Source organism: Tyto alba, unplaced genomic scaffold (genome assembly GCF_018691265.1).
Source record: "Tyto alba isolate M040663 unplaced genomic scaffold, T.alba_DEE_v4.0 Super-Scaffold_9, whole genome shotgun sequence".
Lineage (NCBI taxonomy): Eukaryota > Metazoa > Chordata > Aves > Strigiformes > Tytonidae > Tyto > Tyto alba.
The window spans coordinates 16848290-16920378 of record NW_024881330.1 but is presented as its reverse complement, the minus strand read 5'-3'; the positions used below and the strand labels follow the sequence as shown (position 1 = coordinate 16920378).

The following is a 72089-nucleotide window of genomic DNA, read 5'->3' as shown; positions in this document are numbered from 1 at the left end:
AGTATTCTGTTTACAGGAGTTGACCAAGAAATTGAAAAACTACACCATTGTCAGCCTGTGTGGATACAAATCCACAGCTAACATCTCTTCAGAGAGTGCCCTAGCCACATGGCTTTTGTTGAAGCTGTGCCATTTTTGTGCAGCCAGGAATGTGGAATTTGTTTGGCCTGCAAAGAAAATTGAAAGGGGAGTCTATTTCTGTAATCTAGTAGGCAAAACAGTCTACTGGAGAAGAGAGGAAGCTAAAATAGTTCTTTCCCAAGGGCCTTCTTAGAATATGTATTTTCCATGTAACAGTCTTAGGATAAAATGCATTAGCAGTGTTGGAAGAAAAACTGAAACACAGGAACACATGAACACATCTGATTGTCTCACAGTTGGCCCCTTTTTCTTACTTTTTCTTTCTGGCCTCAGTTCTTCCACTATTTCTTGCATGAAGGCTTTGTTCTAATGGATAGGTGCAAGGCTTGCATGGCATAAAACAAGCCAATAGATGGTGAATCAGACATTCTGATGATAAGAAAGCATCAACCTTTGTTCAATATTCAGAACATCTTGAGTCCTGAGCTCAGCTAGTGGGTACACCAAGGCACCTCACAGCGGTAGAGAAGTATGAAAGCCTAGGGAAGCACAGGGTTTCAAACATACTCAGCTTTTCCTAGCAGCTGTCTTAGATATCTTCCTGAAGAAGATAAAAGTAGTCACTTCTACATACTCTAAATATTATTTCAGTTGATAAATGTCACCTCTGGAATGCCTTTGTGAACATCACCTACAAAAAGGCAGCAAACTCATATGCTAACTTTGATCCTCCTTGCAGTTTTGGGAAAATAAAATATCCCAACTTAAACGTTCAAATCTATTTCTGAGAGAACTAAAAATAATGTTAAAAATTGTAGACTCCATAAAAAGACAGGAATGTCCTGTTAAGAGTGGATTTTATGCTAGTATGCAGTTTCAAAGTGGCATTCCTAAAGTGAGCAATTTTGTTAATCCACCAAACAGGTAGATCCTTAGTTAGAGCAATTTCATCTTGTTTGCTTTACCCTGCAATGGTGTTAAGAACTAGAAAGTTCTATTATAAATCCAAATGACAGTTATAATCCAAAATTCAAACTCAGAGCTGCAACCATGTTCTGAAATTTGTGCAAACCTTCAGTTTTGTATATAAAGTCCCATGAGGCTCACAAAGCCTCCAAATATTTTACGTGAAGGAGCTCTTCTTCTCATACAATATTCGTTATATTATCTGTAAATGAAATACACTGTTTGTCCCATTGACAATTTGAAACTAATTTGACATGGTTTTCTTCATTGCCTCTTCCTATATTACCTAGGCCACAAAAAAATCACATATTCACCAGGGACATCTTACCAGACTGAAGTGATATTTCCTTACAGCATTGTGTCCCGAAAACTTGAAATTTTCTGTTCTCCTCCTCAACTTCCTTGTTCTTCTCCTTAAAGTGGCTCAAACTGGAAACAGGTGACATGAACAACTTTCTGATGCCAAAAGTTCTAAAGCCAAAATACAGTGATCTAATCTCTCCATCACAAATGAAAACAAACTGAAAACTGCTCTAATTGATACTGGCTATCAACAAGGTAAGATTTGATAATACAGGAAAGGAAACAATTCAGATCTGGCCATGAAGAGTCAGGAAGGAGGTATCAGAAATGTCCTTCAGGGATCTGTCCCTCTGAGCTTGGAACCACTAACTTTAGCTCTGGTTTTAGCCATGACAAATGGCACGGAGCCATCCTCATGCTGAGGACTTGAGGCCAGAGTATTTGGGAAAAAGTAAGCTTCACCAATAGAATAGCATACTGCATTCATTCATGTAATATTTTTTTATGTTACATTTATTATGTGTGGATTTGAGACATTTCTGTGCCACATTGAGAACGAAATAGCGTCTGAATTCTAAATTAATGAGACTGTACACTTACATGTAATTATATTCCTTTTTTACACTTTACAATTATGCAATACTTTTATATATAAGAAATTTCCATCTTTCTTATTTCACATATTCAAAAAAAACAGTTTCTATTATTTTTGTTTGGCATATGGGAAGAAGGAAAAGGAAAAGGAGGGGGAAAAAAGACAAGGAGGGGGAAAGAGAAAGAGTGAGCAAGCACAAAAGAAATTTATAAAACAAGTATGTCTTTATAAATAGAGGTCACAATTTAATTTCATATTCAGTCTTTCCTTCAGTATATTTACAGAATTGTAACACTGTACTTTTTATGGTGTAAAAAGATATTAATTCCAGCATTGTTTAAGTGGGAGGCAAAAAAATATATTCTGGTTTCAATTAGGAAAGACAGATATATAAACAGGTTTTATTGGAAGGAACAAAAGAATGTGATATTGGTGGACACAAGGGACTCGGACCTGCTCTTGTTCAAACCACTGGAAAAGACTTCATTGGCTACAGGGCTGCAGGATCAAGCACATGCCTAGGTCACGAACAGGTTTAGCAGACATGTTAAAATAGCTTCAGTTTCTGAGTACTGATGGCTCCATCCCCAGGAATCTGGATCTCACTGCCATTACCCACAGTCAATGGTAGCCAAAGGCCTGAATTTCTGATTTAAGAAAGGTTGAAGCCTTGCCATAAATACTTTCCAGAGAATGGCAGTTATTATGGCAACAGTGTTCCCATTGCTCTAGTTAAGGTTGTGTCAGCATTTAAATTATAAACCCCTGTTTTCAGGGGTTTACATCTTGGCTATAAACATTTGCCTAGAGATGAAAATTGGCATTCACTGCCCTAAAGCCATTTTTTTAATAACAAAACTTGGAGAAAATTAGACTGCTTTTTTTGATACTGAAAAATGGAAAAGAATTGGAGGCTTGTTGCGGGTGGTGAGGTGTATTTCTATGTGCATACATGTGTATATACACAAAGATGGAGGGCAGGTATATTCCTAAAATGTAAAATCTGCTCTGTATTTTTTAATTAAATTTTGCTGGGCACTGAGAGATTTGTTAGTTTGTTTTAAATGCATTTATGTAAGAGTACGAAAAACAAAATGAGAACATTGCAGCTAGCATATTTCTTACAGCTGCATTAGCTTTAATAGGGATATAGCAATGTACATCAAAAATACACTGCCTCTAAAATGGTAGCTTTTTTGCCCTTTGTAAAGTGGTTGTGATATTATGCTTTATCTAGTTTTTCTGAGTACAAACAGTCCTTAAAAGCTAAAATAGTCCTACTTAACATCTCTAGAAAACAAAGCCCATTTCCTTGTAACTACTCTTTCTCAAGGTGTCTTAAATGGCATTTCCACTTTGAGTGTTCACAGATGAAAACTCCACTAGCCAAAGAATTCATCTTTCAACAGCATCCAGAGCTGTGTGCTGCAGCCCTGCTCCTCTGTGTGCTAGCCTCTGGCTCTGGCAGTCAACATGGCTCTCCCTGAGTTTCTCTCATTCTGAATATCCTTTGAAATCCTTCTCACTCTCTGAGATGGTGTTTTTGAATGTGTGTGCATTTTGTGTGTGTCTATATACATATATGGATAGATATATGTAAAACATCTGTAAAGAATTTGTGAATAACTTCTTTCTGGCATGTTTGTTATATGTATATTAATTTTGGGTAACTGAAAGAAATACTCCCTAGTAAAGCACAATTTTCTTGAAGAAGAGTTTTACATCTCTAATGAAATTAAGATAGAGACCAGATTCACAAAAGCAACATCATTGGATATGCAGCACTGTTGTCAGACAAAGGTACCTGAGACCCATACTACATATTGAAAACTCAATGAAAAAACCTTTGGCAAGAGTAGCAGATTCCAGTGCTCAATTAAAGTTATGAAACAAAATTGCTTCAGTATTCCCTAGGTCAAAAGGATTATTATTTCCTTACATTGTGGACACTGAAGGAAAGAACTGGTGAGAAGTCTACATCAGCAACCCAAACTAGAATTAGACACGTGTCTAACAATATATCTCGAGCAGGTAATTTCTGGGAGAAAACTGGAACCTCCTGTTTCAGTTTAAAACAGAGTATGTGAATTTGAAGTCCTTCCATGCTTGGGTCACCAGGACATATTTTCATTCTTTCTAATTGTAACACACAACTTCAGTGTCATCAAGCTCATCCAGCAAGAGAGTTAATGACTGAGGTCCAAAACTGTGGTCTGACTTACCTTACATTTATCCTCAGGTGATTCAAAGGAAATGGATGTTGTCTCATCAAAGTTACTGATACTGCTCTGTGGTGGTGGACAAGTATGTGCTTATATAGGTGTGTTGGCACTGACTATAGGAATAAAAAGCCTGGAATTCATTTTTCACATTTCTGAGTTTGGCTAATTGATGTGTAGCTTCATGGGAAATCACAGGCTTTCAGCTGTCAGATCAATTAAGTGAATTACCCATTAAGCAATGAAGACTTGATTACAGAGCAGTAGGGGAAGAAGGAAACACAGTCTACTGCAGACACTGCCTGGTGCCTACAACCAGCAGGAGCCCTGGATCTCACAGACTGATCTAACTCATGGATTAGCATTACAGGTCTGCAAGGTCTCAGGAACCCTCTAAATGTCAGGTCTGCATAGACTGGAAACAAATAATGGGAAGGTAATTTCCACAATTAATTTAATACTAAATGTAAATTAAAACAAAGTATCCCTTCACTTCTGATTAAAAGAAAATTATTTTTTACCAAAAGCATCAGACTCATAAATCTGTTCTGCTATTGATTGCATTTAATACTTAATACATTACGTTCAGATGCAGTCTTATGGGTCTGATTGGCCTGCTTGGTTATTTCAGAACCACAAATAACACCTATTACTAATTTTCCTTGAAATTTATGGGGATACACCCCTTAATCACATCTTTTGGAACTATATTTCTGGGACAAAAGTTCTATGAGATCTTACACCTCTCTCATCCTTAACAATTTTCAGAATACAGTAAGGTCAATAGGATATTGAGTACCAGCTCATTATGAGATATTATTAGTGAGCATGATAATTGTTTGAGCTCTTCCATAGCATGACTATGTACTCCAGCTCGTATATTAATGAATAAGCCGTTATTTAAATGGCAATTCATCTCTGACTGTTATAAGTAATAAGCCTCTGAGTACATAAATCCAGATAAGGCCCTTTAATGTAATGTATAGCACATTATTTCATTTAGTTAATGAAAGAACAAGTACCAGCTAACAAATGGAAAATCATCTGGGTTTTTTCCCTGGGGCTGCAGAGATACGTTTTTCCTGTTTATTTTCCCTGTCAGCAAAAGAAAGACAAACTGAAAAACAAAACTCAATTCAGAGCAATTAGCACCACTGAGATAATGAAAACTCTTATTTATTTGTACTGATGCTCTGCTACTGCAAGGAGAAGCTTCACTGATCACCAGGGCCTTTTTCTATAGATGCTCAAATAGGTCCATCAATCTCCTACTCTAAAGAGTGTCCAGTCTATTTTCAGAGAAGATTAAAAATGGCAATGATGATAATGGAAATGAAAGTTAATTGGCACCATTGACTGGAAATTGATGACCAGTCTAGTCGTTCCAAATCAGGTGTGAGGGTTATAGAGGAATCATGACTATGATAGAAACTGGCAAGATGTGCAGACCGTTATGGTAGAAACTGTAGACATGCAGAGCACTAAAAAAAAGGAAGAGGATAATGTAAAAAGGCAAATATGGACATGGAGGGATGACAAAGTTATGAAGCCAAGAAAGAGTTTCAGAACTTGAATGTGATCAGGTAAAAAATGGATAATTGCTGGGGAGATTCAAAACCAGAAAAGACAATGGACAGAGACAATTTAAAAATACATCTTTCCAATAGTGTCTTGTATAATACAGTATCAAGTGATCATCAGAAGAGGTGGGGAAAAACCTGTACTTAGATGAGTTTAGAGAAGTCAGGAAAGACTGAAAAAAAGATGGATGTCATACATACAGGTGAATGTAAGGGATCAAGACAGCATGAGGAGAAAGCACAACCATAAAACATGATACAGGAATATGTGACACATGGGACAATAGTGATGGGAGAATGGGTGAAACCGTGATAAATCCATTCTCTCACTCAAGAATTAATGTAATGGAAATGAGGATCTATTCAGATAAAGCCTAAAGGATCAGCTAGGGAAGACTGATGAAGAGACAGCATAACCATTACAAAAATGGAGGGAGATTAAAATGAAGATATTAAAGGAAAAAAGAATGAAAAAACAAACAAACAAACAAACAAAAAAAAAAAAAGAAAATAACATGGAAGCTACAGCCTTAATTTGGACAAAAAAGGTGTAGAGTGAAGATCTACAAAGAACAGAGAGCATATTCTGTGTTTCTCTTTCCTCCTCTCCACTTCTGCAGTTGCACTAGTATGACTCATATTCACAAAGCTCTTCTCTATACCTACACATCCAAACTCATGCAAGATTTGCAGGGCTGAAAAAGGAGGTTTTGAGCAAGCAGTTCTAGCACTATAGAAGGTGAATGAAAGAGTTGAGCTGAGAGGGATGGGTGGCTCTCCCTGAATGAATCCCTGCATAGAATCTATTAAATGGCCCAATTTCATCTGATCTGTGCTAATGAAGAGAAGACAGTATGAAAAACAGTAAAAGTAACCAGAAATTGCAAGTACTTGGCCAAAGGAACTGTGGTCATGGCAGCCAATAAACCAGGAAACATATCACTACCTGAGTGCTAGGCTATAGATAAGGAACACTTAGAAATTCACACAGCACTTTTCCCCATGGTGGCTTTGCATGTCAAGCAAAGAGGAAGAGGTGAAGAACCAGAATTATGAAAAAACTGAGGCAGATCAACCACTATCTCTATGGAAAAGAGAGAGGATAGAAAAAGAAGCAAGGCAGTTAAGGGACAATAAAGACACTGTAGTAACAGAGAAAACTATTTGCAAAGATAACAGATGTAAAATTAATGATAGGTAATAGAAATAAAATGGTTGAGATGATGGCTGTAGATGATATCCAGCCACAGAATCTCCTGGGAGAAAACATCACTCTCTGGAAGTCAAACAAAAGATCTACTATAGCAGTATGAACTTGTTCAGAAAAGAAGCTTAGCAAAAACAGTGCAGCTTTTTCAGGATTATTTTTAAACTCTTTAATTTTAAAGCACTGAAAAAATCTTGATTAGCTTTGGGCATCTAATTGCATCAGTGTACTAAACAAGCCCTTGGATTTTAGACATGTGAAACTTGGAAAACTACAAGTGCAGGCTTATACTTAGATAGATAGATCTAAATAGCATCAGTATCTCCCAACTGCAAAGAATCAAGAGATAATTTACTTACCTCTATTATTTATATCCCACCCCATAAGCAGGATCTGATAATGGCTTATACAGCACAATGTTTTTCTATCAACACTGCAATTTTAGGAGAGAACATAATATTAACTGAGATTGCATTTACAGCTTCAGAGCATTAAATTTAGCTAAAGTAAATATTGCCTGGGATTCCAGCTAGGCACTGAGTAAACAAATATTAGTTCTTGGGCAAAACTTGTTGGGTGCAAGTGCCTTGTTCTAAAGATTTGTTTTGTAAAAAAAAATACACTGGTACTTACACCAAGCACAAACACTATGCTCCCTAATATATAAGCCCTCAGGACTTGAGTGATGCTTACAAGGACTATAGGTTTTAGGTTTGTCTGCAATGAAAGATGAATATCCTCCACATATACACTTGTTTATTTGCATCTGGACGTCACTCTGAAAGCAACTGGTCCTCTGAGAAAACAAGTTTTTTTCAAAAATCATCTTCATATGAGAGAATACTCAAAGGTGAAATGCAGTGATAATTTCAAACATACTTCCTCTGGTTCTTTCAATGGAAATAGACTGAATGTAATTCTACTATATCTGGGGGAAAGACTGTCAATCAGGACACTGCCAGCGATGTTTGTTAGTCTCATTCTTGTGGGGAACTGTAAAAGTCTGAAAGAATTTCAATGTGTTTATACTAACATATAAATAATGGATGAGCTAGGAAGATATGAATCATGGGAATCAGTTGTCCCAATCAGTGCAGCCTGAACTGAATCATTGGACAGTTGTTATTTATTTGTGTATTTTTGTAGCTGAAGCCAACCACATAGTATAACAACAAGTTCTACAGAACATGACATACAGTAAGAATTATATACTATGCCATGTAATTATTCTCAAAAAGGCACCAGAAGGAATCAAGCTGAGCATCTTATTTCTGGAGTTTCCTTTCAAACAGAGCAAGGAACAGTCTCTTAGCCACTGAAGGCAGAGGAGGAAGAAAATAGTACAGGACAAATAATTCCCAAGAGTAATCAGTCCCCTACCCAGACAGAACAAAGAATGGAGCAAAGCAGAGACCATCTATAGATGGTACGACCTGTCCTAAAGATAACGGGACATTTATAGTTTTAGACATAGAGCACCATACCTCTATTTGAGACTAGATTTAATAGTCGGAAGTTTAAAAGAGACAGTAATTCCAGAAATGCATTAAAAATTAAATTAAGAGGAAGAGGTTTAAAAATATCCCATAATAGAGAAGAGATGGGTGTGTATCACTGGTAGATACCTGCTTGAAATGCAACAAACAGCAGGATGTAGTAGAAAGCCAAACATGTTACAAAAACTGGCATCCAAATAATTTGAAAGAGGACACAATTCAGATGAACTGTCTCCATTTTGTGTTACAACCTTAATGCTATTTAAATGTATTTTTCATTGTGTATTAATGACAGTAATAAAAAAAAAATAGGCAAAAAATAAAGCATAGAGCTATTTTATAACAAGCAGATGGTAACTGGAGATGGGCTGCTCTCCAACTGTTCCAATTCTTGTCCAATTTGTGATCAAGAGAAGGGATAAACAGTTGTGTTACACCAGTCTGTCATAATATTTCATTTCAAAGTCAACAATTCACAGCGGTTTATCAGATGTAAATAATTATTTATCACCTATTATTTGTTGCAGAAACCAGCAGTTTGTTATGAAGATGAAATTTTAGAAAATTAATTACTTTGGATGTAGGTAAAGATAACAGTGACATCAGTGTGCCTATGTGGTAACATGAATGTTTAAGCACTTGAGACAAAAAACATCTTTTCCCCTTCAAAAGGAAAAACTGCATTGGGAAAATAAACTAATTTTGGAAGTCCTTGTGTTCCAGTACAGTGAAAATATAATATATTTTTTCTTCAAGAGAGCTAAACAAAAATTTTTGTTGAACAGGAACGCTGAGGAACATTTTTGGAGCTATGTTGAACTCCTGCAGTTCCATGGGTCTCTGGATGTTGAACTTTGTACATATCTTACAGCTACTGTTACCCTTTATCTTGGTTTTGTAAATGCATATCTGACATTCTTCCAGCTAGGTGAATTTGAGATTTTCAGTGGAAACATCACTGGGATTTGCTATAGTCAGTGCTGTATCATTTATTTATGCTGAGCTAACACATTTACTATCAAAGGAGTTCCCAGAAACTAAGCTGAGGAAGATAGTAGAAGTTATACTGCAAGATGCGGGTCAAACACTTTGGATTCTTTGCTCACTACACCATGAAACATATGGCAAAATACACCTGAGAAGCCATTCTCCCTCATGGTGATTCATCCTGCTGAATAGCACAGCAAGTTCAGTCTGGCATTAAATGTTAGCGTATGCAGTCTGGCATACCAAGACAGCTCACTGGCATCTGAATTATCGACAACATGAATAGTCTGTTTGGAAACATCAATTCATATCAACATCATATATCAAGTGAACTAGCCAAAAATAATATGGACATATTACAGTCAGTCAGTAGACTGTAATATTCTTTATTGACAAAAAAAAAAAAAAAAATCCCACAGGAACTTTAACATCTGCTTCTCTTCTGTCCAGATTATCTGGATTTATTACCTTTGCATCCAGGTGTGCATGATTTCTCATTGCATTTTAGCATCCAATACTCATATGTCATTCATTTCCAGGCATATCAGAAAGAAATGGTCTTTCAGAAGAGAAACTGACTCACGATGGTCAAAAAAATGGTAGTAATAATTATGGCAAAATTAATATTGAAAATAAATAAATTTCAGCATTAAATGCTGAAAAGATTAAATAGATGAATAACAAAGATTAATTGCAAAAGCCATTTTGGACCACAGTAAAATAAGACTGTCTGACAGTCTCATGAAACTATGTGTCTTCTTGTGCCTTTTACAATTACAGTCCAGGCAGCTCAAAGGTGAAGGAGTATTCAAACAGGCACCAAAAGCAATCTCATATTTGCAGTATGCCATTTCAGTATAGCAGCTGGGACCATGAGACAGACCTTAAAAGGACATGAAACCTAGAAAGAACACCTGCAGTAGGAGTACAGCTCTGGTTTCCAACTGATGGGGTTCAGATTTCTAATATGAAACATTTGTCTTCAGTAGCATATCCTGGCTCATGCCATCATAAAGGCTGATAGAAATTGCTTAAAACTAAAGGGAGGGAGGTGAACAAGATGGAGAGTTAAGCCATTATAAAATGTTGGTATGTGTAACTGTAGTTTGAGTGTGATCCATGCTGGAGTCTTCCATTTCATCCTCTGAAGAGAAAATGACAGCAGGAAACTTCTAGTGTCAACTTTCATCTACTCTTCTGCATTTAGTAATGCTTTTTGACTGAACTTCTTTCCTGCTGCAATTCTTCCCACAACTTTTCTCATTTAATCTTATCCTCCTTCAGCAGCTTGAACTAATCCTGCTGCTGCCTGTAAAATTTCTGTGTTGCTGGGTTTGTCAGGAATCGTCCCAGTTCATAATTAGAGGGACATTGGTTACTTGCTATATAAATATTACAAATGTGATGCACCATCAAGTAAGAATTCATCCAGAATGGGATTAGATATGAGAGCAGATGTTACAGAGACAGGAAAACTGGAGGATTCTTTGGGTTTTTCTGAAAAACCTTACAAGTCCCCTAATGGGGGACAGGCTGAGTAGTATTTTGTAGAGTCAGGTACTTATTGGCAAAATACAAGATTGACATAGGTCCTTGTAAAAAGGTGAATACATGGCAAGAGCCCTCCTATTCCATGCCCAGCTCACACAAAGAGTTTACAGTTGTAGTCTCTATTAACTGACTGGTTGCTTTTATTCTTTTTTGCTGGCAAAGGCAAAAATATATACTCGTGCATTGGACTATGCATCAAATTTTGTTGAACAGCCTAGAGAGAGAGTCAGTATCTTACATATGTATTTTCTTATAATTTAAGTTAATGATATGACCTAGCCCTGGGTTACAAGTAGGTAGAGTTACAGAATGAAGACTTTTTCTTTTTTTTTTTTTTTTTAAAAAAAAAAAAAAAAAAAAAAAAAGAATCTTTCCCCTTTGTTATTAAGCTTCCTGAAAAAAAAAAAAAAAAAAAAAAAAAAAAAAAATTTGGCCCCCAAAGGAGGCTGAATATATAACAAACAAAGGATTAGCTGGAAAAAAAAAAAAAGTCTGAAGATTTATCTAAATTTCAGGAAAATATTGTACATCTGGCTAGATATTGTCAGGACACTGCATTTTCACGTAGAAGACTCCCAGAAATACTCTGTAAAGGAAACACTTCGTATATACAAAAAGCAATCCTCTTATATAACTTCCATCACAGAGTTCTTCACCCAGTTTGAAGGGACTAAGGGGAGCAACTATTATGATTTAGAATGAAAGCCCTGAGGAAATTAAAAGATGAGCATCATGAGGTATGGGAAAAGAAACAAACTTTTGGCAGGATGACTGTGATCAAAAGTAGCAGGTGTGATAATGTTCTAAGAAGAAAATTGTATCTTTCATTTAAAACAAATTCCAAAAATTGTCATTAGCAAAAAGTTACATGTTCAGCATTTCACAAAACTAAACTTTTTATTGGATTCACTGTCCTGGAAACTTTGACTAAATCTGTGATTTTTTTTTTTTTTCAGAATATAAAGAACAATGTCAAGGAATAGCTTATAAAAGTAAACCAATTCTTTTTTTTTTCCTTATGGAAATTTTAACCTTGTTTAATCTCACTATGATTACCTAATGCAAGATTGCAAGCAACCTGTAGTGATAGTTTTCATAGGAACCTATTATAACTTTAGGCGACACTATATGATTCTTTATGTATACTTATTTTAATATTATAGTAACACTGATAGTACCTATGTTAAAGTTTAACTCTTTAATGTAGTATGCAAAAAGTAAATAATTAACCTTCAAAAAGTCAAGGAAAATTACACCCACCTTACAAGTGAGTAGACTGATTTTCAAAGGAGTTTTCAAACTCACAGATATTGCATATATTAGTATGCATAATGTTCATACTAATGACTGAGGGAGACATTTTCTCTTTCTTTAAGCTGTTGGGGTTTTTTGTTATATATATAATGTTCATGGTATTAATAATGATGTTGAAAACAAAAAGATGCAGCTGATAGAAAAGTCATATTAAATGGACCATTATTTTACATCTTTGGGTCTTTTAAGTTAAGTTTCTGACTACTTCTTTCCACTGACCCATTCACATAAGACCTAAAATCATCAGTCTACCTTCAGAAAAACAAGAGGAAAGCTGCAAGTTCCCACATATGCTCTGGAGAGCTCTCCAGAAGACATTCCCTTCAACAAGCATGTGGTCAGTGCCTGTCTGTGAGCTCAGCCTCAGGCACAGCCAAGGCCATACACACCCCAGCACAACTAACAGGCACCCACAAGCTCACAGCAGCTGATGGGCTACTTGGGAGATTAATTTTTTTATGGACTAAGGGGGAAACAAGTGAGCGAGAGTTAGATCATAGAAGCTCTAGATGCCACTTTACAATAGGAAAATTTGTTTGGGGGTTCAGAGACCTGTCATCACAAGCCACACACTCATGACTTCTGCTACAAAGTTCTTGTCCATGATTAATTTTGTTCATTACCTGCATCACTAACAAATGACAAAAGCATTAGATCTTAAAATTGGGGTTGAAGATCATCAAACACATGATCAAGATGGAGGTGTGTGAAGATTAAAGTTCTTTGAGTGTAATACAGATAATGGAATGTTTGGTTCACAGGCAGGACAAAAAAAAGTGTATTTTGGATTAAATAAATAATTTCATTTTACTGGAATGTATTTTTACTTTCTTTAGAAATATATTGGATCATATTCAAAATTTCAAGATTAAATGTTTTCACAAAGAGGAATATTAAAATCTGGCATTTTTTAAATAGTGAGAGGAAAACTGCTATGAAAGTATAATTTTTAAAGTTGTGGGGTTTTTTTCCTTAATAGAAAAAATTCAGAAAACAACATGAATTTACAAAATACAAAATACTTGGCTGAAAAATGTGGGTTTTTAAATTTTAAAATAACTTGTTCAAATATTTAATCCATCTCCAGGTAACATATCCTGGCCAGATTGTGTCAGTAATGCCCTGGACAACTGAATTCAAAACCCTCCTTAAACTGAAGTCCTCCTTACCAAGGGACTCCAGTTCAATACTTTGCTGATGAGGTAATTGTTACTTGTTTGAATTAAGGCAACAGTCTTTAGTATTTCTAAGCTTTTGCAGTAAAAAAGTACTAGTTAAGATGTCTCCATACGAATATGTATTAATATCAGCAGGTGTGTATTCACAAGAATGTTCTTTATCCATTGGGCACACATATACAGTGTTTACATAAATCTACATTTCTGAACAGTAATCTCTTTTGTTTATAGAATTTTTATATATTCGCACTTACAGTTAGAAATGTATTTTTAAGATAGCAGACTGTATCTCCTCTTTTGAGTGCATACCATGAAACTGGCGGGACTGTTCACATGTTGAAGGAGTTATTCATGTAAATATGGACTCCAGAATGAAGCTCTCCCCCCCCCAAAAAGAAAGAGACGCTGTAGAAATCTTAACAAAACAGCTAATAATGAAACAGTTGAAGCTTTAATATAATATTCTCACAGAATATGATATATGATGAAGATTTTGACTGCAGTCTTTTCTAAAAGAAACAACAGCAGCTGCATGCTACTCTGCATCAAAATATAGAAATATTAAATGCTTTGAATTGCATATATTTGTGCTTGAATCTTTCAAATGCTGTTTTGTGTAATCCCAGGGACATTTTAGGGTCAGTCTTACACAAAAGAAAATAAGGCTTGTAGAAGGAGATTAATTTTTTCCAAGTTTTGTTTTCAGATGGTTCATAGGGAATTATTTACCACTTATGCCATACTTCTTAGGGCAAAATGGATTCCATAAACTAATTTATTACTGTAGATATATCTTGGATATTAGTAAAGAGATTAAATAGTTTTACACATAGACAGTGCTTTAAATTGATAAAACCTGATATGGCATAATAATTATTTTATTTTAAAGGCAGACTATTTCCATTGTGCTGACACAACAGTTTAGCTGAAGAAAAGTAGAATACAATGTGAGACAAAGATCTCAAACATGTCAGTAATTTTATCCCTCATTCGTATTCCAATTTGTCACAACTACTTGTTTATAGTTCAACATCTAAAATGAATAATTAGAAGAAAATACAAGACTTTAGAAATAGCCTTGTGTCAATGCTGATGTTCTAAAAACTGAAAACAGGAAGATTTGCCATTAATAATGAAAAATTGAGTGTTGGTGTTTCAAATTGTTCCAGACAATTAGGCCAGTTAGATTAATGTAATGGTTTAACTCCACCCAGCAACTATGAACTGCACAGCTGCTCACTCAGATCTCCTTGCTCCCAGTGGGATGGGAAGGAAAACCAAAAAAAAAGCAAAACTTGCGGATTGAGATAAAAACAGTTTAATAAATAAAATATAATAATAACAATAACAATAAAATATAAAAATAGTAATTGAAATTAATATATAAAAAAAAGAGATATAAACAACATCAAATAAAAGGCATGGGATGCACAATGCAATTGATCACCACCAGCTGACCAACGCCCAAGCAGCAATCCATTCCTGTCCAGGCAACCCCTCCCCCAGTTTATATACTGAGCATGATGTTCTACGGTATGGGATATCCCTTTGGCTAGTTCTGGTCAACTGTCCTGGCTGTGCTCCCTCCCAGATTCTTCTGCACCTGCTTTCTGGAAGACCGTGAGAAACTGAAAAATCCTTAACTTAGGCTAAGTACTACTTAACAACAACTAAAACATCAGCATGTTATCAGTGTTATTCTTACAATAAATCCAAAACACAGCAGTGTACTAGATAAGAGGAAGAAAATTAACTCTATCCCAGCAGAAACCAGGACAATTGCTGGGGCCGGAGTATTAACAGTAAGAAATGTGTATCAGAAGATATGAAGGACATACTGTCCTTGAAACAAGGAAGTTGCTTAAAGTTGTGAAAAACAGGATGTTGAACAGGGATGTGCTTACCGCAAAAATGCTGAAGTATTGCAAAGTATGCAAAACTTGTTATCCAATCAGAATGTATGTTATGCTTGTGTTTGTCGCGTGAACAGTAGTGATAAGCCAATGAGCTTGCTTGACAAGGCGTGTGATTGCATGTACGGAACATTAGGACATTATAAAAAGAGAACATATCACGGAATAAACCGAAGCTGATTTACTCATCATATTGATGTGTCTTGCTTCCCCGTCTTCGGCCGCGGCAGACAATAAAGAAATAATATCCAAATCCAGAAGGAGGAAGTTCAACAGGAGAATAAGATCTAGAAAGGTGTAGATCTTAAGGAGCCCAATTTTCTTTCATCTCAAAAGGAGCTAAAGCTGCTAAGGAGATTTCAACAAAGGTACAGAACTGGACCTTAAAGGTAAAAAGAAAGAACTAGCAGACAATGATGAAGAAGAAGATACTAATAGGTAAGTACAAGCTAGGGCATTATGGCTGAAAATATAAAACTAGACTAAAACTGCAGAATCCTTCAAAGTGATAGGGGGTAGTGGTTTTGGGTATTTCATTCATTAACAATGATCATTAAAGTGAGGATGGTAAAACCCTCACACCTGTCTACATATAAGTGGTGTAAGCTAGGACAAGATCATTCAAAGAATAGGAGTAAAAACTAAAAGAACCACTTAGATGAAGTGGGTGGTGGTGGTTCAGGAGACATGTTTATTAGTGGTTATAACAGAATATAAAATGGAATAGCCTCCATCTTCTTGCAGACATAACATACTCTGTGAAAGGGTCCAACCTCACTCACATGGTGCTGATGTTAATCTGCACCTCTTAGCATTCACCAGGAGGAAAACTATAGGTCTGAGAACTCCTCCTTTTTTTTGTGGCTACACAGAACTATGCACTGATATCTCCCTTCTTCTTAGGGAAAAATAGACAAATTAATTTGTAATTATTATTAGAATATAAGAATTAGTCTTGTTACAAGTGTAATCCAAACTGGAAAAGGCTGCAGAGTAAGAATTCACTAACTACTTTCCTGCAGACCAGTTTGGGCAAGAGCCATGTCTGTTCCTCCTCTGCTCATTACAACATAATTTCATGGTTATGTCTGGGGATGACATTGGCAAATTCAAGCAGTGAGTTTCTACTGGCAGAGAGACATAGGTAGTGAGTTTTTGCTAATAGGGCCAAGGAAACCCCTCAAAGCTTACATAGGCAGGCAAAAAGCTAGGTGTCAGGTAGGTATGATTAAACTTCTAATATAAAAAAATAAACATGTCTCTAGTAGGAGCTTTACAAATATTCAGCATTCACAATCAATTAACTGTTTACATTCTCCGTTATAAGAAATTTTTTTTAAAGCTGGAATCTGTTTTAACTAGGGTTTCTGTACTGGATTTCTGGTTTCTTCACATTTATATGTAAAGACATAAACTGATAGAGGCAAATATGACAAAGAATTTTGGCTCAAGCAGGAAAAAATGTCTGCAGATGAAATATTTTCCTTTTCTAAATGTTACCAGTTTAGACATAGTTCTCAGAGAGCACAGCAAACAGAAATAGGATGATAATTCCTTTATGGTAACAAAACTGAAAAACTGCCCATCTGTAAAGGGCATTAGTGATTTAGAAGTCATGAAGGACCAACAAAAGAAGTGCGGCTAGTATACAGATAAAGGTATTTAGGCAACCAAGTGTACACGTACAGTTTTTTCAGGTTCCTAGACAATGAAAAGAAAGAAAAGAAACAGTAAAATAAAGGAAAGATCATGATTAAATATTATAATTAAAGATTTTAATTTAAAACAATTCTGGATAATTTATTTTAAGCTTTCATAATAGTAAAACTGAAATAATTATTCCACCCTCATCTGTTTTCCAGGTCCTAGTTCAGTATCCACCATTACACTGTTGGAGCCCATTTTATGATATGTTCTTTTGCATTTCCTACAGAATGCAAAATAATGTAGTCTGGTATTTCCCTTCCAGCCCATTTAATTTCTTAGATTGTATGCAAGAACAATGATGTTGCTCTGAATTCACATCACTGCAAGGGAATGTTTAAAATGTAAAATGAATGAAATGAGTTTTCCCCTAAAGGAAGAAAACATTTGTATCCAGAGTTTCTGATTACCATCCTCTTTACTTGATTCAATTTTGTTTGGTCTTGGGTTGTGGGTTTATTTTTTTTAAAAAAGATTTGAATTCTATGCCAAGTCTAGGCTGATATTGACCTTTCAAATTTTCTGCTACTAAAAAAAAAGTTTGTAGGTGTTCAATTAACATAAATTACAGTGATAGTTATCATTGATTGACAAACCATTTAGAAACATTCTATAATTAATTTTCACAATAGCCTTGTGACAGAGGAATAAAAATGCAATGCAACTTTCCAGAATCAAAGCAAAATTAAAGTTCAAGAAGGATATAAATAACACATAGTCTTTCTTCTAACTCTCTCATTGTATATGGGAAAGTTTCACACAGATATTAATTTTGACATATTTACATATTGCTTTATTTTTTTTGTCATAAACAAGCTAATAAGCTAGCTCCAGTGATGCAGCAGTTCACTGTCATGCCAAGGCAAGATGAACGTTTAGAGTTCAGCTCCTAAACTTTTGCTGACTAGTGTTGCATGGATAGACTACCAGTCTGATAATCAGCATTGGTTTCTTCTATTAGAAATGGGAAAGTGAAGAATACTGAGACACAGTGATTTCCAGCCCAGACACCTTGAATAGGTCTTAGAATAACAAAGACTTTAAGAATCCATTATCAGTTTGGGAATATAAAGTCAGAATCTCAGACAGGATGTGAATTTCCTGGATCCCAGAGTCTATTCTCCACTCTCAGATTTGCTAAATAATTGAGACAGTTTTTCCCATGATTTACTATTCCTTTATAAAGGCTCCTCTAACTTTTCCTTGATTATGACACAAAGTTCCTTGAACATTTGTAATCAAATTATAACACTTGATTTTTATTTAGCAAACTTTGGTATTAGAGTATCTTCTAGAAAGAAAATACAGTGAGATACAGAGGCAAAGAGAAAGCAAGCAACAAAGCAAAAAAGTCCTTCATATTTATCAAACATATGCCAGCTGAACTGAAGTTGAATGCATCTGGTGTATCATTTAGAAAACAGAACTTTGTTTTGTTTTGTTTTATTAACATTCTGTGCTTGCCTTACCTGGACTTGGGGGAGAAAATCATATCATAGAAACACCTCAGAGATCATCTAGTTCCAGCCCCCCTGCCATGGGCAGGGACACCTGCCACCAGGCCAGGTTGCTCAAAGCCCCGTCCAACCTGGCCTTGAACCCTTCCAGGGAGGGGGCAGCCACAGCTTCTCCGGGCAACCTGTGCCAGTGTCTCACCACCCTCACAGTAAGGAATTTCTTCCTTATATCTAATCTAAATCTGCCCTCTTCCAGTTTAAAACTCTTACCCCTTGTCTTGTCTGTACACTCCCTGATAAAGAGTCCCTCCCCAGCTTTTCTGTAGCCCATTGTAAGCACTGGGAGGCTGCTATCAGGTCTCCCTGGAGCCTTCTCTTCTCCAGGCTGATCAACCCCAACTCTCTCAGCCTGTCCTCACATGCGAGATTCTCCAGCCCCCTGATCATCTTCATGGCCTCCTCTGGACCCACTCGAGCAGGTCCCTGTCCTTCTTACATTGGGGGCCCCAGAACTGGACACAGTACTTCAGGTACTAGGATCCATAGACTTTTCTCATCTGAAAAAGTTGACTTAAATTTAAATCATTCCATTATAAGTTTTAGAGTGTTAATAAACTTGCCACAGTTTTGTATTTATCTGAATAATAACTAGCTGTAGAGGCTGGTGAAACAAGAACCATATTTTTAAAGAAAAAGTATCTGTAGTTTAATTTCCAGAGTTGACTTGTTCTGAAGCTCATGGGAATTATAAAGCCCAGTGGAGCTGGGGTTTTCTCAAAGCCTTTCTCTGTCCCCATACCACCTACAGCACTGTGGTTACTGCAGTGCTGATTTGGTAACATTACCAATTCATCTCAGGCTATACTATTTTCCAGTGACTAGCACTTCATTAGGGTAATAAGCTTCATTATGAAAGGAAATATTCACAGAGAATTCAGCTTATAAGTGGAAAAATACCATGTTTTCTACCAGCTTGTTTCAAAAATTCATATAAAACTTACTTTTCAAATGCTTTGCACTTCTTTCAAAATATTTCCCATTCTTCAATATGTCTTCCACCTCCTTTTGAATTTTAGTATATTTCTTAAAATCATTAGAAAGTCAATTACCAAATTTTCTCAGACAAAAGTAAAGACAAGATCATAACACTACTTCTGATCCACCAAATGAAATGTGAGAATGGATCCTTAACTCCATATGATCAACACTGGTGACACTGAAGTACTCAGAAGCACAAGAGCCATATCCTGACAGAATGGGTATTTGTTTCTAACTTTCACTTAATTAAAAAATTATGATATTCTGATTGTAAATACTTGACTTTGTATCTGTGTAAATGCTTTTTTTTAAACGCCCAGATTTTTTACTTCAACTTTCAGCCATTGTTACTACTAAGAAAGTGAAAAAAAAAAAAAAAAAATTTTTTTTTTCAGGACCATAAATCACACCCCACTTTGCCAATTTCATTTGTGCTTTTCTTCAATGAGCAAACGAAACATTAGGCTGCAAACAACCATGGAAATTGCACGCCCAAATGAATCTGTTTAACAAAGCTCTAGGTATCTTTAAAAAGAAAATTAAATGGAAGGTGAAATTAACTTTAAGGAACTTGGAATTAACTTTAACAGCTTGGCCACAGAAATAATAGCATACATTTTTAACTGCAAAGAAAATTAATTCTGTGAACACACTATTACCAAGAAAAGTTGCAGATTCTCCATTCCTGTATTATCAAATTAAGGAAAATTGGCCTGTAGGATGATGAGTTACAGTCAAATAAAGTTTACAGAGCTCAATACAAGAGAAACTGATATGGTTCTACTGTCTGCATTATTCAAGTTAAACTAGTTGACGTAACGGTCCCTCTGGTTTTAAGGTAATCTATGTATCTATGATAACTTCTAGTTAAATATAGTAAGATTGTTTAAATAATATTTTATTTGTAATGAACTCTTAACAACTCATTCAATTGAAGGCTGGAGGTTAAAAAAAAAAACAAATTTTAAGAGAGAAATAATGATTATTAAGGGAATGATTCTTGCACCAGCCTCATGAAAGTTTATGCTATAAATCAAGAACAATTAAATAGCAGATACATATGTTGATCTGGACTGCAGGTAAATTTTTTCCACTCTATACTACATTCTACAGTATGTGATGATCCCTAAATCCTTAAGAGAGACCTTTTATTTCTTATGACTGTCCATATCTCTCTGAGAATGGCTACAATAGAGTGTAGTTTCAGAGTCATGAAGGAAACAAAAGGTACTTGTTGATTTGATAAAGCTGAAGATGTATTTGATTTCCACTGGACAGTGACATGGATTTGCCACATATGGAGGATGGTTGCCCATATCAGGAGCAGCTGCATTTCAGCAGAAGTGTGAAAGATATGAGTTACCCAGCTGATATTGTGTAACTGAAGCTGATTCCTTGCTTGCTAGTATCCATAAAAACAGTGGACTATTACTCTGATTTAAAAAAAAAAAAAAAAAAAAAAAAAAAAAAAAAAAAAAAAGTGTTAGCCCTTGTTTAACTTTGGAAAGAATGTCTTTTTAGAAATACATGTCTGGGGATTGTGGATGAACAACTAACAGTGTTGATGCACTGCTTAAATGGTCTAAAATATTCATTTTAAGTATCAACATGTGAAACATTCACTGAAGGCATCAATTTCCATCTCATCTACACTAGGTAATATCCTACATTATGAAAAGAAATTCTGCATTATGAAGAGAAACATAGACAGTAAATAGTTGTTTACTTTAGGTGAGATAAATCACCCTTTAGAGTGATATTTTCCCCAACTATCTAAACAAAGATGCTAGATAACAATCCTAGGTAGAGATACAAATATATTTAGTTCTAAGACATGTAAATTCAAACACACTTTACCATTGTAGAATCTGGGCTTTATTTGTGTTTTTAAAGCAAGTCACATGTAAAAAAAAATGTCTTTTCAATATATAAAAGCTAAAGTAAAAACAGAAACAGAATTAAAGTACAAAGAAAGTCCTGATTACTTTATCAGAAATATTTCTTTTCAATGCTTGTAGAAAAAAAAGATAAAAAGAATATCTGATATATAATGCATTAAAATAAACTAATTACTTGTAATCAAACTAACTCAGTTGCTCATTTTTATTCAATAAAAAGCAATAGTTTTCACTCAAATATTTTTCTCTAATTTTTGATGGGAAATATTTGACGATGAGCAATTTAGCATGAGGTGTAACAATAGCTGATAGAAGGGAGTGATTTTATAAATAAATGAATAATATTTATGTGTGTGTTTGTAAGCATTACAGAGGAAAATACTATCTGTTAATCATTATTTTTCTATCCAACATTTCATAATTTCACTGACTGTTCATTGTATTAGTCCAATGTATAGAGGTTCCTGAAAAAAACAAGTCACCAAGATTTAGGTAGCACATTATATACAGTTGATGAAGGAACACAGCTGACACATCTGATGTCAGCCATGTGGAATCTCCTTCAAGCACGTGCAGTGTGTATGGAAAAGGTTTGGCCAGATAAACACAGCTACTACGGTGCCAGCCAATCCATGCTGCAAGAGGACACTACCTGTACCTAGACAAAGAGGTAGTGCCAGTTTAGGTTGCCTATCTACCTGACTAAAAATTTCCCAAAGATGGACACTTAGCACAGGCTTGCATCAGTAAATCAATGTGCTGAGTTTTGAAAGTGGGTGCTGACTTGGGGCCATGTTCAAAAGGCAAAATCAGCTGTAAAAGACCTCTGGCTCCAAAGAGCGTTGATTCCTCTGGAAGCTGAGACCCTACAATTTAATATATGAAGTGTTTAATGCAGTTTTCAGAGCAATATTGCATATATTGTAGCTTACAAAAAAAAAAAAAAAAAAAAAAGTTCAGAAGGAAGAACACTTTTCTTTCCTCTAAACTCATAAGAAACCAGGGTCTGGAGATAAAGCATGACTTACTGACTTACCTAAGGTCACACAGGAAGTCTGTGGCAGAGTCAGAAAATTAAATCAAATTTCCTGACTTCCGATCCATTCCCTCAGCCATAAGAGGATCTTTCCTCTCTTACTGATTTAATTTTCAATTTATCTTTTTGTATTCTGAAGCATCTGGTTGACTACAAAAGAAAATTATTCACATAATTAGTGTAGATAACTTTACGTTTTGATGATATTTTCATAGCTTATATACATCCCAAAGTTATTTCAAATGGGACATCTATTATGTATAGTCACTAAGTACATTGATTAATTTATAAAGACGTCATAATTAAAGGAGCTTTCTTCCTTAATTTGCATATAACTGATCAATTTTCAGGTGAACATATTATTTTACACAGAAATTAACCTTGGGCACTTCAAATAGTGTCTATGCATATGTACTTCATTATCTATAATTTACATGCTATGTCATTCGCTACTAATTCCTCAGAGAACATAATCATACAGAGAACAAGCAGCATTTTGATGTCTTTTACAGAATAATTCTATGAATAAAGAGGGAAATGGCACACAATCCAAATTGCTGCTTTTCCTTCTGCTGCTCAAGATGAAGCTGCTGTCCTCACTTCAACTAGCACTACAGTGGCACCTCAAGGCAGAATAACAACATGTCAGGATTATTCACAGTCTCATCACATGACTCACACAGGGAAGTTAGTATTAAACCAGAAAAATGCAAACTAAGGTCAACAAAGGCCTGAGTCTGCAATGTCTGCTTTTAGTTGTCTAAAAATGACAGACACTAACTCAAAATGGGTGAAAAATGCTTTTAAGAATCAGACCAGGTACCTCAGTCCTAAGAAATGTTGATGTATATTAAGCATTATATCTTAATGAAGAGTTGAAGCTAAGAAGTGAACCAACAAAATTTATCTTCCATACTAGAGTCCCAAAGACTCCTGTGATGAAATAGGAAGATTTCTAAGCAGGAATTAACTGAGAAGTGGCTTACCTTTGGAACCTCCTCTGTGACCATTTTTATTCTGTCTAAAGAACAGCAGATACATGTTTTATTCAAACTGTCCCAGACATTTAGAGATTCATTATAATCCAGGGAAATTACAAAAAACACAAACCTATCTATGTAACTTAAATGAAAAATAACAAAGAATTTTTGACATAAAAAGTTCTAGTTATATCTAAAATTAAGCTGGTGTCATCTTGTCTGAAAGTGTTGTTTGCTTTGTTGTTTTGCTTTGCTTTGGTTGGTTGGTTTATTATGTATCATATGAACAAGATAACATATGGTGGAGTTGATCAATCTGGAAGACACATGCATGTGGTTTTGGTGGGAAGTCTCTGCTTCCATCTAATGGAGGTCCATTCATTGTTCAGTTCATGTGATAGTTACCATGTCAATTTAACTTAAATATTTTAATTATACTGATTCTTTCGGCAAGGATTGCATCTCCCTAAGTATTTGTACAGCATGTGTGTTGTTAGTTCCATCTTCAACGGAGTTTTTAAGCATATGCAAGTAACATACACCTAGATAGGTAAACCATATTCCACAGGCTCTAGAAGGAAAAGAGCTCCTTTCAGCACGCAGAGATTTTCTGAGCAGAGGCTCATAGCAGTTTAGATAATTTGCTAATAAGAACTTTAGACATGATGAAACACCTGCCCTTGCCATTTTTGTATTCAGCAAGGGAATTACAATTCCTAAGACTACTGAAAGTCTAAAACAGTGACTTTGACCCTATTAGGTTTAACACCAAGATTGTTCAGGAAGAGATAACCAGAAGAGAAGTCTTCAGGAAGACCTTATTGTGGTCTTTCAATACTTAAAGGGGACTTATAAGAAAGATGGGGACAGTCTAGAGAGGATAAATAATATTCATATGGGTGCACTAGACCTACTACTCTGCAGGACAGACAAATGTATACATCAGTATAGGATGAAAGTGTCACCTCAACAATGTGACAAAATGAATAAAAGATTAATGAATCCAATCTACATGTTTTCTTTCAGTCACAAACAAATCAACTATTTTAATCCTGAAGAGAACATCTGTAAGTAAAGAGATATTTTTTTCCCCTGTAGAATTAAAAGGATGCTAAAAAGATGTACTTCCCTAAAATTTTCTTGATCTTATAATATTACTAATTTGTGCATCTCCATACTATGTATGAGAGACCAGGTGTCTTACTGATTACTTCTGGCACTGTTCTTGTTGGTCATTCAGTAATAGAATGTCAAGTCATTCATTAATAGAAATCACATGATTTTTTCAGATGAACATTGACAAACACCAAATTAGTAACAAAGAGTCATTTCAAACAAATTTTTGAAAATCCACAGGTCCTATTCAACTCATAAATGTTATTTGTCAAATAATGAAAAATAATGAAGAAAAGCAGAAAAAAATCACTTCATTAAAATTCTTAACAATCAATTTAAAGAGTCAAGGTAGGTACTATTAATTATAAAATGATAAATACAGTCTGCTTTTGCACTTACATTACAGAAGAAAATGGAATGGAAGGACCAATCCCTGTACAGAAAACTGTGAAAATAATTCATAAAAATTATTCTTGATTTGCCAATTATTTTTCTGTTCTTTGCAGTCAATACCTACAGTAATAGGCTGAGACAACTATATAGGAAATTAAAATGTACATTTGGATGATTGGTAAATGAGCAGTTAGATAATAGACAACTGAATTAGTCTGCTTAGGTACTATTCAGAATACTTCACTACTAGTAAGGAGATTAAAAAGTAGCTGTAAATTGCCTGGTGTTTCTAGAGCATAGATTTTACAGGGGTTTTTTGTTAATTTATCCAGGAGAGTGAGTGGAAATTTAATTTTAGAGTATATACCAATACATATCCCAGATAATAATGACTCCAGATATTTTGGTCTTCTTTGTTGAAGGTCTACCAGATGTATGTAATAGCTAGAGGATATCAAACATTACCTATAAACACTGAAATGGGTGGATGAAGATGATGGAGAGTGATGTGTTCAAGAAGTTACTTTAAGTTTGAAATACATCTCAAAATGCTTAGAGACTTTGATGGCAGGGAGATCCTTTACTTTTGCACAATGTAGCACATCATTGAAAAACTAAGATTTCATAGTCCCAAGTTTCACTCCTGTTTACACTAAACAGTTTATGTAAGTAATGTGCTTGCTCCAGTATGGAAAAAACAAGAGACCACTGTCTGAGAGAAGGGCAACTCTTTCCTGTTATGATCTCTTTTGAAGTAGCTGCTTGACTAATGAATTTGTACACATCCCACCTCCAACCTTCTCCATCCCACTTTCTGCATGTGTTTGCATAACTAAGGAGTAATTATAATGAAAAATACAACCCTCGGGTGAAAAGGAGATGAGACGTGACAGCTGAAAAAAAAACAGACACACCAGACAGCTCATCATCTTCACATTTCATCTGACCTTTCAGCAGTCACTAGACCAAATGAGTAGCAGGATAAGGTCAACAGGTAAAAATAGACACAGCAGGAATTATTTCATTCATGAATCTTGAAGGTCAGACGATTTGAACAGTACTGTATAGATCATTTTTTCATAATGATTCATCAATATACATAGAAAATACGCATTTCTATACCTAAAAGATTTGTTTATTTGCTGGTGTCCCATTTTAGGAACAAAGAATAGATCAAATCTATTAGCCATTCGTTAACCAAGAGCATAAAGAATGTACAGAGATCTGCCTCTTTCTAGAAAAAGAAGTTACGAAACTGTTTGCAACACTTATCTTCAAGTACTTATACTACACATTATTCTTCCTAAACTGCCCCTATAATCAGTGGAAACACTCCTGCAAACAGGAAGTTTAAAGCATCTTAGTTAACTTTCTGCTCTGAACTCCCAGATCATTTTCATGCTATTCAATACGAATCTTGTCCCAAAAACCTAATATCAAATAGTTATGTCATTGGACTAAATCAAGTAGGTGATTTAGTTTTCCTAATTAGTTTCCTGAGTTCAAGCTTGCCTCAGGACAATAGACTAAAAAACCTACCAAAGTATGATTAGAAAGATGTTATATATTTAATTTTTTAAGACCATCTGGAAGACTGGGTTCTTCAAAGACCCTATAAGAATGGTTGGAATGAATATCCATTCACAAGATGACTCTAAGCACATTACAAAACCATTCAACAGCAGGACAAACAGGTCTTAGACTTCTGAGAGAAAGAGGAATCTCACTGTAAAATTTAACAGGAAGAAATCTGATTTTTAAATACCATTTTTATCATAGAAAAGGGTAGTCCAGAAACTGGGCATATTTACCATTCACAAGAGACTACAAAAGCAATATATCACAGTGTTAGAAAGCAAGCTTTCTGATCATTGCGATTGCAAATCAAGACTTTTCAATTGGGAAGGTAGGAAATGGGGGAAAGGGAAAGGGAAAGGGAAAGGGAAGGGGAAGGGAAGAGGATGGGGATAGGGAAGGGAAGGGAAGGGAAGGGAAGGGAAGGGAAGGGAAGGGAAGGGAAGGGAAGGGAAGGGAAGGGAAGGGAAGGGAAGGGAAGGGAAGGGAAGGGAAGGGAAGGGAAGGGAAGGGAAGGGAAGGGAAGGGAAGGGAAGGGAAGGGAAGGGAAGGGAAGGGAAGGGAAGGGAAGGGAAGGGAAGGGAAGGGAAGGGAAGGGAAGGGAAGGGAAGGGAAGGGAAGGGAAGGGAAGGGAAGGGAAGAAAACTTAATATAAGACAACAACATACCACCATAAAACAATTAAACATATTAATGAGCTACTTCATTTAGAAACAGGTTTTAGGAACAGTTTTTAATATCAGAAAATAAGACACAGAAGGGTCAACCAAGCAACTCACAAAGCCTGTACCACAGTCACTGCCAAAAAATTTAACTTCAATCTAATTCATCTACAAGGTCATCCTTCTTCTTAGAGGTACAAAGACTAGGGCCATAGACTATGCATTTTGCATTTCAGTTAAGAATTCACATCTTGTAATACTATGCAACTAAATAACACTAACTCAGCCAAATTTAACCATTGCTTCTTCTTTGTTTTACATCACACTTCTTTAAGTCATAATCAGTAAAATTAGACTCTGTACTCACACTGAAACCCTCAAATAATCAGTTGGAGAAAATGTTTACAGCTGAGCATAAATTCCTGAAAATTGCACGTTTTAATGGAAATGCTGACCAGACTTTCATGCGTAGCTCTAAATAATGAAAAATTCCTGGCTGGCTTACTCTCTCATTGCCATCTAACCATTTATGTTCCATTCATTAGTGGAACATCATATAACTTAACAGAAATTAACATATATAAAGAATGTCATCCTAGCGGGATTTTTGGAACAAAGGAATATTTTTCTATAGTTGGTAGTTTTAGTAAGAGCTCATTTTCTAATCTACAGTAGTTGTTAAATTCACAAAGAAAATAATTCTCTTTCTTCAGGTTTTTAACCAAATGTCCCATTCTTTGGCTTTATGTCTTGGCCTTGTGGATGTCTTAAATACAAATAAAAGCACAAAATCCCACCCTCCAAGTTTCTGATTGCTTTTTTTAATATCTCAGACCCCGAGGGACTCAACTTGTTCTTGAAATTGTTTTCTTTAATGGGCATTTTGTGCTTTTCCCCTGGATTATTTTACTTATTTAGAGTGGTGAATGCATGCCAGTTCAAAAATCAAACACTGGGGCAAATGCTACAAACACATTGCCCAACATGTGGTCAGCATTTAGACAAGTATATAAAGCAGAGAATTATTGTGAGCACTGGGGAGAACACTCTTCATTCAGTGTTACAGCAGATAAATTATCTATCTCATAATTTAGATTATGCTGACAGTTTCATTATGTATTTCCAGTGCCCAAAGTTACTAATAAGTATTGTAGGTTTGTCTCAGTTCAGTATACTAACAAAATTCTGCCTTCAGATGAATGCTGAACAGACAATGAAGGGCAGATGTGTTCTATAGGATCTTGGCACTGTCAGCTCTCACAACATTTGAATTTTGAATTTGTTTCAAAAGCCTGAAATCTTATTTAGATGACACTTGGGAGAGAGGGAACAGAAGAGGATATGATTTTCCTCTCAAACATGTTTTAAGCCATTGCTGGATTGCTGATTTCATTAGTTACTTCTGATTTACATGGCTGTCTGCGACAGGATACAGTCTATGTAAAACTGAATTAGAAATCTAAAGAACATTCTGCGAGATTTCTGATGTTACACCCAGCAGGAGAAGTTATAAGCTAGGAAAATAACTTGTTAAAGGAAGACAGATCAAGAAACAATCTAAAAGGATGATGGTCACTAAGTCAGTTCCTTAAGGATCAACTTTGGGGATGCCTTTGCTTAATTTTTTTCAAGTTTAGTGCCTAAACTGCCATAACTTACTTTATTGACTGTTATACTGAATTCCAAATCTTTTAGAACTTCACAATTTCTCAATGGTCTCTTATCCTACCAGGTGCTGATACTAACTTTGTCTGAATCAGTCAGCCTTTTGTAAACACATGTTGCGATTTCAATTTTCCATCTATCATCATGCCCTGGACAAATTATTATAATATGTTAAAGAGTAATGTATTCTGTTGAAATGAATCCACCAGAGTTGAAGTCTCCATGTTAGTTATTCTCTTTAGGATATTTGTTTCATTCAGCTTTAGGCACTTGGCCATTTAACAGCCCTAATTTCCTACTACAGTTATTGGAAAATATACTCTACTTAAGAATGATTCAAAAACATACGTAAGATTCCTGGTTTAAATAACCTTCTGAAAGGATCTGTCTCTCTACATTAACTGAATAGGGTCATTTGCCATCATAATCAGGCAGCTGAACTAGAATTGTCTGAATGTGTGTTGCCACCCTTAATTTGATGTTACAAATTCTTGTTACAAGACTTCTGAGTTCCTGCATGAATTCTGTCATTAAGTTGCTGTAGTTGCTGGAGTCAGGAGAGTATGTATTTAATTTTCTTCAGCTACTCTTTGGAAGAACACACCTTCTTCATTACATTCCCTTAAAGTCATAGTCTGATTTGCTATATTTACAGTAAAGTCAATGGACTTGTTGGCTGAGTAAAATCAACTTTGTCTTTCCAGTTTCTAGGACATCTCATTTCAACCTGCATTAAAACACTAGGGATCACTGTGATAGTATTCTTCAAGCCCAGTTTGCATTGTTGGGAGAGGATGCACAGAACATAACCCACAGGTTCTGTTTCTGTGGGCAAAACTAGGAGACAACCAGTGAGCCTGTGGAAAAGGATAAGTATCTCGTACAAAGACCATTGACTTTTCAATATTCATAACATCTCTATTACTCCAGCATCTAGCTGAAGAGTGAAAACTCTGCCCCTTACACCAAAGAGGAAGAAGAGTGAACTGAAATTAGTTCTGGTTTGATGTGTCTTCTCTCAAAAATCTTAGGTGTATGATGAAAGTCGTCCAAAGCAGGGACATGCAATTCTGAACAGAGTTTTTCATTCTCATTCACTGTTCTGTTTTTCAATTTAATTTTACTTTTATTAATGATAGGGTATCTGGTTCAACTACTTACATCCATGGAAAACCTACAGGATTTCCAGGGAAGAAGGACCAAAATCATTAAAACTGACATATCTCTGTTTACTTTCCATTTAATTCTCAACTGCATCACTAACTTTGGCATTATTTAACTATAATGAACTGATTTAAGATACACAGGCAGATCCCTAAATAAGATGTGAATATTTTGAGCACATTCTGTAAATACTTCACACTAAAATCATGAAAAAGTAGAACCCACAGGAGAGAAATCATAGTTAGACGTTTTTAGATTGCACAGTATTTTTAAGAAAATGTCAGTTTCTAGATCTTTCTGGGGCCACTAATAAGTATGCTGTACAATTTTCCGCAAGTTTGACTCTTGAAGTTAATAGCTAAGTTTCTAGTCAGACTATTCAATTTTCATGAGAAAACTCAAAGCACCACAGCACAAAATTATTGATGCCCAGCAGCAACCTAAGTAGCAGGAACAGTGTCTCAAGTCCTGCTTTCTACTCCATTTAGGAAAGCTAATTTCTCAATGTAGTCTTGACAAAAAAAAAAAAAAAAAAAAAAAAAAAAGTTAATAAAAATTTGAATTAGATTTAAGTCATCATTTCAAAACTCACCCTGAACATAATTAATGAGGGGAAGATTCTTATTTTTATGGTTTTCCTTCTACAAACAGCCTAAAGAAAACAAAGCCAACCTGGAAGAGTCTCTAACAGGAAAGAAATTCAGATTGTTGTTCATTTCTGTGTTCTCCCTTACTGAAAACAATAAAACAAAAAAACAAAAAAACAAAAAAAACCCAACAAGAATAAAACAACACCTTTTAGACCAAAACCCCCAAAATGCCTAAAGAGGAAGTTCATGATATGTCTAGTTTGCTCACCTGCCATGAGGGGTTTGTCATTAGCAGGTAAATTAGAGTTGCCTGTAAAAGAAAAGAGGGTTGTTCTGATCAGACATATACTGGGAAGCAACTCTGTTCCACTTTCTCCCTTCCACCTTGCCAATACAATTTCAGAAAAACAAGGGCTCCCTTGTGCAAAAATCAAAGGCCACTTTGAGAATGTTTAACCCCATTGCTCTATATCTAATCTGGAGAAACAAACAAGAAAATTGCAAAGAAACACGACTTCTAAAAACTGTGGTAACTGTTTTTATTTCCTATCTGTCAAGGAAATGAGCACTCATATCAGGCTGGAAGTGATTAAAGAATGGATTTTTTAACTTTTCACTTTTTTCATACAAATTATTGTGAAACTTTGTCATGAAAACTACATAATTTTAGTTGAAAATCATATTTCCCTGCTTTTTAATTCCAAAATCATTTTCAAAAATAATAAAGAATAAATATGAAATACAATATTGTCTATAGTAACAGTTGTCATCTCCTCTCTTGCTTCTGCAAAATTTTTTTATATGTTCATCTGAATTTATTTATATAAAATATATTAATATTGCAGTTCATATGGATTAAGTTATCTGTAATTTGCATCAATAAAAGTCAGTGCTACAAGTAGCTTACAACATAAAACACTGATTCAACTCCCTTTAAAATCAATGGGTAATACTATAAGTCTGACAAGTAATACAGAAAATATTATAATATAAATGATAAATAATATATGTAGGTCATCTACTGTTTATCATTTAAAAGTGAGCTCAAGAGAACAGCAAATAGATATGGATTTTGATTCTATCCAATTTAATTTCTAATTTAGATTCTAGATTAATATCAGAACTTGAAAATTATCTACATGGATTTTTACTATTTTATAATTCATAAATGTAATCATATCACTTTTGCTGCAGAGAATATCTAAGTCAAAAAAAAACCCATCACCTATTTTCATATTCTTGCACATATTTCTATAGTGCTTAAGTTTCAAGATTTGTTTTTCAAAGGCAGTAGAGGCAAATGTGGAATATATAGTTTTATACGTAGGACAAACTGTTAAAAATTGTTGATTTTATACTTTATAAAGCTATATGATATTTTGGTGTGGTGAAGACTTATAAAGAGGCTGCAAGCTTGATTCAACAATAACTAATTTCCACTTGGTCAGTTAGAAGAAATGAAAAGTTACTTCTTTTTTGAAAGACAAGAAAGTAAGATGACTAAACACCAAGTTGGACAACTGCTAGTAAACTGGAAAAGAGAAAAACACTTCAGATATTGAAAAAATATTATTCTTTGAAAATTTCTGAGTTAATTATGGTAGGAGGATAAAATGTCAACTAGGATATTAAATTTAAAGACAACTTTTACTGAGAAAATATTAAAATAAAACTTAGCAATGGAGAGATAAATGAAATTAGAGTGTCATTCATTTAAGTTCACTACAAACAAAAATATGAGAAAAGTAATTTTTTCAGTCTTTGAGTTGGAATATCTTTTTTTTTTTATTTCCTCAGAACTTTGGTTACTGACTGAATCTGACATGGATTCTGGTGATTTTAAACTTTTTTTTTACTTATTTTACACATTCCACTTGCTACATAAGAGATGCTTTTACTGCTCTCTGTACTACTGATCAATGCTAGAGCAAGGAGGAGATATGACATATAGCTTTACTGTGCATACAGACCTATGTTGACCAGACTGTGTTTGTCTAATATCTGGGTACTCCACCTATACATTGCTACTACTACAGCAAATCTAGCATGATATGCAACTATCATTTCTTATTTACAAAAAATTTGAAAAATGGAGAATGAGTTTGTAAAAGACACGGGAAATCAGAATGAGTTCTGGTGAGAAAGCTACTTGCTGTTACGTCATCTATAATATTAATGATTTAAATAAACATTTGAATAGTATCAAAAATATGTTGTCTTTAAAGTTAATGTCCAAAACACAATATATAAAACATATGAGAAAATCTGACACTTATGTATCTTATATACAGAAAGTCATATTTTTAGACTGAAAATTAATATGCTTTATTTGTGAAGTATAGACATGTTCATATCCTCAGAAACCCAAAATAATGACTGACCTGCAAACCTGTATTTTGTAATTTTATAAGCTCCAAGGGAGCTCTGTCAAGAATCAGTCTCCATCGTGATAATCACTCTGAAAATAAGCAAAACAGTCTCTTCCCAAAAGAGCCCACAATCTAGATTCCATATGAATCCAATGGAAGACAGAGGCAGGTAGGTTTTCTACAATGTCATTAACAAGGTTTAGAGTATTAGTTTTTCAACCAATTGTTTATCTAGTGATAGATGCAGAAAATTTGCAGACACAGTACAGAAAAGCTTAAGAAGGAATATTGTGCCCGAGGAAGGAACAGATAAGCAGGCAATTGTGGATGCCTCCGCTGATAGAGTGAAGATTGAACCTTGATAGCAAATGTGATAGTACAAGACTAAACATTTAGGGCTTGAAAAAGAGGAAGGGGCTCAAGATGATGTGGTGGGGAAGGGACAGCCAGGGAGAGGCAGCTAACACAGATAGGGCATGGTTGCATCAATGAAGCAAGAAGCTGATTCTAACAACAGAGTGTTGAATGAAATTTGTCTCAGTGTTCTATTTTACTCAAAATATGTTTGCTGTGATAGATTCTACATTATGTATGTGTCACTCGTTAGGGCTGGCTGCTTGTATGGCAAGATTATCTGATACTGCTCCATTTTATAAGGATTACTTGCTGACTTTTAAATTTAAAGTTTCTGCATCTTTTCCTTTGTTTTTTGGGGGAGGAGATGGGGTTTGTTGTTTTTTTTTTTTTCCCACCCTTTCTTTTTAATTCCACACTTGTCCACAGATTGAAAATACCCAAGCCATCTATCTGTTCTGTAATCATTTCATTCCCACCAAGTGGGAAACAATCTCCGGGTACTTCCCTGATGCTCTGTTGTTAACACGGACGTGAAGAAGTTTTTCTGCCATCTTTAGAAGCTAACTGTGAGTGGAACCATGTCATGCAGAGAGAAATTGTATTTACTGTCTATAATTTCCTCTGATATTTAGAATACCAACTATGGCAGATTATAATGGACATTGAATTTCTTCCCAAAATGTGCAGTGATATCATTTCATAGGTTTGTATTTTGTTTGACACAAAGTTGCTTAATCCTTGAGGGAGAAAAAAATCAGTTTTACATAGTTTATGTATTCTTAGATATTTCTACTTGTGTATTGCATGATTCCTCTGGTAGGATAGGCTTTCTCAAAACTACTAAATGACATATAAAAATCTAATGGATATACTACTAAAATACAAGCTTAGTAAGTTCACTTTCATATGTCATACACACTTTAAATTAGTAGTAATTAAGGTTGTTAAATTGAGTATTATGCAAAATGAGTGGCCAGATCTGGATTACAAAATACTGATTCTACAATGATCTGCTCATAACTTTTATTTTTTTTCCCCCTCAGAAAAGGAAAAAAAAACAAAAACAACAACAAAAAAAAAAAAAAAAAAAAAAAAAACACACAAAAAAAAAAAAAAACAAAGCTGAAAACAACTGTATTTTTAGCTTGGAAAATAATGATGTGAACAAACATGTTTCATGGACATCTTCATGAATACAAAACCAAAAGACAGCTCATCAAAATGGTCTTTACCTACTACTTTTCACTATGTCTTTTCCTAGCTTGCTGTTTGTGCAGGATGCCAAATCATCCTCTGTTTCCAGGGAATTTGGGGAAATTGATTCCTAAACAAGGATCATTTGAATCTTAGAATCACATAATGGTTTGGGTTAGAAAGAACTTTAAACATCACCTAGTTCCAACCCCCCTGCCACGCACAGTGACACCTTCCACTTGACCAGGTTGCTCAAAACCCCATCCAACCTGGCCTTGAGCACTTCCAAGTGGGAGGGGGCAGCCACAGCTTCTCTGGGCACCCTGTGCCAGTGTCTCACCACCCTCACAGTAAAGAATTTTTTCTTTATATCTAACCTAAATCTACCCCCTTTCAGTTTAAAACTGTTACCCCTCATACTATCAGTACACTCCTCGATAAAGAGTCCCTCTCCATCTTTCCTGCAGGCCCCCTTGAAGTACTGGAAGGCCACTATAAGTTCTTCCCAGAGCCTTCTCGAGGCTAAACAACCCAGCTCTCTCAGTCTGTCCTCACAAGGGAGGTGCTCCAGACCCCCCCAATCATCTTTGTGCCTCCTCTGCACCAGCTCAAGCAAGTTCATGCCTTTCTTATTTTGAGGGCCCCAGTACTCCATGTGGGGTCTCACAAGGGCAGAGTAGAGGTGGACAATCACCACCCTTGATCTGATGGCCACACTTCTCTTGATGCAGCCCAGGATATGGTTGGCTTTCTGGGCTGTGAGCACATAATGCTGGCTCATAGTCAGTTTTTCATCCACTAACACCCCCAAGTCCTTCTCTTCAGGGCTGTTCTCAATCCACCCATCACCCAGCCTGTATTTGTGCATCAAATTGCCCTGACCCATGTGTAGGACCTTGCATATGTCCTTCTTGAACTTTATGAGGTTTGCACAGGCCCACCTCTCAAGCCTGTCAAGGTCCCTCTGGATGGCATTCCTTCCCTCCAGCATGTAAACCACATCACACAACTTGGTTTCATCAGCAAACTTGCTGAGAGTGCACTCAATCCCACTTTCCATGTCACCAACAAAGATATTAAATAACACTGGCCCCAACATCAGCTTATGAGGAATGCCACTTGTTACTGGACTCCACTTGGACATAGAGCTGTTGACCACAACTCTTCGAATGCAGCCATACAGCCAGTTCCTTATCCAGAGTGGTCCATCTGTCAAATCCACGTCTCTCCAATTTTCCTGGATTTGAGTGAGTGGTGGGGGTTTTTGTAGAAGGGGAGGGAGCTACAGTGGTGGGCCCCTGTGAGAAACTTCTTGAAGCTCCCCGAACTCCAAGTCAGACCTACCTCTGCACCAAGGCTGAGCCAGTCAGATGCACCTCGGTGATAACATATTTAAGAAGGGACCTGGGAGGAGGAGTTGGTCTTGTGAGGAGGAGTTGTGACATCTGTGTGAACATCAAGTTTCAGTGGAGGAACAGAGGAAGAAAGAGGTGGGGGAGGTGAGCCAGAGGAGAGACCCCCCTGTATCCTGTGGTGAGACAGAAGAGCAGCCCCCTTGTCACTCATGGAGGTCTACAGTGGAGCAGATGCTGACAAATGGTCTGTGGGAGTGGGGCCCAGTATTTAAGTTGCCTGCACACTTAGGAGACTAGGATCCTGTGGGAAGAAGCAGCCCCTGCTGTTGTAGTTCAGAGCTACGAGGATTGCAGCATGTGGGGGTGCCCCACACTGGAGCAGCTTGAGAAGGGCTGCAGCCTATGGGAGAAACTCCAGTTGGAGAAAGTTATTGGAGGAATGTCTCCTGTGAGAGGGGGACCATGCTGGAGCAGGGGGAAAACATTCCAGAAGTTCCCCCCACCAAAGATGGAAGAAATAGCAGCACTGACTGCACCCCCTATCCCTTGTCCCCTGTGATGCTGGGGGGAGGAGGTAGAAATATCAGGAGCAGAGCTGAGCCTGGGAAGAAGGGAGGGGTGGTGGGGAAGATGTTCTCAAGATGTGGCAATGTTTCTCACTGTCCTACTCTGTCTGTTAAGTGTTGTTGTTGTTAGTGTCTCTATTAAATTTATGTTCTTTTTGTCTTCCCCTTATGAGCCTGTCTTTTGCCCATGACCGTAATGAGTGATTCGTCCCTCCCTGTCCTATTTGATATCCAAAGTCTTTGCTTATTTTCTCCTTAGCGCTGGGGGGGGGGGGGGGGGGAAGGGGGAAGTGAGAGGCTCTGTGGTGCTCAGTTGCACTCTGAGCTGAAACCATGACACCAATTTAGAGACAAGGATGTCATTCAGGACAGTGTCAAATGCTTTGTCCAAGTCCACATAGATGACTTGCTCTTCCCTTATCTACCAGTGCTGTAACTCCATTGCAGAAGGCCACCAAATTTATCAGGCACAATTTGCCCTTAATGAAACCAAGTTGACTGTCACTAATCAACTCCTTATTTTCCATGTGCCCTACCATATTTTCCAGGAGCATCCATCACATGATCTTGCTGGGCCCTGAGGTGAGACTGACTGGCCTGTATTTCCCTGGGTCTTCTTTTCTTTCATTTTAAAAAATAGGGGTTATATTTCCCCTTTTCCAGTTAGTGGGAAGTTCATCAGACTACCACGACTTCTCAAATATGATGGTGTCTTAGCCACTACATCTGATTTATTGTCATCAGGATAAAAAAACCCTGGAGATGGGAGCTGGAAATTTGATCTGCCCAAATATTTTTGCTCTGCCTTTCAGTCCAAGTGTGTAAGAAGCATCAAGTGTTCAGTGACCTCACCAGCAGATCCCATCAACCTCTAAGTGTGGGCCCTTCTTAGGACCCAACACTCTCTCCGTGTTTATTCTCACCAGGTAAGGCAGGCTGAGCACAAGTTCCCTACAAAGCCTCCCTCTCTTTGCAGCTGTTTGTTTTGTTTTTTGTTTTTTTTTTTTTTTTTAATTAAGTATTCCAGGCTGTTCTGTCTGCCCAGCTTTGGTCACATGAAGCTGCATGCAAGATTTACCCCTCGGTGTACTACCTGGGCTGCTATAGAGTCCATCCCCCGAGGGCTGCTAGGAAATCTGGCATGTGACTGGGAATCAATGCCACACTTGCAAAGTAATAGAGGGGAAATCAGTGAACATCTTAAGTGTTTTATTCACCAGAAATTTGCCATCGGCTTCTTCTGTTTGGCTTCTTCTTTCACATTTTTAAAACTATCACATGAAAACAGTATATATTATTTCCAGTTAAATATTTTTTTCCTTTTTTTTTCTTAAAAAAAAAAAAATCTGGTTTCCTTTTTTAATTCCTGGGTATAGACTTAAAAAACATAACTTTCCTTTCTCAAAGTCTTGGTATTCTGAATAAATCTATAGCAATTCCACTAAAAAATAAAAATCATCGAATGCCATGTGGACTTTCTGCTCACTGTGTAGGAGTAGAGGCAGGGGGAGAAATATATTCTCAACTCATTTTAAAAGAAATTACTTACATGTGGGTGTGAAATACTTTTTTAATGATGAAAAATCTACTCCCTACCAAGGTCTATATTGAGGATGTTGCACTTAATAAAATCCAATATTTAAAAAAAAAAAAAAAAAAAAAGAAAAAGAAAAAAAAAAAAAAAGGAAAAATAAAACCAAATACTCCAACCTTTACTAAATCTGAAAGCAAAAAAGTTGCAGGAGTCATCCCCAAATTGCAATATATCTGAAGATGATTAAAATTATACTTTTTCCTTCATACATATACAGGACAGAAGGTACGAGATGTATGATAGCAGCATGTGGAGCCAGGAAGAGCCTTTCAGTACAGCTGCAAACTGCAAGTACAGGAGGGTGTGGGGAGAACAGCTGGAAGCTCAAGAAGAAACAGGGATGTCATGAATCACACTTCCTTCCTAGGCTGCTCCTGGAGCAGCAGGGCTCTTTATTATGAGTTTAGAGCAAGATCCTACTCACCGACTGCTCTTTTTCTAATACAATATCTCACAGTCTCAAGAACTCTCTGTGGGAAAACAGCCAAATCTGAAGGAAGAGAATATGAAGGCGGCATGAGAATTACCTTCAAGTATGCAAAGAAGGGAGCAGTCTCCACAGAAGTGGAGTCTAGGAGAGAAAAAAAAAAGAAAAAAGAAAAAGACTAATCTTCAGCAAAGACAACTTCCATTAGATACTCAGCAGAACTTTATAACGGTGAGGACAGTGAATCTCAGCGATGGGTTACTTGAAAAGGGCTATATTTTGGCAAGCTCTAAGAGCCATTTAGACAAGCATCTAACAGCAATGACATGAGTAGAGCTTATGCAGCTTTGGCACAAGAAGATGGACTATGTGAGCCTTCTGGATTCTTTCCAGCTCTACTAGACTGTGTACAAAACAATAGTCACAGCTAATCTGCATTTGCAGGTTTGTTTCTGCCAAAAATAAAGGCTAGAATAAGGTGAATATGAAACTGTGGCTCTTAATTTATCTACCTACACGATTCCTACTGGTGGGGTTTCTCTACATGTCAAGCAGAGAGAACCTTTATTTGCATTGTCTCATCCAGGTCACATAGAGGAAAAATATTAGAATTCAATTTCTCTGCATTGCAGGATCAAGAGCTGAGTCAATCCTGCTGGGATTCAACCCACGTTCCAGGGAGCCTAAGTATTTCATATTTGATGTTTAAAACTCTAACCAAATAAAATTTGTACTGGGAGATGTACCAGTGTGTGGTCAGATTTTATTGTGTTTCTGTTTGAAATTCACCCACAGGTTTGAGAAATTCCTACATTTCTACCAGCACATAGCATCTGTTATGTTGATCTATTTACCTCTTTTCAAGAGCATGCAAATGACCAGGATTTCAGTGTTTTTCAAAATTATTTTATCCTCAGCATGATTCCACTGAGATCCTTCAATGTGTTAGATTTATGCCTGCTCAGTATCTGATGCTCAATTATTAATTCACTAATGTCTGTAAAGTGCTTTGAAGATGAAAAACATTACATTGTAGAACTGCTAACTGATGCTTGGATGCTACTATTACTGCTGCTGAAGCTGTTAGAAAATATGCTTGGAACACATCCCCAAAGGCACATGATGAGGAAAGGTCATCTAGGGCAGCAGTTTGTGCAGAAAGGAGTAAATCCAACTGAAGTTCTACAACTACACTGGGTTTTTTTAATGCATAGTCCAAAAAGAGTTATGAGACCAGATTTTTTTCTTTAAACAAAGTATGTTTAGCTATTAAATAGATAAAAATGGGAAAAATCAATACAAAGAATAATTTTAAACAATAAAAAGGTGAAAAGAATTTCCTACTAGTTTCTGGGAAGGCAAGGCACTACGGTTTCTGTCCTTCAATCCAGTTAATTTGTACATGGATGGCAAGCTGAGTTTGAATGCACAAGAGCATTTGGATAGAACAGCCCTTTGGGCAGTTATAGGGAATACAGAGAGGTCTGTAATGGCATTCAGCCTCTGTGACCATAGAGCAATACTGTTTGGGTTTTGCTGTAGCACTGGTCTTCTTCTGCTCCAGGAAGATACCTTTTTAACCCATCATGGCCTTTTGGTGGGATGAAGCCAGAACCCTAAGTAAACATCCAAGAAGATCTCAGCGCTAGAGCTTTGCCTCCAGGCTCCGTCATCTAGCTGCTTGCTGTAAGAGTAATAATGCCTTTATAGTACCCTCTTGGCTCCCCTCAGGCCCACCCTCCAGCTGGATTACATCTGAGAGTTGCTCTTCCCTCTGCCTGAGATATGTACAGAAAGAAGAATAGGCTCGTATCGATTTTTCACACATCACCCTCCTACCCACACAGACACACTGTCCTGATCATCAGGTAATTTGGGCATTTTGCTACACTTCACATGTATGTTGCTGCATTACAAAACACTACTTGATTGCAAATGTTGCTGACCCAATCTCCTGCCACTTCTGTAGAGCATTACCTTTAAGAAAAGCTTGAAAGAGCTGTTTTGCTCTGAGCAGAGACCAGTTGAAGTGATTAGATAGAGCTTTGACCCCAAGTGTCAGACTCCTTTATTTGAACAGAAATCACTGCATGAGCTAAAACTCTACCCTGAGCAGAAAAATTGAGCAGATAAAAACCCCACCAGAGCTGAAACACTTTAGAAATGTGGAAGACAACCAGAGAAGTCTAAACCCAGTGCTTTACTTTGTATCTGCAAGCAATGGAAACCAAAATGGACAAAAAAAAAAAAAAAAAAAAAAAAGGCAAGAGGAAGCTTTATCTCTCACAATAGCTTGCTCTGAAGCACTTGAGGTTTTTAATAGTTTCAGTCAACTCAGCCAGACAAGGCTAACACTGAAGATGTAATGCAGGCATTTGAGAACTGCATTCCACATAAAAATAGAATATAAGAGTAACACAATTTTAAACAGAGGATACTGCAAGAATTTGAAAAAATAGAAAAGTTACTTGAGCCAAGCCCCAGTTTTAGGAGTCCTTGATAAGAGAGCAAAACACTAAAAGGGATCTGGAACAAAACACTCAGAGAGAGTCTACTGAAAGATCCAAAATTAACTATGTAAAGCCAATCAGTTCAAATCAAAGCCCACAGACTGATATTCAGATATGATGGATATGATAGGAAATGCAAAACACAAGAAATAAAGTAATCAAGAGTGGAAAGGCAGGAGGAGTTCAATGATGGTAACCTCTAAAATACAGCTTATGAAGCAATATATGTAAACATGTACACAGATAAGTACACATTCACATGTAAACAGATAAGGATAATGTTTGACATTTTTAGAAAGATGCAGAAAATTAAATGTATTTGCCAAAATATTGCCTATAGAACATGGTCTACATGAGCAAAGGAGTTTCTCCTTAAGAGCAAAAGATAATATTGCCAAGGGAGAAGAACAGATTGCCAATGTGGGGGGTGGGGATGGGAGGGAATATCATCAAATGTGATGAACATCATTTCAAAGACTACAGGAATCAGTGATGTTAACTCTATCTTCAGTAAACAGGAACTGATTAAATGGTGAATTAGCATGTGGGTGCCCAGACAGCACAGAGAGAAAGGTCTGCTGCCCGGAGCAGCAAGAGCAGGCTGCTCAGCAAGGGCGGGGGGGGGGGGGGGGGGGGGGGGAGGGGGTAGGGGTTCTGGCAGCCTGGAACCACAGCAGGCAGAGGGGTTGGCCAGGCAGTGCCCTCTCCTGCAGAGTGGGTCCGTTGGCAATAATGAAAGTCAGACACAGTCCAGATCACACACATGTCCATAGGGACCGGGCAGACTCCAGGTTCAGCCAGGACATCAAGTAAGGGTCAGGACCAGTGAGGGACATGACCAGGGATGGGCATCCCTGTGGCATAGACCAGGGGAAAATGTCTGAGCTCAAAAGTAGTTCCTGAGCAAAGTGGGGAGGCCCTGAAAAGGCACCTCATACCTACATCATGTATCCACGTTACAGCTGCACCATATGAGATGTGGCCTTGAGCACAGTCAACCAAACCCCTAGGAGGAGGGGTGGAGGCTGCAGAGCATGTTGGTACACTTAGGGTAGTAATTTGACATCTGTACGTAGTATATGGACTCTTTTTTTTTAGGAAAGCAGCTGGGGGAAAATACCTCTTTCAAGAACATGCTCAAGTATTATAGCCTAAGTCTAACGTTACAGTCTACATTCATCAATGAAATTTTCTTGCTCTGGAGACATAACAGTGCTAGTGGTGGAAACAACTGTTAGAGGATTTACTAGAGCATTTCTGAGCTGTCACATCCCTGTCACACATCCTCAGCTTCACATATTCTCCACTGCCATATAACATAAGGAGATGTGGCCTACTGTGCATACTCTATCCCCTCTACTACTATAAGTATAGCCACATAGAAACTATGGGCCAACAGTCACTTTGTGAATGATGCAGTCTACATGACTTGAACACAAGTCTACATGACTTGGGTAATAAGGGAAAGCCCTTATTATCCAAAGTTATATCCTATTATTGATCCTTGGAGCAGGTACTATCAAGTGTGAGATATAGGTCCAGCTTCACAAAAAATTTGCTTTATCAGAGGAAAGAAACAAGGAATTACTCACTGTGAAGTTTTTTTATCTGACAGAAAGCTCCAGAATAATATTTTCTCCTTGCTGTGGCCTTTTTTTTTCCCATGCCAAGACTTGCATGATGCCTGGCCAGCTTCTGACAAACTGATGATGCTTGTCTGAAATGAGTACTCAAATATAACTGGTATCTTTGGGACCATCTCTTGACTCACGGGAAAACAAAAAAACAAACAAACAAACAAACAAACAAACAAACAATTTGGAGGAAAATACTGTCAAAGTGAAAAGTCAGGAGCTGATACAGGAATGGGTTGATTTAGACTGAAGGTCAAACCAAGCCAGAGCCCTGTCTCTGACAGTACCAATAGTTCCCTAGAGATAAAAGAGCAAGGACTGAAAAAGAATTCTTGGCCAATTAATGCACCTGGAGAGATATAAAAATCATGCAGCCACACTTCAGTCATATTATTTCTGATAGATCTGGTAGGCTAGTTTCAGTGAACCAACCTGAAATTGAACCTTGGAAAACACAGATTGTTCCAGAGTTTAATCATATTCAGAGATAGATTATTAGTGGCAAGGCATCTGTTTGTCATATTACTGACAGCTGGAGTGTCTGATTGATGAGATGCCAGTGATGTCTCTGAATATTTTACTGCATGCAAATACAAACCTGTATTTATTTAGAGCAAGGATTTAAAATTGGGTGGTTTACCCCTTTGAAAGGTACTTTAATTCTGGTCTCATAGCAGTCAAAAGTGTTGTTTACCCAGCGGCTGTTGTTGAAGCTGCTCCATTTTGCACAACATCTTTAAATAGTAATTGGAAATAGAACCAAATTTGAGCTTCCCAAGTCACACTACTGAGTCCAAAGAACAAGGGCAACTAAGCATTATTTGCAGGAAAATTTTGCTCTGAATTTTATACTTCAGGTCAGTCTTCTGCCTAGAAACCCCTAGGAATCTACTGCTTTGCTATATAATGTGTCTGCAATTACCATATCCTTTAGCCAAAAGCACTCATAGGATTTTGTAATGGTGCATTAGGGCACTGAACACTCCAGGGAGAAAATGAAGTCAATGTAATGGCAAATGACTTTCAAAATATTCTACTCTGTGCCTTTAAATTTCAGACCCTGAAAAGAAAGCAAAAGAAAAAAGAAAAAGCAGCACATGAAAGGAGGAGATCAGTCTGTGACTGAAAGTCCAGCTGTGTAAACAAGTTTAGTGACTTCTTTTATCTCTAATTGGTCTTATACACTGATCTTTCTGGTGCCAAAATCACACACTTCACATTAATTCTTCAGTAATAGAGCATTATTTCCGGATGGAATTGGTCTGAAATGTCAAACTGATATGTGTCACTTGCAATCTACTAACATTTCAAGTTTTTTCCAGTGAACATCAACAACTGTCTTTAGTTATATTACTTTAAATGTTTGAAAAGGAAACAGGTTTATACTGCTGAAAATGTGAATATAGGCACTAAAATTCTGCTAATAGTACTATTCACTGCATGAGACCTAGAAGATACTCAGCTGGCATAAATTTTTTGGCCAAATTACATTAACTTCAGAGATACCATGCCAGTTAATATGGTCAAATAATTGGCCTATAGACTTCAGAAGATATCCGTCTCACCAATGCAGAACAGGCTGTTGTCTTTTCTGATAGTTTAGGTCCTTTGAGTAACAAGATATTCACATAATTATGTAGGCTAATCTGGAGTAGATACTGAGGTAGACACTGAAAAACTCCAGTGAGACAAAGAAGCCACATGTACAGGCAAATGAAAAACAATACTGATAAATGTAAGGTGATGCACACTGGCCATAAAAATAAGTTGAGGCAAAAAGCAAATGAATTGTCTATCCATCTGACATGGGTCAAAGTCACCCATATGTGAGAAACAGTCATCAAAGCAAAATCACAGTCTGTGTGCAGTTGTGATCAGAAAAACAAATATTTTGAGTTACATGGTGTATGCAGTGCAATGAAATATATAAAGAAGATTGTGTCAATACAATGATGTAGTATTGCCTGCACAGTTGAAAAGAATTTGACAACATTACACGTGGAAATTAAAAATGTGGGTACAAAACAATAGACTTCTGTTCTTTAGTTATTCTATTTCTTCCATGGGATTATTACATAAAATTAGAAAAAAGTAAATTCAGAAAGAAACATTGAAGTACTTTTTCCTGTTACAGATCACTAAACTGTGATTATATTGCCATATATGTATATATGTTTATAAAACTTAGATATGACTTAGGTTAATAACAAAACTGATGACTGGTAAGACAGTCATAACTAATATCAAATCTGGTATTAACTGATAATAAGCATTAAACTAGATTGACATTAGTTTATTTCAGTTTAGATATTTTTATTTTGCTAACAGTAATTGTTTTCTACCATTAGATGACTACACGAGACCCTGAGTGACTCGTTGTAGTCATTCCCATTTGGATCAGGAGGGCTGGTCTAGAGACCTCTAGAGATGTCTTCCAATATTAATGATTCTTTCATTCTATCATTCAATGAAATAATACAAATAAATTTGCAGTACTGATATTGGAAGGAATATTTCTGGGAAAAAAAAAAAAAAGGTATACTTGAGTAAACACGTTAGAAAAAAAAATAACACCAGAAAAAGGAGTCACAGGTTGGGGTTTTTTCATTAATCCACTCATAATGACATGTAAGTTAATTCCTCTAGTGCTGCATTACTCTGTGAGAGACAATTTCTTTCAACCCCAAACTACATTTAAATAAATTGTAACAGACATTCATTGTAATTCCCATACTAGCAGCCTCAGAGAAGATTACAGCATGAAAATACTTCTCTGTTTCAATACTAACTTTTACTCTGTCTATTTCCTACACTTTACATGCAGCTCTTTGTTTTACTTCTGAGCTCACATCCACTTGTAGATATCAGTAACACCACTCGTTTCTTGTGAGAGAAGGATTAAGGAGAATGTGGCAAACCAGACAACTCAGATCTAATCTGTTAAGTGAGGTTGGCTTCACCCTTTATTCAAAAGAAAATTGCTATGAAAAACAAAATGCTGGACAATCATAACTCTAGGAATACTGAACAAAATTGTGCCCATATTTATTAAGTAACTTGTTTTAGAAGCATATAGCTACCGAGTATATAAACACTGTTGTCAGCATCAAACATCCACATTGTTCAGGTTTGGGTCAGGGCCTGTTTCCCTTCCCTTTATCATGTCAAAAACCTCTTTGGTTCCAGTTGTTAAAAAAAAAAAAAAAGAAAAAAAAGAAAAAAAGAAACACAAAACAGTAAACAAAGTAGATGAACCATTTTTCAATAGTTTTGTGGTTTTGTGAAACACTGGGAGAATGATTTATTCAAAAGTTTTCTATTTGTGTTACTCTGAAAGAATGTCCTTAGCTCGGTAACTTTAGAATTTAAATATGCATCATTATCGTTAACAAGGCTTTTCCTTTGAGTTATTGGGATAAAATAATGTGTGTTTCCCGCCCGAGTATTTTCATTAGAGCAGTTCAAAATTAGCCCATTGGTGGCTATTTTAGGACATTAAATCTGCCCAGGACCACTTTTATGCACAAAGTGGTCTGCTAAAGCCAATGTTCACCCTATCAAATTCTTTCAGCTGCAAAGTACGATGGTCACATACAGATAACATTGAGAAAACTGGAATGTGATTATTCCTGAAAAATTTCAAGGAATTGTTCAGGAGAGTACAAGTTGGCAAAGTCAATATTTTTTCCAGAGATTGATCTAAAAACTGAAAAGTAGAGATGACTGAGGTCCAATGCGCAGGAGCCTTCTCTGGCATAGTTCAATTTACCATTCTAGACATCATTTCAGTGTTTCTATTGATTGTTTTCACAGCTGACTTGGTTCTTCTAAGAATATGCTTTGGCAGACCAATTAAATGCCATCTTCCCTGGTAGATGAGTTTTTTAGGCCTGCTCTCATTACTTGTCTTTGATTTCTGTGTTGAAGTAGGTTTGTTCAGTGGCTTGCAACCACTGAAATTAGGTGCCCAATCTTAATAAAAAAAAAAAATGGAGAAATTAGACTGAAAGACAATATTAGCAGTTAAGAAAAAGGAAACATAGATGTGAACTTCACTGATGCACTGAGTTACAAGGGTTAACTGGGATGTTATTGAAGAACTTCCTTCTCCAAAGAGAGGCCTGCCATACAAACGGAAGGAAAAGATCCATGTGCAGCCTTCACTTGAGGACTGACCTCTAGAGGGCAACACAATCATATAAAATGGTAATTCAATAACGACAAGGGCAATATCAAAATTGCACACTAATCAATAGAGTTTATCCTTCCTTTACATCCTAAACCGCTATTTATATAAAACTTAATTCAAAGGATTGGTTTTACAGACGACACATGTAATTACCAGATACCACCTGTATGATTACTGTGAACATATTGTACCTTCCATTGACACTCAATCATGGACATAAAATGCATGACCTTCCATTCTAAAAATTCAACCTTTAAGCATGAAATATATACAAATCTCTATAAACTCTCAAGTCTTTTATTCTCTGGGAACAAAACCACTCTTATGAAGAAGACTAGAATGTCACACTCAGACCTCCAATCTCTGAGTCTATAGTGATTCCAGATTGCTAATCCTCAAACCCTTTTTTCAAAGCATTACTAAAATCCCTCTCTCTGTGTGACTCAATATGATATTTTTTAAACACATACATATGTGTAAATTAAATTAAAATCTTCCCATAATTGTTCTCTAAGTATCCCAGTGCCTTTTACCGACTACAACTCCACCTTTCTTAGATGACAATTTCTTCATGGAAAAGTCATCTGCATTTTACCTTGGAAAGGTAAAACATAGGGAACATATTCTCCGTCCTTCACTTGTAAATATACAAGTCCTATTAATTAAAACAAGGATTAGTCCTCAAAGTTCTTTGCTAAATAGGTTATTAATACTATAGGTACTGTGTTAGAAATAATAAAAGAGCAGAAATATCATGATTATTTCTCTTAGAGTGCTCTGAAAAGCATTCAATCATTAGCTTCTGTGGCCATTCACTGTGGACTCCAAACTAATACTTTCATTTTCAAATGTCAATTTCTGCTGTTAAATTAAATGAAAATGTGGATCAGTGTGATACATCATCATCTAAAGTAACTCCCGAGGAAATCACTTGGGTAATGTCATTAGCACTGCCTGCCATTTTCTAAAATGCTTCAATGTAAAAAAGCAGGCTGTGTGGTTTGTTTCAGATGGCTGCCTGCTGCAATCTGTCTTTGGCCAAGGCTGCAAACACCTGGTCTACCTTTCACACCAGGCAGCTTTACACGATGGTACTTGTAACTGATGAGAGGATGAAATGTGTCCTGGGCCAGCACATAAGGCAAAGGTTAGGTCGAGCTGTGATCCCTGTTGTGAGGGGTTTTCAAAGCTCAGTTTGCCTGCTTTCCTGAGAAAGACTTAATCAAGATTTGTACAACTCTATTGGGTGTCCATGTCAAGGTGTTGGTGGCAGAGGACTGCAGGGGTAGCCTCTGTGGGAAGAGGTCAGGGGCTGCCCTGTACTGATCACAGCCAGATCCAGCCAGCTCCAGTGGACTTACCACAGGACACAGGTGAGCCCATCAGCCAAGACAGTGGCACTTCTGGGAAAACAGATTTCAGAAAGGGCAAAATGCTTCACAGCAGTGTGAGGAGGAAGGAAAAAAATGTGAGAAACAACCCAGCAGACACCAAGGTCAGAAAAGAAGGAGAAAGTGCTCCAGGTGCCAGAGCATAGATTCCCCTGCAGCTCGCGGTGAAGACCATGGTGAGGCAGGCTGTCCCCCTGCAGCCCATGGAGGACCACACTGGAGCAGAAAAAAAGCATGAGAAGGAAGGAGCAGCAGAGAAGGACTGTTACCGACTGAATGAAAAAACCTCATTTCCCACCCCTCTGCACCACTCAGGTTGGGAGAGAGGTAGTAGAGGAGTTGTGAATGGAGTGAATTTGAGCCTAGGAAGAAGTGGGGTGAGGGGAATGTTTTGCTTTAATTTGTCTTTTTTCCCCCATTCTAATCTATTTTAATTGAAAATTAATTTTCTGATCCATTTAATTTTCCCCAAGTTGTGTCTGTTTTGTTCATGATGGTAAATGGTAAATGATCTTTCTGTCTTTATCTCAACTCACAAACATTTTGTTCTTATTTTCTCCTCTCATACACTTCAGATAGTGGAGTGAGAGAATGGCTGAGTGGGTGTCTTGGCAAGCAGCCAAGGTCAGCTAACCCAAAAGTGTTGAGAATAACTATGATTTTTTTAAGGAAGTTCAATATCATTTTACTATATAATACTTTTGCTGTGCCGGAAGAGACATGAACTAGAGGTTCCATAGAGAAAACTCTGAAAGGTTGCTCTTCTGGCAACTCCTCTGAAGTCTCCAGTCAAGTTTGTCTAGGTCTATCTTACAAAAAGGTGTGGTTTGAACCTAAAACTCATGTTGATTTTGAGGACACAGAGTATATGAATGAATATTTTCAATCTCTCCTTCATATTTCATTAAGCCCGTAATGCAGTCAGCTGGAACTGCTAGACACTCCCTCCTCTTCAGTTTATCCTGGAATTATCTTGAAGAGAGGCAACAGGATACCAAACAGTTTTGCAACTGGCACAATACAAAACCTTCTAAATATCACCCATGTTATCAGTAGGGATGAAACACAAGCCTTTTACAATCCTTTCTGCTGAAATGAGAAATTCGCATACTTGGTATCCAGCATGGACTTTTCAAGGAGTCCTGAGCTCCACATGTAATAGTATTGTGACTGCAACTTAAGTAGAACATCTCATGCATGTTTTGCAGCTGAGGATCAATTACAGGTTTGCTTTAAAACCACTTCAAAGACTTCTAATCTACATCAGTATCATCCGGTTGGGAATTAACTTGAGAAAGCAATGAGAGATTCTCTTCTAGTTGCATGTACAACAAATAGACACTATCTCTCAGGAATGTATATGTAGAAATTCTCCCACTGAGCTTCACAATCTCAACACAATCGCACTCTCACATTGAAGCCTTTGGTCCGCAGCATCTCCAGGATAATCTACAACTTGAGGTTGGAGAAATTCATTCATCTTGTACCAAATGCCAAGCACTGGCAGTTACTGGAGGTCTCCTCTACTCTCAACAAGGAGGTGAGTCACTTCCAGAACATGTGCAGCAATTTGCCGACCAAGCTTTAGAGAAACCTCTCCAGATAATTACCAAGTAAATGGGAAGTAAGACAGGTGTGGAATTCAACCCAGTAGAGGGCAATAGGCCCCAGTATACAGTAACAACACTGCAGCCCATGGTAAAACTTGTCTCCAACCTGAACTTTATGGTCTGCAAATAGAGGATAAGTAAATGGGGATGGAAGAAGAGAAGTCAAAATTCTGATAATGTCATCAGTAAATATTCCTGGCCCTAAGGAGAAAGCTGTTCTGATTTGTTCCATCTGATAACTTTTGCTCTTCTCCATACTAAAAAAAATAGTTTAAAATTAAATAAACATGTGGCATAAGGTATTATTTAATTTGGTTATAAATACTGGTATTGAGATGCATCACCTATAAATTGACCAGTAACGGGAATTAAAAATAAAAAAAAAAATCTTTTGGTTCAGAGAAAGTTTCACCAGGGTAGAAGTATGAGACTATGTCAGGATGCCTTGGTTTAGAAAACAGTATTTTTTGCATTCTTAAAATGTCATTGTAGTAGGGGTAGGAATGTATATTTTGTTTCTAAAAAATGAGCCCCAAATAATGTAAAGGTAAAGTCAAAGGAGCAAAAAACAGTATTCAGAAGTATAAATACAAGATCTTTTCGAACTACTTTTCACTTAACAGGATAAAAACAAGAAAAAAAAAAAGTGAATTCAAGGGACAATAATTATTTGAAAGCCATCACAAAACACATGTAACAGCCAGGAGACAATCCTAGGACTTGTTTGAAGGAAGGGGTCTTTCTGAGCAGCTTTGAAAAAATGCTGATATAGGTTACATCTACTCTAATGATGAAGACTCGACTGTAGACGTCAGTAAAGTGACAATTGTGCTAAAATGTGACCGATTCCTCCCTGATACACCTCAGAACTGCAGAAGTATTGAGTCGACACTTGGTGCTTTGAAATTGGTATACAGCCAGCAAAACCCAGGGAAAAGACTATGAAAGAAAGCCGGTTGTCAGCAGAATAAGGAAAATGAAGGCTAAACAACAGAAATAGAAGTGAAAGCTTTTAAGCAGGGGGAAAAAATCACAGGAGAAGGTGTCAGGGATAATGCCATTAGCAGTGACAAATGGAAATCATTGATTAAGAAAGTGAAAGCAGGTGAGGGAAAAAAAAATATCTTTGAGCTTTTTTTCGGTAGTATCAAATCTTTCAAAGATTCCTACAGCTATTTCTTTCAAATGGAACTACATTAGGCATAATAAAAGCACTGATCAAATCCTTGTCAGCTTATATAATGAGTTAGATCTTTCAGAAGAATTGCCTGTCTGTTGTGATACAAGCCTAATATCTGAATATCAATGATTTACTGTTATCGTTTTGGCTAGATTACAAGACTTGGAAAATGTGATTAGGAGCTGCTGTGGGGGCAGAAAGTATTTTATATACATGTGCAGATCAAAGGGCCTGCCTAGACTAGTATTCTGTATCCAGATTTAGTCAACATCATCTTATATTTCAGAAGATGATGAACTTATTCACTGATCCATTTTCTGGGAAGTCCACTGCATTCCAGTCACTCCAATATTATTCTTTGTCCCTCTGAGTCCCTTAAATTCTATAGCAGAAAGAGCTGTACTGAAATCAATTGAAGTTTTGCCTTTGACTTCAATAGGACCAAGATTTTTCCCTGTTTCTTTGACAATGCTCACAAAATGATTGAGTGCAATTTAAAAAGCTGAATCCTAGACCCCATTTCTGCCACTCACACTTACCTCCTCAGGCAATCCTCTTGTCCAGATGCCATCCTTTACTTCTGGAGTTCCCAGTACGTTTCTCTTCTGCATGCCTGGCTTTTAGAGTTGAAGTACTTCAGAAAATTGACTGTCTTTACATTTTTTTATTACTCAGAACTGAACATGCTGTAGGTACTAAACAAATATTAGGCAAAGAATAACTGCAATAATAAGATAGTAAATTATGTAATGAAGCAATCTGAGATGCCAGCTGGAATTACTTGCCCCCAGAATTCTAAGAAATTTTGAAATTGCTGATAAATAGACAAAATAGATTTCTGAGAAACAAACCAATAACAACTATTTTGAAAAGATATAATTAGATTGATGTAATCAATAAACTATTAACCATTTATAGTTGGTGTTCTAGGGAAATATAATGAACTAGGTGAATGCCAGCTACCTTTTCTTTCTTTTTTTTTTTAAATGCACACAGATGTTTCACATGTACTCACAACAGACTTACTGTCCCCAGAAAAACATGAGATTGAGATTTTCAACTCAAATCAAAGAGTTAGACAACTTCTGGCTAAGCCAGGATGATGTAATTTATCTTTTTTCAAAATAACTAAGAAAACAATCAAATATCTTAAATGCAAAGGTTACTGCAGAAAGTCTTTGATAGTTTCATCCACTAATGAAGGGAATAATATCAATATTTGACACTTCTATTGTATCTTTCATCTTAAATCATCTTAATCAATTTAATATCCATTTAGATGCATCTTTTAGTTCTTACATATAACTAAAATCAAATCACATAAATGATAGGGCAACACACAGCAAAAAATCCATTGTGCTTTTAAGTTCAAAAAGGGAAGTATTTTTTTTAATCAATTGAGACTATGTGGGAAGATGTTCAAGAGGTTAAAAAGACACTCTAGCTACAATTACAGTTGTAATAGTCATGGTAGAACATTGTTTTTGAAGTAGATTAATTATTTGGGAGCTTAGAATCCTTTCCTATCCAGGTGAAGATGCGGTAAGTCTGCTACAAAAGCATATCCATCTTATGAAGCTTGTTTGACCAAGTCTTTGGTACAGCTGAAGTTTTTCCTATTTAGGCTTCTTTTTATCAAGACAATATGCAACAACAACAGCAAAAAATCTAAATAAATATCTGAGTGGTGATAATCCATTGATGTATTGACTTGCTTCTTTTGATGGACTTTAAGCTCTAAGGCTTCAAAATTTAAAAATTCATATGCTTAATATTGTTAATTCCAGTGAAATTGTAATAAAATTCAGTTCAATTCATTGTATGGACAGTGCCATAGACAATACTAAATTTAAGATAATTATATGAAATTTAATTAAAAGGTAAAAATTCTCACCAATAAAGTGTCTGGATAACCCAAATCTATCTACAGTAGATTGGAATATTATTGACAAGGTTAAGAAAACTCTATTCCTTAATCTCAGGTTTGCAATTATGTTAGTTAAAACCAAAACCAAATGTCTTCTGATGAAACTAAATAGAAAGGGTGTTTCTCAGACCAGCTTTGTACGTTTTCAGGGAGTTTGACTCTTTGACATGTGAATCTCTGGGAAACCTAACTTCTACTAATCTACAAAATCAATCTTTGTAATCAACTAGGTGTACTCTTATTCTAGCATTATTCCATTTTTAGTCTTATTAAGTAATATATCATTTTATATTATTAGGACATATCTCTTTTTTTCCTGGAAACATTAGATTAAAATCATTGCCTGAACCATCATACAGGACTTGAGAATGTGTACACTGAGAAGCCTGGCAAATCCTCTGTTTACAGAAACATTTTTCTTTACACCATTCTCTTGGCAAAAAAAAAGATGCATCAAAAAAGATGACACTATTTCATGATCAGCAAATGAAGATCTGCATTTACTCAAATCTGCAGAGCATCCTGCTTCAGTCTTTTGTATATGAGACAGACATACAAGATGCATTAGGGCATATAACAATAATTTTTTTATTGAATATTCATCTGACTAAGATAACTGTATTTGCCATCTGGAAAATACTCTGTATGACATAGTTTGATCAAAGTTAGCTGATGGGACTGGAAGATGAAAGCAGAGCTCACTGCTTAGGCTGATCTGCCCAAGATGGCAGTACTAAAATGAAGGCAGTAAAGAAGGCCAAGCTGAGCACTTTAAGACACTGATCAAAAAAGCCATGCAGTTGCATATAAGTTTAATCAAGTTATGGCTTTACATATTTTCATGTTAAACTAAAATATGTTTAAAATTTTGGGAGACCTGTACAACTGAGAGAAAAGTGATATATTATTAATGCTTGCCTAGGTAATTTTGAATGCTTTTATTAGTATCTAATTCTGCTAGCTAGCAAAGCTATAATGGAAAAAAAAATAACTAAAACAAGGTTATTTAGGGTGGAACATCACTCTATTCAGTCTTAGGTAATCTTCAAATATTAGAGACACTAAGCTTGGAGAATATATTTAATATTCTGCAGGGAGCGGGGAGAAATAATAAATAAGAAAATGTCTTTTTCAGTGGAAGGGTCCAGAAACAAGACACAAGATAAAGAAGTTGAGAACACTTATTCAGATTTAGAGAATAATGTTCCTCTAGTAGTTGTTAAAGTGAGTATGTCTGAATGAATTCATCTACATGAACAAGCACACACACATAGGCACTCACATAGCCTTGCCCCTGAATTCGGTGTTTAGTTCAAAAAGCTTTCCTGGATTAAATCTAAAGTAATGGGACATCTTGAAAAGCAAAACCTTTCTGCTTATCTAAGTAATTTCATATATCTTTATAGCTTCATGTCACAGTATGCATTTCACTTACATTCCAGTACTTTCAGCTCTGACATTATGAGAAAATAAGATGCTTTTATAACTATATACTAATATAATAATAAGTTTAAGAAATATTGTCACAATGAATGTTCAGATCCTGCCTTTTTGAAGGTAGGAATACATTAGTAGGCCTGGGAAATTACTAGTTCCATCTCTAAACTAACAAGAGGGAAGGTATGCACGTAAAGGAGAAACCAGTTGGAAAATTACAAATTCCAGAGGGAACGACAAGGTTAAAAAAAAAGAAAGGGAGGAGTGTTAATTTCTATATGCTTTTTGGCAAATGCTTATGGTCTAGCAAACTTCTTCTCTTTGGCAGACCTGTTTCCCTTGTGCTGCACTCTGGCCATGCTTTATAAATTAAAGAGGGTTGGGAATAATCAATATTTAAAACAAGAAATCTCTAAGGAAGTCCATAATCTACAGGAAATTATCTTGATTCACTAAATGACATCAGTTCTTTGGGTTAATAAAACAAGAGTAGTCTGTGACTCTAGCAGGTATCCAGTCAGTGGAAGTAGAAAGATTTGGAAGACATTAAAAAAATCAAGGTGTTAAATATTCCATTACTGTTATCTCAGTGGTGCAATGGGAAGGTGGGGTATTCTTTAGCTCAGTATATATGTGGGCCTAGTGTTTGCCATTGCATCTCAGAATTCCATATGCTCTTCTATGCATCTAAGCAATATTCTCCACATCCTCAAGTTCTGAGAGTAGGTTCATTTAACTGGCTCATTTAACTCAATACCAGTGAGGTAATAGTGCTATAGATATGAGACCACATTAGCTTTCTTCACATTTTGTGAGCATTGAAGAAAGAATTATAGGTTTGACACATGTTGGCTAAAGTATTGATATTTTTCAAGACTAGATTTCATGTACTTTTCTAATTGACTTAGTTGTTTTTCATTCTCTTAAAACCAATTTTAGATATCTCACCCAGAATGTTTTATAGAAGGCTACATTTCAAGGGATTCTGAAGACCTCCCAGTAAATAAATTCTGTAACACCTTCAGAAATTTTCACTTTAAAAATAAAACACAGAATTGTTGTAATCCAAAGTAAAAAAAAAAGAAATCAGTACCTTGGCCTTGTGGTTTCTCTCACTGTAAGAAAGTGGACAGATAAACCCTTCTTGCACACTCCTTAATATTCATTGGTATGAACTCACAGACATAACACAAGATGCATGTTGTATACTTGCTGTGTCTCTACTTTGTCTTCTTCATCCAGTCTCTAATCCTCATTATATTGATTATGGAAGTTATTTAAAATATTCTATGCCAAGATTTTCCATGTGTTTCAGTCACACAACTTCAGATACCTTAAAAAGAGGTCTTATTTTCAGGAAGAGCTAGCTGTTCAGCTGTTGAAAAAGCAGAGTCTGCCATTTATTTTAAAGTAGAGTCTCAAAATATATCCATTTTTAAAGACTACGTACTTAAAGTGCTTAGGAGCAATGCTACAGATCTGTAATATTTGGCAGCGCTTTCTCTCCATTCTGCTTCTCTGCTTTCAGCGGGACCCCAGGGAGTCTTATAATTCTAAAATTTACTACAGAGTGGTGGGTTTTTTCATATTCAGGATCTGATACTGCCTTTCTGTTCCTCAGGTTCCTTCCGTCCTTTGTACTCAGTGAAAATAGTTCACAAATGAGGGACTGGTGTTGGTGGAGTTCTGCAAGGTACAGAGACATGGTGTGGGTGAGTCTATGGAATTAGAGTGGATAATACTAATACAGGCAATAGAAGGTGCCTGGCAGGAGGATGAAGGAAGTTCATCATCCTCAGCTGTGTCCGAGTGAGTGCTGCACTGCTCTGCCTCATGCAATCCCCAGGCCCACCCACTCATCCTCAATCCACTCCCTGCTCTGCTCTCAGAGGTCCACCTCAGCAGGAAGAGCTGATAGTCGCCTCTTCTGCCCAAGCCTTCCCATTTCATCATCCTGTAAAGCTCTACAGAGTTTTGCTAAGTCACAAGTTCATGAAGTTCAGCAAGACCATGTGCAAAGTCCTGCACATGGGTTGGGGCAATCTCAAGCACAAATACAGGCTGGATGATGAGTGGATTGAGAGCAGACCTGCAGAGAAGCACCTGGCGGTATTAGTGTTTGGAGAACTGACTATGAGCCAGCAATGTGCATTCAGAGCCCAGAAAGCCAACTATATCCTGGGCTGCATCAAGAGAAGTGTGACCAGCAGGTCAAGGGAAGTGATTGTCCACCTCTACACTGTCCTTGTGAGATCCCACTTGCAGTGTTGTGTCCAGCTCTGGGGCCCCCACCATAAGTAGGACATGGACCTGCCTGAGTGGGTCCAGAGGAGGCCACAAAGATGATCAGGGAGCTGGAACACCTCCCCTGTGAGGACAGGCTCAGATAGTTGGGGTTTTTCAGCCTGGAGAAGAGAAGGCTCTGCGAAGATCTTATAGTGGCCTTCCAGTACTTCAAGCGGGCCTCCAGGAAAGATGGGGAGGGACTCTTTATCAGGGAGTGTACTGATAGTATGAGGGGTAACAGTTTTAAACTGAAAGGGGGTAGATTTAGGTTAGATATAAAGAAAAAATTCTTTACTGTGAGGGTGGTGAGACACTGGCACAGGGTGCCCAGAGAAGCTGTGGCTGCCCCCTCCCACTTGGAAGTGCTCAAGGCCAGGTTGGATGGGGCTTTGGGCAACCTGGTCAAGTGGCAGGTGTCCCTGCCCATGGCAGGAGAGTTGTAACTGAATGATCTCTAAGGTCCCTTCCAACCCTATGATTCTATGATAAACAGGGGTAGATAAGATGTCAAAATATGTCCAACCCAGCTATTCTAGCTGTAGCAAAGGTTAACTCTGCAGGGGGATCAGGGAAAATATGTGGCTGGGGGCTCTAACTGCTTTGCTTGCCCTAGATTAATCCCTTTCCCAATGACAATAAGTAGTTTAGGGAATTTGGAGTTAGAATCCTCAGAGGCAAATCACTTTTGGAAGGTAGATAAAGCTGGGCACTTTGCTATCATCAAATTGTTTGTGTTCTTATTTAAAAGGCCAAAATGCAGAATGATGCCGAATTTGGACTCTGTTATAGAAAACAAAAGCACCTGCTCTCCCTCTGCAGCTCTTCCATCTGGGCAATCTGCTGGTTTCACCTGGTGCATCAACAGTAAAGGAGTTCCAGTCTCAGGTGTCTGATGAACAATCACAAAACTTTGTCTTAGTAAATTATTATTATAGAAGTAGCAAGGAAAAGAGGAACACCCTGAACTGAAGAGAGACTGCAACTTTGATCCAAATCAAATGTTTCAGTGGCTCCGCAGGAAAAGCCAGGGAGAATATTTGGGAGTGTTTCATTGTCAAAGAAAAATTAGCATTCTTAGGCTATGTCCAGGCAAATATGCAGTGATCAACAATGAGCTGTAAGGGGCAGTGGAATCAGAGGAGAGACTGGGAGGGAGAAAGAAGGAAAAAAGGAAAAAACTACAAACTAAAAAGTGTCTACCTAATAACCACAGGAAAGAGGGGAACTCTTGAAACTTTTCCCATCCAGTTCCCTTTATCTCCTTGTTGCCTCACCTGTAGTGGCTTATTTTGGTGAGGAGTCTGCTGTGCTCAGCTTTATGGTGTACAAGGGCAGTATACCAATAAATACAGAAATGTGATTTAGGGTGAAGAGCAAGAAGTAGGTGAAATTTCTATTGCCCATAATAGAAATGAATAGAATCAATTTCTACTGGCATGGGCAAAGTAGGCACCTGTACAAAGCAATAGTTGGGCATAAGAAAATGGCAGGACTCGACCACTACTTCTGCAGAAAAAAAAAGCAGGCTGGATGTAGTCATGCCATTGAGGGACAGTTAAGCCATGACCACCAAGGGACAAGGGGACATCTGTCTGCCAGCTGCCATCACAGGGAAAGGAAAATCTTGAGGGTGTTGCAGCTGAGGTTTTGCCCGTCATCCTCACCCTCCATATAGACCTTGAGCAACAAAATTCAGTGTTGATGTGCAGCTGAGAATCTGCTGTAAACAAGACAATACAATACAGCCCCCCAGACTATAGGTTCCTGAACACTTTAGACTGACATTAGCTGCCAAGGAAAATCCCTGTACCACCTTTCTCCACATCTCTGACTGCTCATTTTACCATCACATACTTACTGCTGACACAGGTGTTTTTGTCACTGTGCTGGGAAATGTATCAGGGAATTAATGGGGGGGGTTAAAAGTCACTTTTTGGGGGCAAGTGGGAGACAGTTAGTTCCCTGAACTCATACAACTCATGGAAACACAAATAATTGTGCCAGTAGGAGGAAGATAGCAGCACAGGGCAGATGGGAGTGGGACAGCTTCTTTTGGCAGCATCTCCAACTTGAAGTTTTACCAAAATTGTGGCCTTGGGCAGTTGATAGAGAACAAGAAAGGGCCCTGCCTTTTCCAAGGCCTGTTTCCCAGCAATCACACAATATCTTGTATAATAGACATCAGATTCAACACTTCTCAAAGTCCCTGGAACTTTGCTATCCTTGTGCATTAAATAGTCTTATTAGCTCATAACAATTAACCCTTATTAAGTACATGTTTGATCACTGTTATATTTTGTTAAGGGTTTTTTTGATATAATGGCACATTTTTCTCTTGTTCCATCAATACTTTTTGCAGTCCTCATGTTCCAATCTGAAACTCCTATCTTTTTTGTATATTTAGGCTGTCTAGAGTTGTTCTACTGTCAAATGTATTTATCATCTTAGACTGTAGGCAGGGTAAAGCTTGCCCTTTTATATGTGCCAGTAATTTAGGCAGTTGTCCTGTACTATTCCATGTCTCTTCCCCAGCAGCACAGTCTCTCTTCAGGAAATGGAGAAAGATGGCATAAGTGCAAACTTGGTAGCCTGTGTAGGTCAATTAATCTCTATTAATTTTTGTTCTGCTTAATCTGAAACAAGTTATGTAGAACAGTTAATTGTATATTTTCCATGAAAAGCTTTTTAGTATACTAATTTGCCTAGCACACAGAGAAGAGGAAATTGTATAATGTCATGATGAAAAACATCACAGCAATCTATGGTTTTAGATTTGTATGTGATGTCAGAGAATGAGAGAGTGTGTCTTAAAAGACAAGAATTATATGGTTTTTTAAAAAGCTGCACCGAGGTGGGTTTTTTTGTTTGTTTTTACTAAATAATTAAGGTACTTCGGTATTTGTTTATAGAGTAGCTTCTGTGAAAGAGCTAACAAGAATACTCATTTAAATGTGGAACATAGGCACAGATTTTCTATTGTCAAGCCAAAATCTTTCTAAAATGGCAGTTGAAATAAAACTTATTAAGTTCTAAGTAAAGCTCACTAAAAATGTGTTGAAACAAGTCCTTTCTGAAAAAAAAAAAAAAAAAAAGAATTTTTTACACTGAATTTGTATTTAAAAAAAATATTTTCCCTTTTGGGGAAAGAAAAACTGGGTTGTCTCAAAAGTATTGGCAATTATAACAGCTTGGAATGGGTGGCCATGTTCTGTTCTATGAAACTGGAAGTATGGGAATGTTCATTTTTGTTGTGTCTTTATTTGTATTACTAGAAGCTGAAGATCTGACCACAAAATTTGTAACATAAGACAACAGAAAGTAGGAATGGATATGATCTATTTGATAAATTTCAGACATCTATTATGTACATATTGTATAGCTCTGTCTACAACTGAGATAAATAATAAGACCACCCCCCACCCAGTATCAGAAAACACTTCCCTCTTCCTAAAGTTGATGTCTATATGTAAGATGAACCTAAAAGTGCTTCTGTCTAAAGTTTATCTAGTCAAATACAGCAGATCGTAGGTATCGAAAGATCAGGTAAAGCTGCTCCAGCCACCCTCATCAGAGAAGGGGAAAGAGTAAATAGAGGCAATGACAATGTTAGTAAAGCAAAAATGGTCAAGGCCATTCTCTGCTCTGAAGACACTGGCACATAGTTTTGCTTGCAAACCTGCTGCCCCCTGAAATATGCCCACACACTGAAGAAGTGTGGCAGGTGGCTCCTGATGTACCCCATGGCTCTTGGTGCTTCCTGCTGGAAAACAGTCCCCAAGTGAATGGGTACAAGTAACACAGGCCCATTTGTACCCCTTACCCCAAGAATTGGGAATAGTGTCCTCTGTGATAACTCCCCAGCTGTGCCTGGGACCTGGTTGGAAGCATGTAGCTGTCCCCAGCCCCAGTGTGCCAGGGACCACTCTAGTCACTAAACCCTGCAGACAGTCATTATCCAATGCCTGTTTATATTCCCAGCTTGATTTATAGATAATAGAGAAATTAGCCAAAGAGTTGTGTTGGTAAGTATGATAATGATGTCAGTGTATCAGTGGTCTAGCATGTTATGCTTAACTGTAGAAGTTAATGTATAATTACCAGATTTATTGCTGTGAGTTATTATGGAAATGTAAATAGATGAGTCTTCGTGCTCCAGTTGAGATATATGTTTAATGGGGTATTCTGTACTTGCACCCAGGTCTGGCCTCAAAGGCCTGTGTATTAGCTCTTGATATGCTCTGCCATTTACATCTACAGATGTGCTTCAGTTTTTGTTGGCCTTTGTCTCAAATTGCTCCCTGCCATACATACTATACTTGTAAAGGAGAAACATAGATTGGGTGAGTTTGTGAATGTTTATAATCAGAAAATTATCTATGCGAAAAGGGATCTCTGGAGATCATTCAGTCTGGACCCCTCCAGTGAGTGGCTATGGACATCTAATAAGCTTCTGCTCTGAACATTCGACTGACTGTAGGAAGAGGAGGATTGTAATATGTATTTTCAACTGGGTGTCCAAAGTACATAATGTGAATGCCACCCTTAGGGAATAGTAACTTTGAAAAATCACCTGGTCTTTCTGAAAAGCTTCCACATCTCATAATATCATACTCTGAAATCTATCTCCTGTTTTATCAGATTCTATCAGGCAGGAAGATACTCTACTTTGATTAAAAGGGAAATAAAATGTTCTCATTTTGTTTTGCAATAATTTTTCTTTACAAAAATAAGTGATAAGAAAATATCTGGTTCATTTCCTTGAAATGATAATTTAAAAAGCCTTCCTAATCCATTTCTATACTCCTTTATTGTCTTGTTTTCTCAAAAGAATGCCACAGTGAGAAGAGAGCTAGTTTTACATTGGGGCTTTGCTTTTTGTACTACAAATCATAAAATAAATTATTTCACTCAGAAATCAGGTCATAACAGCTGTATTGCCTTTGCAAAACAAATTGTTAACCTGAAGTCTTTCTGTGGCAGATTTAAGCCATCATATTTGCACAGTGTTGTAACAGAAGTTTTTGTTCTTTTTTAATGTATTTCTTTTCTGTTCTTTCAAATGATCATATTTCTTCTCTGGCCAACTACACTGACATTGTATCAATGCTGATGGAGCTGTCTGGAGGTAGGTGACAGAGCTGTCGCCATATCAATCTCACCATTAAGCTGTCAATTCCACAGTAGCGTTTGGAATTGAATCAGACACTTCCACTGACATTATAACCACGAGGTGTGAAAGACACTTCTATTCCTTTGGATGTGCAGGAGACACTTTCATTTACAGAAAAGACCCACTGATACTCTTGTTGTTTTGCACATGAGGATTAGTCAGACTCTTCAGGGAAACCAAGAGAAGCTGGTGTCAGTACAAACTCTACCTCCATCAGGTTTCAGCTGTCCCAGCTGTCCATAGTAATTGTCCATCACAGTTAAACTTCCAGTACAGACACATAAACTAAACACTTTCATTGATATTCTGCTGGTTTGTTGATTTTAGTGTCAACACAATTTTATAAAAACGGTGGTTTTTGTGATTTATAATAAATAAGGTTGTAAGATAACTAGGCCATTTCTTCTATTAATAGTATAATATTGAAAGCACTCCACTTCCTCTTCATAGAGAATGGAACACACTGCTTATTCATTGCATCCATTGTCTTCTGCACCAGCACCTATTCCTATACTTTTTTTTTTTTTTTAAACTTTACTTTAAACATTTATAAATCTTTGATGAGGGTCAGGACCTGCTACCAGCAGAAGTATTACCTTTTATATTCTTGGCCTGGCTGTACCTGGGACAGAAGAGTTCTGACCTATGTCAAGATATGGCAGTAGTAAAATAATCAAAGGTACTTCTGCTAGAGCAAGAAGTCCCTAGATTCTTGGCACAAATGTAAACCTTAAAAACACATATTAAGACCTGATAATGTCAGTGTGTACTTGTATGAGCTGCTTACATGTGGAGCTACTGTTGTAAAAGGAAGGCATTAACACTGTCAGTAGGCAATACAAATAGTAGAACCACAAAGGAAAATTTGAGGTCGTCAGCTCCTACAGTTATGAGCCCATTTAAGTATATGGAGACAGAAGTACAATATTAATTACTGTTTTTAATTCTGATTAAAGACAGACTGCATTAGTCAGGGGTAGTTTTATAACAAGAACATAAACTTGGATTACTGTCCTCAAAAGTTTTCTTAAAACAAGTGAAAATGTTGATTTTTAAATTTTAACTCTGTACATATATGAACTTTCTCTCTGTATGAATATATATGTATATGCGTATCTGTGTATGTATATATAAATATTTACATATATTCTTACATATATAGAGAGTGTATATATACACACATATATATGGTCTTACACAATGCACATCAACCAGCTTTAGCATATAGCACCTTTTTCAAAATGCATAAAGTTTAAGTATAAAGTTGGTATCTCCAAAACTGGTTCTCCCTGCCTTTGAAAGCTTCTTCTTTTTTTCTTTACTACAGTTATTATTATTATTAATTTCAGGAAACTAAGAAGAGGCTGAAAATGTATAGGGTCTGCACCTGAATTCAGTGGAAGAATGAATTGCAGGGGGAAGTTATTTCTGGCGTGGTGCTTTTAAAATTAAGCTCTACAATGTTTGTATTCTAACATTATAAACAGATTTGACCATTTTTCATATTACTTTAAAACATTATTTTCTATGAGCATGAACAGTCTCTCAACGATGGAGATGAGACAAAACCTATGGAGAAAGGAAATGACAGCATAATGGAAATGGTGGCCAGAAGCCATACCACCCTGGGCTGTGAGCTCATCCGAACAGAAATGCCAAGCTGAGCAGATTTGGTCAGTGCTCCAACTTGGGATCTCTGAGGAAACCTCCGAGGTTGCTGGAGGAAGTGGTGGTGGCAACATTGTAGGTGGTACTCTCTGTTCTTGAGTCACCAGTGGGTCAATAAGATGTGTGATGGGAGAGAGCAGGATTTCCTGGAAGAGTTGTGGGCATGACGTGAAACCACGGTCACGGGTAGCAGGGATTATTTAAAGACCACCATGGATTTTGTGTGAAAGGTAGACTTGTTAACCCTGGGGTACCCATCACATTTCAGTATCAGCCTTTCATAGGTAGTTTCTCAAAGTTATTTCAATATTTGCTCCTCCTTGGGGCAGAATAAAACCAGTAGTGCAATGCCAGGCTGCTGTAGTATTCAAAAATTTCAAACTCCACAGAAACAGATTTTTACTCTAAATCCTGTCATAAACTTGAATGAGTTTTGGATCACGTCTGTAGTTCTAGCATAGAAGGACTGCAATAGGGCTAATCTGTTTTTGAAGGAGCTCCTCTCTTCATTCATTTACCGTCTGGGCAATGCTGCCTTTGCCTTTCAGCCGTAATCACCAGCCATTTCTCATGGAAGCTGTCAGGTCCTGTTGTGCTCTCATAGCAGCTTGACTCTGGATTGTTTTCCTCCCCACCCCCACTATGGTGTAGTAACACTATGACATTACATTCTCCCCAGAAACAATGACATGAATCTGATTTATAACTGGTGGTAAAACTTTATTATTCAAGTTTAGATGTAACAGACATCTTTGCTGCCTGAAGATTGTTTGCATAAGAAATACACCAAGAACATGTTTGTGAGTAGAAATGAACATGCACTATGAAAACCAAAAAACAAAACAAAACAAAGAACCCAAAACAAAACAAAACAAAAAACACATCCATGTGTTGTAAGGACAAAACATTAAGAGCCAACATTATAGAGTCAAATCAGGGCTACAAGTTTAATGATGGTTTTTAGCAACGTGAAGTCATTCTTTATGAAGTACTTTTTTTTTTTCCTTTTTTTTTTTTTTTATTTTTCCTTTTTTTCTGCTGGTGAATTTTCTATAAGCTAAATTTACAATGGCATTTTGAGATGTTTCCTTTTCTCCTGTTCTCCTTCTACATAGAGCTCAGAGGCCAAAATGATAGGAGTGGAAAACTGTGGTTGCTGTTACAGTGTTTATTCTGAGAATTTTACTTTACTAAGTGTAACCTAAAATCAAATGAAACTGGTATTTATCTGGCTGGCAGCCATTAAATAATTGTCTTTTATATTCTTAAAAAGAGGTAATTTGGGGTATACGTGATTACTCTATAGGTAGCATCTCACCAATTGCTAGCTTTCCAGAGCTGGCTGAATTAAATGAAATTGTGAGGAAGAGGGTAGGGAGGAATCCTATTCTGAGGTGAGGATGTTATGTAAATCATTCTACTTGGCCCATCTTAACTTTATAGAAAAAGTTTAGAAGGGATTTCTCACTTATCTATCACATTTTGGATACGTTGACAAATTGCTCTCTATACTTTGCCAAGTATAACTGTCTCCACAGAAGCAGAAGGAAATATATCTACCCTTCTGTCTGAACAGAAGTGAACTTCTAATCTCTTTGGCTTTTCCTGACCGGTATTAGGAATTAGCATGTTAAATCAGCCAAGAAAAATCAATACGAGAGCAAGAATGGGAAGATATTTAGACATCCTGGGCAAAAAGCAGATGGTAGCCAACATCCTTAGCACATAAAGCTGGTAGTTATGACTAGAAAGCAACACTGTCTAGTCCAAAGATGGACATGAAAGTCCATCCCTGAACTGAGTACTAACCCACCACTGCCAAATCAGGTCTCCCCATTGCACAACTACTATGTTTCAGCACCGTATACAATTTGCATCAGTCACTTCTGTCCTGCCGCCCCTCTAACTGCAAAAATAATCTCTTGCCCACAGCATGCCTCAACTTTTGGAGATGTTTCTGTTCCCTCTCTAAAACTGTCACCATGTGCAAAAGTACATTTTTTAGGCAAAACTGAGATACAAGTATCCAGTGTCCCTCCCCCTTTCTGGATGGTCCATGAAAAATTAAGAGGGAGTTTCATCAGCACAGTGGCAATGAGGTGCAAAACTTCTTTTGGAAAGCACTCTGAGTTTAGCACCTGAACGCAAACTGTGTTCTGGAAAATCTTTGTCTCCTGCTGCATTAACCTAGGGGGCAGCAGCCACGAAGTAATCGCTTAGAGACAGTCTGGTTTCCTTAAGATGCTGCATGACGGCTCCTGCTATACAGTGTCTAGGGAAACACCGTTCCTGTTCTGCAATCTGATCAATGACAGGCATCTCAAATCCTCTGGTTTTGAACCATCTACTTATTTTGTGGTCCAACTTGAGATACATTTTAAGATCTCAAACTACCACTCCTTGGTAAGAGAAGTACAACACCTTGAAGATACTGACAAATTGAGAATAAAGAACTATTCTTTCCCAGTTCAATTTTTAGTGCTGTAAGTTGATCAAAATGCAGTGGGTGCAGTAATTACTTGTGTGTGCTAACACTGGTTTCCATCTGAGAGTTATAAAATAAGATTATTATTTTTCAATGTCGGGATTTATTTTTCTTTCAATTAATATCCATTGTGAGGGAGTCTGGAAGAGGGATGGAGTCACCTCTCTTTTGTTAAGGAACAAAACTGTCCTCCTCCCACCCCAATTAAATAGAACAGGCGATGGCAAAATCCCATTTCTTACAAAGCAGAAATCTTAGAACATCTCAATATGTCATGGCAAGAACAATTAACTTTTTTCAAATTTTATCTGCACCAATTAGGTGTGCAATACTAACATTCAAAAATCTGTCTTGTTCTTTGCACTCATAAGATTTCATTTCTCCTCATCCCCAAACCCTGATATGTGTATTTCCTGTTATTGGCCTCTGCTTCTTAATTTAGCAAGAGGTGTTATGAAGTACATGGTGGTGCTCAAGTCTTACAATACGCATGTCCCCCCTAAAATATTTTTTCATGAAGATGCAGCTTCTATCAATGAAGAAGCCACAGGAACTGGTAGGTCTTATGTGAAGTCAGTCAAACCAATAACTACTGAAAACTGGCAGGCAGCTACCTTTGAGGCTGACAAAAATCACTGCTTAGTGAGTCTAACATGTTTCTTGGAAAAGCTGAAAAGGACACACACTGGACCCTGACATAACAAAACGAGGGCAATCTATTTCAGTCCCCACAGAAAAAAAAAGAAACAAAAAAATACCCAACAAAAATAAATCCACAAAAACCAAGTCAGAACTTATTATTGGAGAACAATAGTAAAAACATAACCAGACTTTGTCTGGCACTGGTATCAAGCTGGAGATTCATCTAAAAAATAGAAGAAGAAGAATGTGGCCCAATATCCTTTGCTAACCTAGAACACTATTGAAGGGTTATAGAACTCAACCATGAACAGATTGAGTGGGATTTTCCATATGCTGCTCACCAGTATAGAAGCAATGGGTGGAGCAGGAAGGAATGCAAGCCTAATTCTGAACAATAGCCTGTCTGTGCCTAACAGATCAGAGAAACTATGCAGTAATGTTTCATCTGTGTGAAAATATAACACCTAAAATACTGCAGAGGTCAGCAAGACCTTTGGTGATCAACTGTGTAAGTGCTTCTCATGCATGGTGATGTTCATGGCCGGTTGCTTTAGGCACATTATTTTTCAAAAGACTATCAAAGTGCTGAACATTTAGGCCAGTTCCTCCCTGGTTTTCCTTTTGCCAACCCCTATAAGACATTTCCTATCACCTCTCCTTTAACCTTCCACCTCCCCATTTATCTGGTTAAGTATCTTATAAGTGCACCAAATTCTAGAAGGGAGAGTGGTGAGATTCAGTAAGTTAAATACAAGAACTTTTTTTATGATGCTTTAGTTTCATTTACATGAAAATCTGAGAAAGGCGGCATGTACGTGAGATCAGAATAGGACCCTTTACATATAATCTCAAGTGAGGACTTAGTCCAGAGATATTTTTATAGAACATTTTAAAAAATAAAATGCATGAATGGAGAAATAAAAGACAACATAATATCAGAAAGACATTTTAAACTTCATTCACTGCAACATTCATGAACCAGTTGAGCTACACCTGCCATCCAACCATAAGGAACTAAGACCCTGCACTGCGAAAAAGAAACAAACCCAAACAAAACAAAAAAGCAACTGCGTAATATTGTAAAAATGGAGTGCAATGCTACTACAGAATGCAATAAAACATCAGTGCTGCATCGTCAAACAGCACTTATCAAAATAATTTCTGAAATGTTTCTTCTGAAACACAGACAAAGCAATAAAAAGAGGATATATGTTTATCATTTTAAGCATAACAATGTGAGTTAAGAGCTTAAGAATACAAAAGTACTTGGAATGAATAGTGCTACCCTTTTTTTCCTAAGTAGGCATAAAAATATTTTCATTTCCTTCTTGTTTTTCCATACCATTAATATCAACAAATTTCATTCATTTCATGTTATCGTTTACAACTTTAATGCACACACACAGAAAAAAAGATACCTACTGCAATAGAAATAGTTGCTTCATTACCTTGTTTGCTACATTTGCAAATGTAAACAGCGAGGCAGAGCCAGAACTGACTCTAATGCATGATGGAATATCTTTGTTGCATACGTACACTGTAGAAAATAATTATTCAATATGTCAGGCACCATTATTTGAAATGTAATACATTAATATTTACTAGAAAAATAAGGTTTTTTCTATTTGTTCTCCCAACTTCTTTAATGAAATAAGTTAATCTGACAGTGCATCCAGTAGCTTGTAATATCTTCTACATCCCTGTGGCAAAATAATAAACTACTGGTTGGGACACTATAATGAAAATGATTAAAGTCAGTTCTTGTACACCCTTGTAGCAAGCATGGAGGCTCGTCTAACAGCACCTTTAACCAATTATTTAATATTTAGTTATTTAGCCCTATTTCCCTGAGCAGTTATGCTGAGGAGCTTTCCCTTCATGGATAGTTTTTACAAAGCTTTAAGTATTAAAAAGTACTATGAAGACATTTAATGCTACTTAGCAAAAGCTGGTATAAGTCTACTGAAGGGATTGACTGGTATGTATAGCAATGTTAAGCCTGTGGAGAAGTAACCTTAGACTTTAAGGTTTAGAAATGTAATATATTAAAAATATATTAAAAATAAAATACAGCAGGTTACCTTGTTCTATGCAAATTTAACTCGGGAGTGTGGCTTCTGTATTAGAGACTTCACTTGCACAAAACAGTTTTTCTAGACTAACGTGTGCCAGAAAGAATGTAGTGATAAAATGGTAGCTAAAAACCAGCCGAGTCTGAGAAACATCTAGGTGAAATTGCTGCCAAAGCTTTGAGAACAAAGTGATCCTAAGGCATGTTGTAGGGCAGAAATTAGCCCAAATTAAAGAAAAGAAAATGACCTTTTAACATCTGTATATTTAACAAGTCTAGTTCTTATATACAATGTGCATATGTTCACCATACCCCTGCAGCAGTATATACACATACACATCTTTGCACTCTTGCCAGTTATGTCTCTTACACAACAGCAAAGGTATGAATTGTCCGGTAAAATTTTCTCAAGGTTATTCGCCATGATTCACTGCATTCTGGCTAGCTTTGGTGGGCCATGTCCCATATAATTATCTTCTCCCCCTTCTGGACACCATCCAACTGTTCTTTTTTTCTTGGTAACCCACTCATTTAAAAGGAAAAAAAAAAAAAAAAAAAAGAAAAAAAAAAAAAAAAAAGAAAAAAAAAAGAAAAAAGAAGAAAAAAGAAAAAAAAAAGAAAAGAACAAGGGATTTAATATTGGATAAGGCATGCTCTCTATATGAAGTGCTTTATAGGTCTTCACAAGACATTACAAGCTATTGAATTCCCATCAAGGAAACCTATTTCTGTTTAATTGTGCTAAGTGCTAAGGTTTACTCTTTAGGTTTTCCATTCTTTTCAGCTTGTGCATTGTTCCTGTGTAGGCCCCTCTGGATGTGAGTTGTGAAGTCATACTTGTCCGTGCAAAGATGCTGGCATATGCTGCACTGGAAAGGTCCACTGTCACCATGGCAACTCATATGCAAAGCATACATCACTTCATCCAGAAAGACAATGCCACAGTGCACACACTTGGTAGAAAGTTCATCTTGAGTACTTCTATCAACTTTCTCTGTTTTTACTACATTCAAGGGACCTTCATTTTTTACATTTGGTGGTGCCTTACTCTTTTCCTTGGAGGCACCATTTGCAGTTGGCCCAGGTCTGGAATGCTTTATCGCCAAATCTAGAGGAATGTCATTGTCTGATCCAACAGCTGAAAAATGAGGAGGCAGATTAAAGGTGGGATAAGGCACATAGTTTTGGCAAGGATTTGGTAGGCCAGGCACATGACTCAAGTAGTGTGGATTCCCAGGAACAGACAGCTTATATTTACTCCAGAATCTCAGCCAGTCAGCTTCACTCTGAAAGTCATTGTGTACAAACGGAAGTCCAAAAAGTGGGTACTGGTACTTTTCAATAGGGCTTCCAGGTGGTGAATAGTTTGGATGTTTCGCAGGTCTCATGTATTTTTCTATCGGGCTGCCTCTCTCTGAGCTTCCTTTCCCTTCTGATATCGATGAACTGTTTCCTGGGTCTCCAGTACTTTCCTGAGGACTTTTTATCTGAATGTGCAAAGGTTGCATCCTTTTGTGAATATCCAGAGTTTGGCTGACCAATATTGGCTGCTGAGCAGAATGGCTTTTAGTCAATGAACCTGGGGCCTCGTATTTACTGAGGCTGGGAAGCTGAATTTCTCTCTGATGACCTTCAGGTAAATGATCCTCTGACCTCCTCTCTAAGGGGCTTCCATTGACTTGTTCCTCACTGCTACCCCTCTGCTGTTTGTTTAGCTGCTCAGCCTGAAGTGCCTCTGGGTTAAGGCGCTTTCTTGTTCGTCTCCTAATGATCTGCTCACCATTGTTCTGCTTAATGATGTTTAAAGGCCTGGGAGTCTGCATGGAACACACACATAATGAACAAAAGGAAAAAAGAAAGCAACATTAAACAAATCTGCGAGACCATGCTCACGCAAATTTATCTTTTCTTTTGTGAAGAGCTATGTTACAAGAGTATTACGGGAATGACGAAATTTCAACCCAAATGCTGGTTCCTGGCCGCTCATGCTAAAAGAAAACTATGAATTGGTTTGTTTTATCACACTAAGTCAACTGCCTTAGACATGCTACACCTGTTTACTTTAAAAGGCATGAAGTATCCAAGCTGTCAAAGCATTTATTACCACTTACTCCTGAAAAATTCTGGGGGAGACATGCTAAAAGTGGGTGCTGAGAGCTGGGGATGAGGTGGGAGATCCACTAGCATTATTCTGTGTACCATGTCACCAGAGTGGGTACCAGGCAGGGGTTTGCACATATCAGACTATGCCAAGAATTAGTAACACTTACCTTCATACCCATCCCCTTCTGACATGGATATGCAAGCAAATACAGGGCTTGCTGACCACCACTGATGTCACACAGCAAAAGGGCTGCAGGTCCACTGTGGAGGTGAGTGGGATTGTGGTGTCTGGAAAGGGACTAAGAAAGATGGAGAAGAAAGCCCAGGAAAACTTATCCCATGCTCCAAAAGGTCTACCTGGGACTTTGGTCTCAATTCCCTCTCTTTCATCCCTATTGTACTTCTTTCTAAATGTTACTGATGTTGTACTACTAAGTCATGAGGGAGAGAAGGCATCCCCTGAATGTGGGAAAAAAGGGTCTGTAAATAAAAAAGTATCGCAGAAGAGGCAGAGGCAAGAACCAAGTGAGTACTTCTGTTTCCATTTACTACCTCCCCACACCAGCTCAGGGTAGGTAGACTATTTATTAGATGAGAACTGAAAATACTTTTGCGTAAAGAAAAAAAAAATAGTACAAGAAAGGACAGCAGCCAGGCCTCTTTGAAAGGCCCCTCAACAGGAAGGCAATGGTATGTGAATGAAAGATGGTGCTGTAATGTCAGTATGTGTTGCTCTACTGGGCAGATGTTAAAACAACAAAGTGATTCAGTTTGGTGTGCTGGAAGTTGCCATTTGTCTCATCCAAACGCACACAAAATCCTATTTTGGTTGGAGGCCAGAAAAGTGCCCCACACAGTATTCTACTTATATGTTTATTTGGAAATTTTCTTTTTAACATTGTTTTAAAGTGCAGATTAAATTTTGGCGTACAGTCAATATCCAAAACAATTTGTACCTTGAATGTAACAAAATTTATATATATTCATAACTTTGAATTAATATAAAAATATCCAGAGCTGGAAGAGCATTCACTCTATTATTTGTAGAGATCTAGTTTCTCTCTTGACTTGCCATCTCCCTCTCCTCTTTCACCTATTTATTTCCCTGAGGTCAGCTTATTCTTAATGGTTAACTACATTTCAGGCAGTGCAGCTACTTGTTAACTTTTACTTTATATTAAAACTCTGAATCAGAAGAAATATACACTTTGATTTAGATTCTTAATAAGCAAAATTTAAACTTAGCAGAAAAACAG

At 37.0% G+C, this 72089-nt stretch overlaps 1 protein-coding gene and 1 long non-coding RNA gene across 13 annotated transcripts in view; one reads left to right on the top strand and one right to left on the bottom strand.

Moving 5' to 3' along the window:
* The first annotated feature begins 15335 nt into the window (after nucleotides 1-15335).
* On the top strand, nucleotides 15336-39275 carry LOC116961725. Its single transcript, XR_004407111.2, has 3 exons — nucleotides 15336-15828; nucleotides 37322-37435; nucleotides 38321-39275. It is a non-coding gene; the product is annotated as an uncharacterized LOC116961725 (long non-coding RNA).
* A 24956-nt stretch (nucleotides 39276-64231) lies between these two features.
* TRPS1 (transcriptional repressor GATA binding 1) overlaps nucleotides 64232-72089 on the bottom strand; it is a 245206-nt gene continuing 237348 nt past the window's right edge. For all 12 annotated transcript variants that reach the window (XM_032993547.2, XM_032993549.2, XM_042785749.1 and 9 more), the window contains one exon: nucleotides 64232-70547. In XM_032993547.2, coding sequence (XP_032849438.1) covers nucleotides 69486-70547 — 1062 coding nt within the window. In that variant the 3' untranslated portion in view covers nucleotides 64232-69485. The remainder of the gene's footprint in view (nucleotides 70548-72089) is intronic.